Here is a 72,089-nt window from a genome sequence, read left to right as displayed (position 1 = left end):
TTCCAAGGTTGGACAAAGTCAGTGTCATAACAGGGGTGATGCTACCGGTAATAGCCCACCAGGTTAAATTTTTCCAACATTTCAGTGTTCATAGTGACTTGTGCTTGGCAGAAGTAAGCCAAAGTTCAAAGGTGTACACTACAGACCTTCCACAATGCTCCCCTTGGGATTCATGGCCTGTAAATCACCTTGTGTAAACACACCTGTCTGAACTCTTGGAGGTTTTTATGTGATTGTCAACAGAGGGCGTTTTTTCCCTAAGCAATTGATCTTCAGGGCTGCAAGCCAGGCCTATGACTCATTCCATTGGATGATTCTAGAAATTTCACCCTGCGTGTCTGTGCTGGCTGTGTTGTAGGGCTGTATGGTACATTCATGTTATATTGCATCAGTGTCATGATTCAGTCACATGATCAGACCACATGTTGGAGGGCGTGAACTCAATGCAAACCAGCACAATGTGTTCCGGGGTGAAGGGTCGATAACCTTAATTGATGATGTGCGGGTGTTGACAACCAGTAGTTCTGGGAACTCATTACTACTAGTCTCCTCTTAACTAAATTACTGCCGGGATGTTTGCCTCGTTTTGTTCCGGTTAGCCGGGAATTATTTCATCATTGTTCATTCTTTGTCTTGAGTATCCTTCACAAGAGAAATTTTTTATCAGGAAAAAAACAGGTGTAGAGTTAATAAAAAGTTGTGGCAGCATTCTGCTCTTACAGTACTTTTACGGCAAATTCCTGTAATGAATATACCGGAACATGTACATCCCTCTCCTTTCCTCTCCACATACAGAGTATGCTCAGGATAATTTTGTTGTGAAATTTTCTTTTGACTTTTATTTGATTTTTGAGAAGTACATATACATTACTAACAGTACATTTTTTTACAGTCAAGAAACTACTCACCAGGCTTACATTTAGAAAGGGGAATACTCAATACTTTATATAGCCTATAGCACTTACACACAGATTGAAACTTGGAAATAAATTGAAATTTTTGGGGGGTTTTAAAGGTTTATAAAGGTTTAAATTGTCGGGGAAATATCAGCAAAGTGCATTACTGTTGTTTTCAGTTCTCGGTTCTGCTTGTTGTATTCATTGATCGCTGTTTTCTTCATTTCCAATTGTGAGAATATGTTTCAGTACGTGATGAAAAATTTGATATTGTCCATGAACACAATAGCACAGAAGGAAGTTCCTTATTCTTGACTGTAGTACACAACTATTAAGCACCACCTTGAACTTTGCTTCAACAAAATATGTGGACAGCGATAAGTGTGATAAACCTCCAGCTGTGTTGTAAACAAATACACTACAGCTTTGTTGCTAACATCTTTCAGTCTGATAAGACCTTGACACCCTTTTCTATTCTGGCGAATGAACCAGAGCTCGGTTTCTGGAAAATGCCTTTCTGGTGTGGAACCTTCCCTGAGCTGTTTACGCGTATTGTGAATCAGAAAGCGTGTAAGTCACAAAGGTACATGGACAATGTGCGTTGACTGCAGAGCTCTTTGTCTGTTTATTCAAAACACGTACATGTATATTGTAAATTGCATGATAGGCAGTTGGTGCCAACTTTTGCAAGCTGTTTCCCATTGGATGGGCACAAAAAGTTTGCAAATGTTGAAAAACTTACAGCTTACTGAATAATAAAAACAAATTTAAATGCAGCTTGTCCGGACTGTCCTAATTAAGGAAATGTACCTACATAGTTTTCAAAATTGCTTAATATCACTGACTTCCTACAGTATCCTTGCTTCATGTACCATTGCTAACCCAGCCTTCCAACTCTAGCACAAATTTCAAAGTTGAGTGGTTAGGATGTCTGCACTAGTAAGCAGGCAATCACAGGTTCATATCCCAGCTGTTAAATCCATCCATGCTGGGCAAGCTTGTGATTCTTTGTAACTCGCAGATCACACTGAGAATGTAGTGTGAACATATTCATCCATGTGAGGGCAAAGCCCAGTATAAAAATTAACCCCTCCCAGACTCAAAGCTAAATTAATAGCTTTAGAAATAAATTGATTTTAAATCCACTCCCCATTGAAAAATCAAGGAAGGATGGGGGGAACTAGACTTCAATCAGAAATGAGTCGTGAGCTCTGTTTGTCAAAATAACTTGTAATGTAGATTGAGATCCTGTAGTATCAGGATTTCAAATGCAGTGTGCTTGTGTTTGCATACCACCAACTTTCCTACTGTCGCTTGGCCGTTTCTCTTCAAACGGCAGAACATACCATAGAAGTGCTCATTCTTACGTCCCTGGCACCGATCCATACTGCCTACATGCACTTAACCCGTGTGGTGGTCTCCCCAGTTTCCTCTTAAATTCATGAGAAAATCACATAGCAATATCACTGGTAGCCGGGTGATTTGTTATTAATCTGCATGGGTATCACAGTTAACTACTGTTGCACATAGCTTTGTCATCTGCATAAAAGAAGTCCATCAATTTTCATCATTTTTGGAAAACGGCAGACAGTTGAGAAAACAAAGTGATGTGTTACTTGCACATTTGGTAGAGATTTTGTTTTCCATTTCTTGGAACTTCTTCTTGAGTTGCCGAGTGGTTATTGCTGTCCTCAATCTCCACTGAAACATGAGTCCATCAAGGGCAATTATGTTTGATCAACATGTAAAGTTTGATTGGGTGAATCAACAGAGTGAATTTACTGTTGGGAGTTTTCTACATCCCACAAGAAATGAGACCGGGGTACCCCCAACATGTCCAATCACTATACACACATCCCCCCTAGATGTCTAAAAAGAATTCCTCAGATTCCAGTGACACAATGACCAACACCAAGCAGGGGGGGGGAGGTTTCTCTCTGTCTTGAATCTGACTTCGTCTGAAGTAAAATCGTTCCGGCCTGATGTATTGCATGCACTGGGCTGGTGCACCTGTTTGTCTCAGCCTTCTAGGCATCATTGTCATGGAATGCAAATTACATCACATGTTACTCCTTAACTTAATTGGTGCCTGTTGATAACCCTGTACTGCATGGGGGGCGGGAGTTGCCGAGTGACTTACCAAGAATGCTGTAGTGGCTTAATTCAATCCCCTTTCCATTTCATCACAAGTCATGACCCTTCCCTGCGTTCCCCCACAGACTTCTGAACTCTGAAGAGGCATACTTTCTCCGTTGACAGATTGCATCTGTGTACATGTTTGGACATGTACAGTGGATTTCATAATGTGGAACTTGCGAGAAAATTTGAAAACACAAGGAAGCCAAGATTTACATGTGACCAATGGCCAAGATGTCCACCATGCCAAAGGGGGTTCAAATTGTTCATTTATAGTGCTGTTGTATGCCCTGAGTAAGTGGAATACTAGACATCCAGTAGAAACCTGGATCCTGCCGCTCTGGCTTTTTATTTGAGCGCCAAAGTTGAGTTCTAAATCAATAGATTTCAAAAGGATATATTTTGCCTGCACTCCGCGGATGTGGTTTTTTTTGGGGGGGGGGTTTGTTTCGTTTGTTTTGTTTCGCAGGTAGTTCCAGTGGTAACTTTCAAGCACTGGTTTTTCAAGTATCAGGTTGTTAATCTTATTCTTCAAAATACATGTAGACAGATTTGTCATTCAAAGGACTTTTATCAGGACCAGATGGCTGATGTACCAGCACATTTGCTGTTACATAAATGCTATCTGGCCATGCTGTACTTGAATAATGCTTCTTGCTCACCTCTGAAGTGGACGTAGATAGCAGCCTAGTGTTTGACATACGAGCAGCATTAGTCAAAATTATATTTGTTGTTTTCTCTTAATTACACCAGATCATAATTATGCTTTTAAAGCTTGTTAGAAATTATAGGATTGGGCTTGGGATTAAATGTCAGCATTTGGAATAGCCTTGACACTGATGTTTCAGAAAGCATCTTCATATCCAGATTGGCAATTTTCACATGTGGTATATTGTAAACGTGGTTATTTGGCTTACCTTTTTTTCTGCTAAAGACTGTATGATACTGGTATGATTTCCCACCAATTTCATTGGTTCTCATTTTCAGCTAAATCTCCTCTTTCTCTTGCCCAGCACTGGATGATGCCACAGTGAAAGCCATGCTAGCCCGTGAGAAAGACCTCCACCGCTGCAGCGCCACACAGCGGGCTTACAGCCTGCGCTGCACAGACCGAGCAGCCGTGGCCCGGCAGATCCGGACTCGCGTGGTACGGGAGTATGGCCTGCCGGACGAGGCCACCGACATCTTTGCCAGCTTGCCACGGGAGTATGTCGGCGAGCAGCCTGAGGCTGAGACAGACACTGAGGTCTTTGGCAGGAAGTGGAATGAGCCACCAGATCTCCAACTCCAGAATGAGCCATCCGAGGCACCACAGGTGGGTCTACAAACTGCTTGCCACTTTGCCTTGCTCCCTGACCCCATCCTATAAAGTCCACTGCTCGTCCCTCTCACTTACCCACCTCTTTTAGGATTCTGTATCCAAGTTTATAAGCACACATCACAAACCCCAAAAGATTCTGGAATCTTAAGCAGCTGTGACATCAAATACATGTAATATCTGCAGGCTTTTCATGTCTTTGCCTTTCCAAGCCCCAACCAGGTAGTCTCTCAAGAAATGTAAATGTTTCGCGGGAGGGGTTGGATTGTCTGGGTTTTTTGGAAAGGGGTTGGTTTGATTTTTTTTCCTTTGTTTTGTATTTTTTTGCTTAGGTTTTGTAACTGCAGTTTTTGTTTTACTCATATTTAAATGTGAATTGAAGAAAAATTAATAGAAAGTAAGTCTTGCATATTGCAAATGTTTTACCATGGCAACCAAAAAGTGATGGGATGTAGATATTGAATGAGTAAAGAACAAGCACCACTGAACTTTCTGATGAAAATCACATGAATCATAGAGATTTTCCAGACCAACATACAGGGAAATAAAAAACATGACAGAAGATACACACAGCCTAATAGTCACAGGTCGGCCAGTCTGTCAGTTCACTAAACAGATATTCAGAACAAAATGAAATAACTCCTTGCAGTCAGTGTTTTTTGGGGGGAGGTCAAGAAAGTGATGGAAAGCATAGGGCACTTGAAATTAACAAACGAAATATCTGCTTAGTAAAATCAGGTCACCAACAAAATGTATTTACATTTAGTGTTTCTTTTGGCTACTTCGCAGTCGATTTTGGCTCCCCAGATAAATTTGCTACCAGTAAGCTGTAAATTTTGCTTACTGGGGCCAAATTTCATGGTGCTGCTTACAAGCACAAAAGTTGTGCTCATATTCATGTAGCAGCAAGTTTTGCTAGCCTTGAGCACAACATCATGGCGTATTTGTACTAAAGATTTCATTGTTACATCACTAAGTTAAGTGAATTTTTACTCCAAGGTAAGCATGCCTGTTGCTGTGCTCACTGCCTATAGTCACCATGAAATATGCATAGCCTCTGTTAGCGTAAAAATCATGTGCTTAGCAGCACCATTAAATTGGTACGTGTACCATGCATGTATCTGTGCAATTGGGCACTGATCAGGGAGGTTAGAGCTCCTTTGTGTTATGCTAACAAGCACATTTATTGTTCTATAGTTTTGTCATAAAGACAAACAACTTGGCAACTCTTGGAATAGTAGGACCAAGGATAATTTAATGACATGCAGATTGTATTTCTGTTGCTAATTACTGAAAGTAACATGTCCTTTTACTCCCAGCTGTGATACATTCATATACTGTACAATTTTTACCTGTTAAATGTTTAGTATTACACCTTTGCTGTTTGTTCCAGTGTAATTTCTGCAGGCTAGGCCGTTACCCTTGACAACAGCGAAACCAAATATTACCCCCTACTGGCAAGCAGACTATTATGACCACATTAACAATACCTATGCTCCAGTCTCAAATGACCTGTCTTGGCTGTGAATGGGACCAGTCACCCACTGACTGCATTTTTTTTTTTTTTTACATTACATGTACTGTACCCGGGTTTTTTTGGTGACCAGGCTCGGCCCACATTACTGATTGGCTTTGTATGAGTCTTTGTTTTTATTGACAACAATTCTCTGCAACTTTGCTTCAAGGCAGTGCAACACAGGGGTGTGAGAATTCAGCTTTTTTTGTTTAGATGTTGACCCTGAATTTCAGCTTTTTTGTACTCATGGTATGTACAAAAGTATGGAAACTTTTTACGTTTCAGCTTTTGGCAAGCTGTTTTCAGCTTTAAGTTTAAGTGGCCATTCACACCTTAGACAACATGTTAACTTCACACTTTGCACAAATATCAACCCTGATCTCAGGGTGTACATGTACCTACATGTACGTACATCAAGATGATGTCATCACATGATAGTTACGGCTTTTATTTTTTTCAGTTTTCTTATAAGTTACCATTGTTTTCATTCTGTATCTCGAACAGAACAAGATACATTTCCAAATTTCATTTTACAACAAACACCTTTGATTCATCAAGTGGATGTGCATGAGGAATTCAGCAATGCCATGACGACGTCCGAAACAAGTTGATATTCTGATTCACATACGGGTAGCAGACAGCATTCGATCATCACCAAAATGGCTACCTGTAGGTTGATACTACAAGACCAGAAAATGCTAAAAATGAATGTCACAGTGGCATCGTCATGCAATTTATTATTAATTTCTAAATATTTATTATTTCCTACGTGGCCTGATATAGCTCCACTATTGCATGCCAAATGTTGGTCAGAGAGTGCATGCTTTCCGACAAGGATATTTATAGATGGCATTTAGGTTGCGTGACAATGACGTCATCGTTACATCAGTGATCATCACTGTTACATGACGCAAGCCTACAGGTGCAGTCTCCAAAGACTAAGAAAGTACACATCCGTTAAAATTGAAAACAAGTACAGTTGTGACCAGTTAAAGTACATACATGTACATGTAGGTAGAAAATTTAGAATAGGACTAATATTCATGTTGAGGCATTTGTAATCTTGTCTGTCACATAACTTGACCACAAAGGTGCACTCTGCAGAGGTCTTTATCTGCAGTACTACATACCTGATCAGATCGAAAAAAAATGTGTTTTCGTAAAGACACATTTAGATTCCTGCCCAGTCAGTCATCAGCTTATATTTGGCAGTTACTTGTACTTCACTCGTGAAAAATACAAAAACTACAACAAGGCTGTCTATGGCAGTCGGTTTTCATGACCACTCTTGCACTGTACCTGTACATGTAGGGTGACTTTCACTTTTGCGCTGTAAAGACAGGTTGACTTTCGTGGAGTGTTCAAAGATTGTATGTTACACATGCATGGCCGGTGAATGCAGACACTTAAAATCCCCTGCCTGCACCCACTTCCAGACATGAGCAGGTTGACCATTGTATAATTTAAGTGGAAGGAATTCTTGAACTAACTTCAGTACCACCCACTGCTGTGAATTACAGTACAACACCTGCCATCCTTCAGCCCTGTTCTTGTAGGCACTTGCTACTGGATCACAGTACGATACACAGCATACATGAATAGAAGAATACGTGTCTGCAGGGCATCGTACCAATACATACATTCTGTACATGCTTGTTCACCATGTGCATCACCTGTTCACAATACCATGTTGGCACCATCTATCCCTCAAATATTGTTCACACAGGTGTGCTTTATGAAGGATACGTGTTCAACATCAAATCAAAATTGTGCCTTTTTCCTTGTACTTGGTCACATTTGAATAAGCTTCAAAACAACTTCAGATCAGGAACTCCCTGAAAAATGCGTCACAAAAATATCTCAAAACTAGGAATGTCAGGAAGTGAACATTTATCTGGAATTCACAACAGATATCCCCAGGATTGTCCTTACTCATTTTTTATTCCCACCATCACAGAACAGTTTGTCCCACCAACATTTATCTGAAGAAGACTTGAGACATGTAAAGCAGAGAGCACCGATATAGGGACCAATATGAGGGAGGTTCCTGTCTTTCTCACATTGGTAGTATTTTTTTTTTTAAGTGGTCAGACTTATTTCCATTCACAGAGTTCTGATGCTGGTAGAAGGGTGTAACAATATTACTAATTAAGGTACATGTCTCGGTCATCATAATATAAGAATAGCCTTAATATTGTACAATGATTTGACAATCTTTTCCACAGAGCTTTGCTTTGGAGCATGTTTAGATATTATCAAAAGCCAGCTTTGAATAACAGCTATACAACATTGAGAACAAGGAAGCAGCTATGACAGTTTTGAGTGTTGTAAAGAGCTGTTGTGACCCTCCAAGTTCACAATAGATATAGAGACTGCAGCATGACAATTTGATACATTATACTGTGAAAAAGGGAATAGTTAAGCCTTATTATAATACAGAAAATAACAGGCCCATGTATGATATTGATGATGCCACACTTTGTTTACATGTTCACTTTAACATGGAGCCAGTGGTCTACAGAACACCATTAGGAAAGCATGTATGTATACATGTATGTATGTATGTATGTATGTACTGGTGTGTGGATCCCTCCCACAACTCCACATCAACTTAGCCACACCCCTATCCCAAAACTTTCCACTCCAGTGCATCCCCTTTTAGCTATCTGCACAAAGATAAGACGCAAGCCATTCACCACGCTCTGTCTGAAATCCTGTCTCCTGACTGAGATGTGCTAAATCCTTCTCCTGGCATCGTGACTGTAGCATCCTTTGAATGTGTTTTTCTCAGTTTAATATTATTTTTTTACTAAGTGTTGAGAGCCACAGCATTTGTTTGAGACATGCAAAGTCAAGCCTCAATACATAGAGACAGATTGTTGAGATCACAAAGGCAAATTGACTCTAATGCATGTAGAAAAACCTTGCATCTAGGGCAACTTCTGCTTGAAATAAAGGTTTGAAGAGACTAAAAATCCTCAGATTCAACGTTGAACTGAGTGATGAGCAACAGACCTCTTCAATGAGGGTACCATACACGTACATTTACTTAAAGCATTTTCAAAATGAGTGGATTTGGCTTAGACTTCAGTTTCACTGGTTCCAGTCAGAGCTTGAACATGTGGTTTTGAATGCTGCTTCAAAATGGCTGGAATGTAAGTTTGTGAGGGAGGGTCTTTGCTGATTAGTTATAGATGTAATACTACATGCACATACCATCATCAGTCACATTTGCAGGTCAGATTTCATGGCATACCCATCTTATTACGGTTGAATGATTGTTTTAGAACCACTTGAAAATGTACTTGTACTATACTGGCGGGGAGAGGAAATTGAAGGAACGTGATCAGTTGCTTTTAGGGGGAGGGGTTTGGAAGGATGTGCGTACGTGAGCTTCACCTAAAGTGTTGTCCTTGAATGAATGCGAGAGCAATAACTCTTCTGTCAATGAGAGTAGGGGCAGTGTACTAACATTGCACTTACATGTACATGTATGTAAGTCATGGCTATGCCCTACTGTGCCCTCCTGTCCTGTCTGTATGGTACATTTACATCTGTCTGGGGAGTTGAGATGCTGGTTTTTGAAGACCAGCTATCTTCATTCTGTGGACACCTAACCAGGCCTGCATTATGTATTTGCAGTTGTTCTTGGTGTATGGTGTGACGTATGCTACATGTAGTTCCCTTCCCTGTCTTAGAATAGACCAAGTGATGAAGTTTCCCTTCTTTAAAAACTGCTGACACCTCTTTTGGGTCAAGTTGAAAAGTGCAATTGTAAAAGCAATTAAAATTATCCATGCTTTTTTGGACAACGGAGGGCGTTGTCGCTATGATGTCAATCAGGGAAGACATTTTTCACTTTGTAGATTTTTCTATTAAAATTATGAACCTAAAATTTCGTCAATGAAAAATTTATGAGATAGGGTTACTCATTAGTTTATTGCCATGTACTCACACAAAAATGAATCACCAAAACTAGGACATTAGGCCAGGCTTTTTGGACCCAAATCAATGCAACGTTGAAGTTTTCTTGTTGTGATGACATCACAGTTTTGCTCATGAATATGGAAATATTGATTAGAGAGTTTGCTGAAATATGGGCCAATTTGTGATGCACTATCAGTTGGTGATACATTATTGGTCAAGTACATGTATGATCAGTTGGTGATGGATTGATCCATTGGCTACTACACTATCAGTTCTAACAGCAGAAAATATGAAAGGCACCAAATTCCCTTTAAAATAGCAAAACAAAATTTGAAACTCAAATTAAATGAGGCACAGGTGAATTTTCATGCATTCTGTCAAAAAAATGGCCTTGCACAGACCCTTTAATGCGTGCAGGTGTGCCCAAGGGTTGTACCCATGTTCTGCTGTAGTGTTCTGGGATCAGAGTTCTTGTCTCCCAAAGCAAAATACTTATGCTACTGGTACAGCTGCCTTCCATTGTTTTGTGCACAAGTTTTGCATTCTCGATGGCCCAGTGTGTTCACGTCCTGTCAGTAGCAACCAAGATCTCTGCTCTACCTCTTGTGCACCTGTGCCCTAAAACATGAAGGGCTGTCACTTTGCCAGAATGGAGCAGTACCTATGCATGTCATTTGAAAAGCTGTGTTGATTAGCAATGGTGTGCACATGACATCCGATGGCAGGATGATAATCTGAGGCCTACTGCGACCAGTCCCTGTGTATTTTATTGCAGGTGAAAGTGAAATCTCCCATGCCACATTCCTCTGTGTATGCACATGAATTTGAGACACAGTAAACAGGACAACCTAACCGCATACGGCGGAACTTGCCGTGAAAGTTGTCAGACCTCAGATGGTTGTTGACCCGCCAGTCAGTTATCATATGCTCGAAGTACAGGCATTTCATGTTTGCAGTGTTCAGAACATCCTTTATTTTAGTAATGCACATATACCCTGGTTTTATTACAAGGATGTCAGATTTCATTTCTGATATTCAGACACAGCAGGCAGTTTGTTTAATCACTCTCCAGTGGTTCAGTACTTGCATTGATGCATCCAAATGAAATCGAATTGCCGATCAGTTAATTTTGAGTGTAACATGTAGGTTCCTCGTACGATCTACTCCTTAAATTGAATCCTTGGATGTCAGAGAAAGGAGTGTTTGACAAGTGCTCACTCATCCTTGATTGCATACATGTCTGGTTTGCTGTTTCGTTAATTGGGATGTATACTTCGAGACAGCAGTTAGGCTCCAAATACGGGCAGAAATGACATTTTTATTTTTTGGTTATATAAGTTCTTCTTACCTACCCCTATTTTGGTTTTGAATATAAACGAAGGTCCTGATCATGACAGTGGAAACGGGCAGTTACAGAGGAATGATCAAGCCTTTCTCAAATTTTAATCTTACTTGGTAATGTGCAGGGCTCAACTATCTGTCCCATTTGTTTGCTGGCGGAGAGGCTGTCATATGTGACTTCATCGTTTTTAGGCATGTGTACTGTTCTACGTGTGCCATCCACTCAAGACTACATGTGTGCCTCAACTTCAAAATACATACATGTACATGTACTACTCCCGTAGTAGTTGAAGGCTATACCTACATGTACATGTTTCTTTAACACTGCATGTTACTGCTGAGTAACATTGCATGTTTTTACATTGTACATTTCATTGCACTGTATAGATGGCAAGTTGGAATAGGGCGGGAGGATTTTTTTAATAAATTTAATCCAAATGACCAATGACCACTATGGCAAATGGGTCTTGGAGGCTAGTGGCAATCAGTTGACATCCACAAACAAGTGGCCTAGATGGGGCCCTCTGGTTTTTATCTGAACTGCAGGCTGCAGATAGGTGGACAGCCACAAACCTAACAAGAAGCTAGGGGCTTGGGATGGCTGAGTTGCCACAGTGGACAGGTGTACATGATGAGTAGATGGGAGGGTGGAGATTTACTGCCGAGATTTAACCTGCCAAAGTGTGACATGACCTTCCTAAGTCAGGCACATGTCCTGGACAAAGAATCATGCTTAGAAGCTTCCCTAAAAGGCAGAAATGGTCCCCCTACAAAAGTCAACCGTACTCACCGAGAGCATTGTGACATCCTAAATTTTCACAAACAATCGAAAACAGTTGAAAGAACAGTTAAACGGTGTGTGCACACTGATGGTAGTACACTTCACACAGCATGAAGTGGTAACCGTGGGAGCATCTGGTTGACTGCAGAGTGACATCATAAATTCTGCGGGAATACATGAAAAGGACCTGCATGATCAGCTGGCCCCAGCATTCAAAAGGCAGGTACCGACATCTCATCCCATCAGGCAGAAAGCCACATTGGTCACTGCCAGTGTTTAGCTGACAGTATGTTTGTTACACATTTTGTTAAATGTTTGGGGTTGGCCAAGATTACATTAATTGGGTTAATGTTGGCAACTAGTAATGGTACAACAGAAATGTCTCGGACTAGATTTTAACATTCATGTCTGACAGCAGCAAACAGAAACAAAGAGGAAGGGCGTTCAGTGGACAAAGTCATTAGGTGCTGGCCATCTATCTTCATCACCATACTTTAAGTCCAGACTCTCAGTCTGCAAGGTTGCAAAATGTCAGTGACGAGAAAGACACACTGGGACCAGGGCTTTTTCTTCACTGTGATAACGGGAGTTTGCAATCGCACACCGTTTTGGCAGCATTAAATATCAATTCATTACAGTTCCATCTTCTCCCGGCAGATTGTTTTGAAATGGTTGCAACAATACGAGGGCTGGTGTTGAAATAAATACACAGTCAGCTAGGGGAAGAGTTATTTGGGCAGCGAGTCCGGGCTGCCGGGAGAGGCAGGCGCTACATTCATCAAGGAATGGCTCCCTCTCAGCACCTTGTCTCTGCCGAAAGGTCTCGCTGTAAATAACGCCGGCTTCAAAGGAAATGAAAGTGGCTGGGATTAAAGCCGGCAGTGGAAACCCGGTGAGCCTCCCAGCTGACAAACCGAGTCTGAGTTTGACTCTGATTGAAATAGCTGTATTGATTTCGTTTGGAAGGATTTCCATTTTCTCCCTCTGGACTTGGTGTTTGTGGTAGTTAAAAACTCCAGTAATTCATAGGGGATCCTGATGTGCAAAGTCACAATTTATGAAATCCCAGACCCAAGTAAATGCATTTTTATAAGTTCCTCAATATTCCTCCAGCAGTAGATGAAAAAAACTTTTCCTCTTTCCTAATTCAATTCCGTCCATCGTCCCAAGTTTTTTCACTCACAGCCCATTTTCCACTCCGGCCTTTGTGGTTACCGCCACCACTATCTCCTCAAAATTGCTTTCACAGTTTTGTAGCAATTTTCTCTTTTCTCCTCATGTTTTTTTGGGGGGAAACTTGTTTCAGTGTTTACGTTTATGATAAACAAGCCCGGCATCATCACTGTTGACAGCCTAATGGATATTGAAGATTATGTGGGAATAAGCATGCTTATGAACATTTGTGTATAAATGAGGAGACGGGAGACACCAAAAACCAGATGCAAGCAGTGTTTTTTTGTCAATGTGTCAGTCTGCTATGGTACCACACTAGCCCAGGGCAGGTGTTGCTGTCGTCCATTGCAGTCACCAATGAAGGAAAGGACTTATGGGGTTGGCGAAAGGTTAGATCAGGGGCCAAATGCTAAATGCAGGAAAATTTGGTTGACCAAAATGAGTCTCTGATCTAAGTGCCATGCAGAACATATGGCTTGAGACTGGTTTTCAACTCATGTTTGAGCAAGTACAAAAAGTTGCTTGGCCTTGTTTAACACTGTGCAGCCCCATGAAAGGAAGCCCAGATGTGAAAGTTTCTACCGTAGCACAGCCTAACTTTCAAAACAGTGACCCGTGCACATATCAACAGCTGTGGTTCTACAGCCTAAAGGAAACTTTATACTGGTGAAATGTATGTAATCGTGGAATATTTCCTGTGGCTGACAGTGTTTACTCACAGATAGTCTTGTTCTTTGAAAACCTTGCTGAATGATCGGTTCCCAAGGTGGGGCCCAGACTGAGCTCTTCTGATCACCTAATCACTAGATCAGAACAATGGAATAACCAGCAACTCTTGTGTTAGGAGTAAACAAGCTTCCCTGAGCTCAGTGCTGGTAGTGGAGCTCACTCTGGGACATTTATGTTTCACCCCCATTCAACGTGTGGAAATTAACGACTTCGACCATGCGCGGCGGTTACTTGACCGGACCCTCGTGAACCATAGGGAAATGTCCTTAGCAACTTGCCAATCCTCTATTGAGCCTTCTCGATGTGAAGACTTCGTTTGCACAAAGTTAGCAAATCATCGCATTGAAACTCTTTGTATGTGCTCTAGAAGGCTTGAACCGAATAAAACACTACAGAATCATGAAAAGAAATGCTACATAAATATGAAATTTAGCCTCAAAGTGGTTGCTAAGATGATAAATTAACTGTAACGTAAACAAACTACCGCTTACGAAGAGAATTTTTCACAAAATTCACGAGTTTTGACCAGCCTGGTACTATTTCTCAATTTTATTTCCCAAAACACCATGAAAATATTTTGGACAGGAATTTTTATTTCCAAAAAGTGAAAATAAGTGAAATGAAGCAGCTGTTTGCCAGGCAAGAATTCCCATGGCCCTCATTATGCATGCAAATGACCCTAAAAAGGGGACATGCGCAGTTAATAATTTCTTTCTGAAACATACGTGGGGGGCTATATTGATGGCCTGGTAGGGGAGCATTGCATGTGCGCACAGATGTCAACAACAATAGTGGTGGGAGGACCTTGAGGAAAGGGGGTGGAGGGTCCCCCTTCCCGTTTTTTTTTTGGGGGGGGGATCTGAGACTCCAAGATGCAATATACACATGTAGGTTTAGCATCATGAGCTATTTTGGGGGTGGGGCATTAAATTCTGGTGAAAGACCTCCCACTACATCCTGGGTGCACCACTGAACAGCAAATTGCCATGCAAGGTCACTGAACCCAAAAGACACCTTCACCCCCCTCCCCCCAAAAAGGATGCTGAAACGTCCTCAGTTTTACAAATTTGAAAGCAGTGTCAGTGTGAGTCAGAGGCATAAGCTGAAGGTGGGTTAGTGGTCAGAGCAGTTATGTTTAGGGACCTCATTATTATCTGAAGGGGATTGGTCATAGTATATTGCATTACTAATCTCTCTTCTCCAAAGTCTGTGCAGAGGAGCTCAAGGCAGCACAGATCCCAAGTAAAGGAAGTAGTCCTCTGTGCAGTGTCCTCCCCCCGCTACACCATAGTAACAATTTTGTTTAAAGAAAGGTGCCACTGATAAATGTTAAGAATAACTGAGTTGTTTGATAACAGTTCAAAAACCCAATCAATTGGTCAAATCCAACTTACGCCAAGGATCCAATTTAAACCTGGTGTTTGATATGTGATGTCGCAAGCGTATTTAAAAGGCAGCTGGCATCAGCATTTGATTTCATTCCTGTCACAAAATGGGCATTCTCCAGGATTGTTACACAGGCTGTGGTATACCAAACCTGATTCTGAATGAATTCATAATTCTCAATTGTGAATCGCTTAATTCCCTCCTAATGAAAAGCGTCACTTCAACTCTCTTATGCCCAGAAGCAATTTTCGCTCTATATCATTTTTTAGGAATCTTTGGGAGTAATGTCACTGCCTGTAATGTATTTCATGTTGTAACGCCCCACCCGATGCATTTTTCAAGAAAGAGTTGTTGATCTGTATAACAGGATCCATACATGTATATGTGAATTCAGTTATCATTTGTAATGAGCATTTTGATTTGATATGAGTCCACAGTCAGATTTTCTCACATACAGACTTAGATTTTACTTTTTACCATGATTCCTCAACATCTTCACGGGGGGGGACGAAAATTTGCTCAAGTTTCTGACTTGTGTGTTTTTTTAAAACTATTTTGGTATTTTTTCCTTTTGTTTCATTTTCGTTTTAAGGCTTCATACGCAAATGTTATCACTAACCCTGAATCGTCAACAGGTTGCCAGCACCAATTGTCCAATAATGTTTCTGTTCCTACTCCTTTACTCTGAGGGCTCTCCCTTACTGCTTTCTTCTCCTAGCCTCAGCTGCATTCCACGTACCAGTACTTTACTTTTGCAAGAAGAGGTCATTCCTCTCTGTGCTACATAGGTACATGTATCTGCCATTAGCCAGCCAAGAGAGGAGAGAAAAGAAAAAAAAACACTTCATCTATCATTGGAAATCACAAATGGAGTCTGATGAATGGTGTTGATCCTCCAGCAAGGGGATGTTTGTTTCCTTGTTCTAATTTTCTCTTCTGAAAGTAAACCATCTCTGTAAGCCAGCACTTTATAATTCAATGCACCTGTATTTTTCGTACACACAAACATATTTATCAAATGTTATTGATAGTTGAAACCAACTGAGTCAGTGCATGGTTTTAACCCTAACAGTCCTCAATCCTTCACCTGTTGGAGGACCGAGGACTGTTCGGGTTATAGCTCCATGGTCGACGATAGGATTCACCTTTTTCCATACACAGGAATGCTCTGCCAGTCTGCTACATCTTTCATAGTGAGGGGAGTCATTTGAATACTTTTGCACAGTCATGTATGAATAATGACGACAGTGTGATTGAATCCAACATTAATGCTGATGTACATGTACTTCTGTCATACAAAGTGCCAATTAACAGATTTCCTTTCTCAAGTAGATTTTGCCTTTTTATAACCACCTTGTTAATGTATATATATAAAGTTGTTCGGAAGTAAAAGTGTGTTGTTGTTGTTGTTGTTTTAACTCTGTTGCAAAAAATTTGAAAGCAAAACAAACAAGAAATAGAAAAATATGTGGGCCTCAGACACCTTTAATGCTGGTTCATACTTTGCGCAAAAGCAAACACGAATACGAATTTGTAATGTTAGACCAAATAATCACATTTGCGAATTTGCAAAAGTTGAACACATTCTCAGCTCAAGCAAAATTTTGCTGCAAATTGTTCATTACGTCAAATTTTCTTTGCTTTTGCATTCACCTCCAGTGTGAACCTGCCTTTATTCACATTCATGGAAAAAAATGAGGCTAAAGGGCAATTCACAGGTATTACAAACAAGGAAATCACATTCAGGAAGGCAACAGAAAAAAAGCATGGAGGAAACACCTGATGTGGATTGGGTTTGCATACTGATTTAGGACTCCATTTCTCAAGGGCAGTTTTTTTTGGGGGGGTGAATGATATTAGTTACTGGTATAAAATGTGAGAACATAGAGATGTCTTCCCTAAAGTCTTTGTCATTCACAAATTTTACACATCACCAGACAAATTATAGCACCACAAAGCCACAGACTGAGTTAGCAGCCAGGCTAGCTAGCCTATACAGTCTGGCTGGTTATGACTGGTTTTGTGGCTCAAGTGCATGTTTGTCAGCAGGGAGTTGTTGGTTTAGATTTCCTATAATAATCCTTCTAACCTTATTTATCAAAGTCTCTCCAAGCGTGATTTCATTGTTTTTTAAGAGATATTTTAGTCATACCTACATTGTATACAATAGACCGATTGTGCCCACTAAGTCACATGACCTGTAGTGGGTATAAAACATCAAACATGGCATCCCCCATGGCACAGTGTGTCAAAAGTGTGATTTACCCAAAATGAAGCTGATGGTGGGTTCAGTACTCAGGCAACAGATGTGCTCAGTACTATACCAAAAACAGACTTTATTTTTTGGTAAACAACACTTAAAATTCACTTTGCTATGACAGGATGTCATGTTTGTTGATGTTTGATACCCACTCTAGGTCACGTGACCTAGTGGGTGCAATTGGTCTATTTAAGTGTTTTCAGGTGCGCAAGGGAGGCCATGCTCCTGCCTCGGGAAATAGTTTGAATAATACAAAAGGAAAAAAAGAAAGTCAAATAGATAAGATGAATGACTTCTATTTTTCTGGAAAATGCTTCAGAATTGACCCCATCACTGTTGATGGTTTGTTGATATGCACCTGTTGAATGCTTTGTATCCGCCCTCCAAGCTTTTCCCCCTCCTCCCTGGGAAAAAATCTGTCACCTGTGCCCACATGTTATGCTGTCCTTGTAATCCATTGTACAGTTATCATTTTGGAACATGATATAATTTTGTGTACTACAGAGTACACCTGTCACCAAACACTTGGAGAGGTACCAATGGTATTTTAAGAAGGTACATAAAGGGAAAAGGTGTCTGTTTGACTGGTCAGTGTGCTCATATAACGTTCAGGGAAACTTAATTTCAGAACTGAAAGTTCAAACATTTACCATGCCTGCCTCTTATTTAAACCGCATTGCTCACTAAAATAGTGTTACATGTACATATTTAAGAGATAAACTAATGTAGTGGTATATCTACCAATTATTTTCCAGTTGTCTACACTTGTTTTCAATTCGCCATGTTACATAATTCATTGGGCAACAGTAATATATGATTTGTCAGCAAATCCTAATAACTTGCTGTTTGTCCTTATTTTTTTTTTGCTTTTTCCAGGTGGCAGCCACTGCCCAGGTGGTTCCTATGCTCAGCGAGATCATGCCAGACATTGCTATCCCATCAGGCCCTGACCTCACCATAGCAACGGCCCCGCCCATCAACCAGATGCTGCTGCGGGAACCGGAGCTAGGGGACAGCCACAGTCGATCCAAAGGGGGTAGTGGGAGCAACAAGAGCGGGAAACCAGTCAAGGGGAACAAACACGGTCCTGATCAGTGCACCGACGTATGACAACTAGAGCAAACGCATCGGATTTTGAATGTACCTTAGACTTACTTTTGTATTTAAAATACCGTGTGTTATAGTTGGCACTGCTGTATCTACCCTGAAATGAAATTAATCTTAAAGATGTAAACTTTTTTCCTGCCTGAGACAAGAAGACTTTGCTAAATGTACAGGAAATCTGTTTTGTGCTGTCTTTGTTGCCTGTACTTACTGGTTCATATTCAGAGAGGCTGATACCCAGTGATTTGGTAATGTAGGAGCCAGCATCCATTTACTAAATGGAAATTTGACTGAAAACCAGAACTGCCTTGGATTTGGAGATAGATTTGGCCTCCCAGCAAAGATTTTGGTCTTGGCTGTGTGTGAGACAATTCAAACTGGCAACTTTCACAAGTTAACTTTGATACACACGCCAAGTGCATATATGTAAATGTTAAAATTCCTTGAAATCATGAAGACCAAGAGGTGCACCAGCCCTTCTCTCAACTCCAGTCCAGAAAAACAATGTAAAGATCTTGTTCACTTGGAATGGGCCCCTCCAGGATGAAATTGGACATAGCAAGTGCCCAAATATACATGTAATCTGCTCTTACTCTTTTGCCGTATATTGTGGTCACACAAGCTGCCCTGTTCGGAGTTTTAATTTCGTCTGAACGGGCATGCACTGTTGTTATTTATGTGACTGTTTGGTAATTTTACTCTGTTTCTCAGCAGGATTCTTGATTTGACATCTACTTGTTCTAATTTGAACATGTCAGTGTTGATCCAACAATAAGCAAAATGGTCTAAATGTGTAAATTTCACACTTGGATTCGTTGGCATTTTGGGGGAGGGGGTTGTTCTGTTTCACTTTGTTTGGTACATGTACATTCATATACAGAGTCCCTGGCTAACTTTACCAGCTGCTACAGTTCCAACAGCTGTGGAGGCAGTGTAGAAGTCAAGGTGAATGATTGGGACTGACACCACTATGAAGCTGAGAATAGGGGGAACCCAGATACCTTTAGCTACAGTAGAATACTTGCTGTGTGGGCTCTGTGCCAGAACTGTTGATGGTTTACAAGAGCCAGGAGAAGGCTTACTCATGTACATAATGTTTGCTGCAAGTCAAGTCCTGTGTTCAAATGACTATTTGATAGCTTTTCAAGCTGTCTGAACTCAAGATTTCAGGCTTCGTGCTCATTTTTGGCAGAAATGTTTCAACAGACCAGTCTTCATTCTGGCGAATACAGTCCTACAAACACCTTGCTGTATATTCAGTTGAATTATTGAGAATTGGCCTAATTATGCTTGACCTATCAGTGGTTCAAAATATTTTCTTTCTTTCCTTTTTTTTTTAGGTTTTTAACAGAAGGGGAAACAGAAAGTCTTCATCACTGACTTTGACATGCATATGTGATTGCTCAAATGGCACTTTTTTTTCAATATGGAAACGCTGTGTATGGGAGTACTTCCTGTCTGCACAGTCCTTTGGTGGATCTCTTAGTGATTTGCCGTTTCACAGAGAGAATTGTATCCTCAAGGTGCTCGTATATCAAGTGAAAAAGCTTGGTGCTTATTTTTCCCCTTTTTATGTTTTTACTGCTTGTGTTCTAGATGAATTGACATCAAACCGGAAAGACCTGTCACATCCCTGCTAGGCATTAAGTAGAAAACTGTTCCACCGAAAATAAGTAAGGGGGTTTTTGCCTGCTAAGTGCACATGGATCAGAAGAAACACTTGAGGTGAAGTCACTTAGGAAGTGAAACAGTCGCTTCCTCGCTCATCCATTAGTGATACATTAACCTATTACAGTCATAGGAATGAGATGCTTTGTGTAGTAACGTTCTTTAAAGGTGATTACTCATTTGTGGGTCAGTTTCTTTTTGTTATCCTTAAATACTAGATTTGACAGGGATTTTGTTAAGATCAGAAATTTCCAGAGGGGAGGGTGGAGGGGAAAGGATTTGAGCCAATCAACTTTGCATCACAATTTCAGGAATCTCTTGTGGAATAATCTTTAAGTAAAGGACACTGGCTGACCACTTCTCATGAAAAAAGCCAATTTTGGCATCACCGATTCAGGTTTGCTCAATCAGTTATGCAGGACCTAAAGTCCTGGTGCTGGTATCAAAATTCAGCTACTCACCTCAAAATCCTGGTTTCAAAGGACAACTTGAAGTGTTTTGCAGATTTTGAAATCACTCACTGCTATTCTACATTTGAAGTCCTGTTTTCTGATTTAGAATGACTGTAAAATTGTGATTTTAATGCAAATAATTGTTTGTACATTTGTCTTATTCCAGAAATTCTAGAACTGTAATGAGTTTGAATTACTACAAACAATTGCTGACAGTTAGTACTAGTTATTTGCATGAAAAGTTCCACTGCACAAAAAATATGAGAAGGTGCTTTGTACCCGGTATGTAACATTTAAGCCCATTATGTAATTAGCAGTATGTAATATCTGTAACAAGCAGCTGTTTATAAAGGTATTTTCATCCAAATAAAGAGTCATAGTGTGCTTTGTGAAAGGTAAATGTAAGGTTTATTCAAAATCTGTGGAGTCAGGTTGGCGTCGTGGTTCTCTCCTCGCCTTCCACCTCTGCAATCTGGGACTGGGTTCGATTCCCGGCTCACTTGTGGATTGGGTTTTCAGTCCCAACCTGACTCTGTGGGTTTTTACCCAGAATATTCCTCTGGGGTTTTCTTCTCACCTCTAAAACTGTATAGTAAGTACTTCTCATCGTCTCCTCTCTACAAGTTTCTTCAGGCTTGCGAGCTGCAGTGCCTAGGGTGCTTTTGAGGAGTCTTTGGTGTCATCATCAGAAATAATCAGAATAATCTGGACGTAAAAAACAAGAACGAAATATCACTTTCGGTTTTTCACTTGTGTGTATGTAGTATGCTGGAGAAATCCGCTCGTTAGAAATTCACAAAGGCATCTAACTTTGTGACTGCAAAAGCCCATGTGACACCTGATCTTTTTAAATCTTTACCAGGCACTGCTGCTTTAACAGGGCCCAATTTCACAGAGCTGCTTTAATTTTGCCGACCATTAACAATGTTTAACCCTAACATTCCTGAATCCTCCAATGTTAATATGATTTTGCACACACCCTAGGGAGTTAGGGTTAATGGAGTTGCTTGGCATGGGTTTGCTTATACGCATGCACACGTTTATAAAGATGCCCATTGTTACATTGTTAAGTGAAGTAGATTTGACCTCCAAGGTAAGCATGCCGTCTGCTGTGCTTACTGCTTAAGGTCTCCATGAAATACGTAGAGCTTCTGTTAGCATACAGTCATGTGCTTAGCAGCTCCGTGAAATTGGGCCTGGGTCATAACAACTAGTGGTTTCAGTGCTGCTTGTCTGCACAGGCCAGGGGACCTGGTTTCCAGAGTTGTTTGTTGTTGTTTTTTGAGCTTTATTATTATTTTTTTTCTCTCTTTCTTTCTTCAGTTGGTTTCTTTTCTTTGCTTTTGTTTTTCGTTCTTGCTTTTTTATTTGGTTTTGTCTTTTGGTCCGTTGTGGATTGATATGGTTAGGAAAGCAGGTGGTGCCCCCAGTTTGGGGGAGTTTTCAGTGTTGAGGTAAAAGAAGCTTACTTGTGTAAATATTTGAGCAACACTGTAACACACCTTAGCATTGCATTACATATCGAATGATAAGTCTCGGCATCAGTGCAAAAGTAATGGCAGACACAAGCATTGCAGCTGGCATTACACAATCGTAGCAATCGCAGCATTGTGTCCCCCCCCCCGAAAAATTGACCAAAATCACTTCTCCAAGTGTTATCAACTGTGTGTATATATTGTACAGTTATGTAAATATGATTGTGAAGATTCCTGCAGAGGACTCATTCAGATGAATATTTGTGAAGATATTTAATGTTTGAAAGCAAATCTCTCTGGGTTGAATTTGACTCTGCCTTTAATTTTTTGCATTGCAATGGACATTGTTGTAATTGTACTCTGGTTGGATTTGTGAATTTGTGGCAGGAATAATTTTCAAAATAAATAATGCTCATTTATTACATATAATTGAAAAATTATTCAGGTTTCAGGACTTGAATTGTTCTGAAATCAGTCTCATTAAATTCAAGGTATTTGTATGTTTTGGCATGAGACTTCTTCAATTTAGTCACCGACCTACACAGTGTTTAAAGTCATTCTTGTATTTATATACTTCAAGGTTTTTGCAAGATAAAACAAATGAATATTATATGTAGCATAATATGTATGTTGTGGCAATGTCTTGTTCTTGCTTATATGTACTTACTATTTGAATTTCAATATTGGTGCAGCTCTTTTATCATGATGATTTTAAATTTGTAATATTAATTGAAGTAGATCCACCTGAATCATGCTTATTTATCGGCTAGGAGATTTGAGCTATTACATCTTCTGCTTAGACCGGGTGACAATTAGGGGTAGTGGCACGTACCCCATTCTGTCCATCCCCCCTTCATTTCAAGTCTTGAAATGAACACAAGCCATGGACAACCTGCTGTCCATTTGCTTTTGGTGCCACTTAGAAAAGTTTGTGCATCCTTGGGTGCCCCTCCCCCAAAATGTAACCCTACTAATTCCACTGCCAGACAGATGTAAACTGTGGAATGCACACAACCTCTGCATTTTCCTATTAAGGGCACTAGACAGGTCTAGAAAGAAGTACAACCTGCGTTGGAGGTTTGGGGTCACATTTTAAACCTTTTTCGGGGTATTGTTCCAATTTTACCGTTTCTCCCGAGGCCCATTTGCAAAAGGGGAGGGACACTTTTTTTTTCCTGTGACCTTTCTATCAGAGCATAATACTTAAGTGAAACAATTATTTGTGTTTCTATGGCTGAAATGTATCTCCATTGTCCCCGACTTCCTCTTGTATGTGAGCTGTGAATTTGTAGCTCCCAGTACGGAAATTACTATGCACGATTCACCAGCTTGCTTTTGACAGTAGAGGAAAATCCTTGATATATTGCCTTTTTTTTTTCATTTTTTTTCAAATTCCATTGCCGTTTTGCTTCAGATCAGAGTATTGTATTGATGGCCTGTGGTCAGGCGTTGCCGCTGTAATAAAATATTAGTTAAAACAAAGAAGAGTTGCAGTTGAAATATGTTGAGAGGTTTGTTGTATTACTTTGTTGAATGACTGATGAGAGTGATTACTCTGATCGATTCATAAGGTGGATGACAGATTCTGGTAATTGGCAATTGATTAGATAAGAATCACTTTATCAAGTGGACAATTCAGTTATTTATTTATTTAAAACAAATAAGTATGCAAATTGATGTTGTTTTCCGTCATGGACATGAGTGCAGTGGCGATGATGTCATCTGCTGTTTCAATTTTCGTCACCATTCACTTGCCACACTTTCAATCTCTTCATACCAGATCGCTCGCACAGCGATCCATATCCGCGGGAAGATGGGCAATCAAAAGAAAAACCTCACCGGTGTCAAACCCAGCGGCAAGCACATTGCCCCTCTTCCGTATTATTCTGTACCACCGTCCAGGCTGCCCGCTGAGCACTACGTCATCATCATTAAGGGCAAGGACGATTTGACGTGATCAGAGGTTTAGATTGGTTTGGACCGAGCGCTGGGGAAGAGGTCTCACATACAATGCTTTGATCACTGAAAAAGTGTGTTTTCTGTCCTATAAAACTCCCGCTGGTACAGTTCATTAGCGGCAAATGAGTTTTTTGTTGTATATTCAGACCAAACTGTCAACTGCCATGCCCACACGAGGACTGTGAGGGAGCCCTGCATCCATATGTTTTAAGATACAGGACAGAAGAAAATGCAATATTGCAAGGAAGACTGTCTTGAGGTCTTGGCTTCATTTTCTTAACGGGCCTGTTAAAGAGCTTTCCTCAGCATGAAACGACACTATATTTTTCCTCCAAATTCATGGCGGGAAAGAAGGCGGCAAGCCTTTCTGTCCATCTTTCCTCTCACGTTCCATCACTGGTTCAGCATCTATACATTGCAGAGAAGACGACTGACCCCATTAGGCCTACAATACAACTGAAATATAAACTGCATAGAAACCTAATCCAATTCAAAACTATTTCGATTGAATTCAGGAAAATCTGCGTCCATCTATCAGTTTATCTCCGGGAACCATAGGATTTTGACCCGGATATACAAAGACATACTGGGAGGGGAGATTCAACGCAAGTAACGGTGGCGTGCCGACATCGAACAAGATCGATGAGGACTTCTCCAGTTGACACATGTAACCCAGCTTAGCGAGTTGGGGAGGGAGATGATACGCTATTTCTGGAATATGTAGTTTTATATTCTGACTACAGAGACACAAAGCCTTACAAAATGAACTAAGACACTGAACATTGTTACGTGTGTTAATTCAGAGGGGGCTTGTATTTTTTCTACATGTATAACATTTAACGTAAACTCTATAGACCCCATGCTTTTGTTGCTGTTCATCACCTTGAACAAAATGGACAGAAAAAATAAAAGTTTAATTGGAAATAATCCCCGTTATCGATTGGCTGGAAATAACATATTGACGGATAAACTGATCGATTTACTGAACGAGGTTCCGAAGGCTGTGAAGGGCATCGCTGTGACATTTTTTTCGTATATGGTAGAATTTGGTTTCGAATATGGGACAGTTGTTGGTTATTGATATTCGGTAACAAGGAAAGTACATGTAAGGATCTCCTCATACGAACCACGACCAAGCCATCAAGCCTACACCCAAAGGACAATGATGGCTACAAGTTATTCCTTGGTTCACAGTACTACACCGTTATGATTGATTGATCGTACATGTACATTGTAATTCCTCCGATCTCCAGTGCCTTGGTTGATTGTCATTCATAACTAAATAAATTGGACGGATTTTACAGTGCCCCCACATTACAGAAAGTTACAGAGTGATCAGGAATGATATCTATTGGCGAGACCTGGATGACCCAAATATCATTTGTCTTTTGTATTTCAGCAGAAGTGGAACCGGTGTATCGATCCGGATCTCTGAGACTACTGAAGGTATAGTCATATCATAGATTCTATCAAGATCCGTCAGTGTCATGTTCGGATTTCCCGTCAGATCAAAGGGCTGATGGTGGCCTACTTACCCACATATTCATCACTGAGGAATGTGCGCATTAAAATAATTCTGTTCTGTGCAATTCAGTGGCGCGGCTTGGGTGCTGAGGGAACTCGAGACCCGGCCCCTGTCGTCAATTTTTAAATATTTTTTTCAACTTTCTGTAAACGAAGAAAGAATATAAACCTACATTTTAAATTGGACCTAGCTCTGATGAAGCCATTCATCCCAGCCCCAGTAGGGGGTTTGAGTATCATTAGTTATTTGCGTGTGCGCTTGTTTGGGGGGGGTTCGACTCAGAGCCCCCCCCCCCTTCAATCCAGGGTGCGCCACTGGGATGATCAACCTGCACCTTAAACCTACGTGTACATGTACATGTGTGTCCAGTACAAAAGTATTGCTGTCCCGCGATGAATGTATCCTTCAGTCCGCTGCGGACATACATGTACATGTACATGTACATGTATACATGTACATACATGTACATGTACATCTACATGTTGGTGGCACATTCCCGTCCACGGCTTGTGGAGCCGGCCGGAGCTCCGTTAGTGTGCAAAACATAGACTTTTGTACAGGTCGTTCTGAATGTTTTATACGTAGCAATGCCATTTTGATGGGGGAATGTTCAGTGTACATGTACTAGAAAAGGGAGCACTGCAATCAGCATCCGTGTGATATGGTTTGATGTTATTTCGCCTATCACCCACTGCAAAATCAAAAAGTGCGGGAGAAGGGGGCTCAGCATATCTTTTATGCCGACGCTGTTCATCGTGAGTGGGGCATATCGGACAAAATAGGCTTTACTCTGAATGACGCCAAAAATTCCGAAGTTGGCACTGTGCACTGCACTGTAAAGGACAAGGCGGTGGTGAAAAAAGGGCCACCCAGATGGAAAGGGTACTTTACAGAAATAATGAGTAAATATCCCTCCTTGGTTAATGCTGCCAGTGCGTCAAAAATTACGGGAGGAGTCAGGTTTTTCTGCGGGGAATTCAGGATTTTTTTCGCGAAGGGGGATACTCAGTTGTCGCCGTTGGTAGAATAATTTTTGTCCCTCTGTTTTGTCCATAACCGTACACCGAAAATGAGACCCCAACATGCTAAATGCTTTTGGGGGGATCTTCCAAGCTTTAGACGTAGGTAAATGGCAGTAAACAGGAGGCTTGACCCCCACTCCAGCAGCACAAAACGTACTAAAGTTTCAGTATAATTAGCACTTCATTACATCCAATTGTGCGGATCTGAGAGTTAAAAAATCCAAACTAAGAACTGTGGAGAGGTTTTAGCGACCAAATGCTTTAAAATTTCAGAATGTATTTTTGGTGAAATAACATTAATATTTTGTACTTGGACTGATAAATCAAGCCGGCTTGTTGGTTTTTACAAGCGTCTTCGAGCGGTTTTCTAAGTGACGCGGTCACCTCCGGGGTCGAGCACTGATCAGTGGACTAGCTAGGGTCCCGAGTTGCAGAGTTCGAGGCAGGCAGGCTGAAGGGACTTGTCTTCAGGACTCCCCCCGCCGCTTCGCGTTGCGCAACTCCAAACAGCTTTGAGTGGCAATGGAGGAACTCCCTCTGATTGAATATGAATCTGGCAATTGGGAATATTCCCCTTTCTAGTTTTTGCAGATATGGACATTCAGTTCTTGTCATGAAAAGTATGCATTAATTTTTCCCCTCCGTAGCTCCCACTGCAGGGCACGAGAGTTTCAGAGTGATGGGCCCAATCCCGACCCTGACCAGCGGCACAGTTAATTTTATTTGCACTGAAAAGAGCTTATCCCCAACCTTTGGGTCTAGTTTAACAAGTAAAAGAATCCCCCCCCCCAAAAAAAGGACACCATGGGAGAGGGGTCAAGGGAACGGTAATTACTGATACGTGGAAACACACAATACATGTACATGTATTACAAACACTTCCACTAGGTACCACTTCAAGCCCAGTCGCCAGTCTAACCTTCCCTGGGGGTACTAAACCGGCGTGACGCAAATCGACACCACAACACACGCACGGCAGCAGGCTGGATGTTGTTGTGATCAGACCAGACAAGTTCTAGACCACACTAGAACACCACGTGACTCGTAGATACAATTCAGTCCAGCCCTGACCCGTTCCTGCGGAACAAACCGAAGGTTATTATATGATTATACGAAGCATGCAGTTTTCAGTGCCGTGAATTGTAGTTCGCTTTACATGAAACTGAAAAATTAAACACGCATTGTCAAAAATCTTAATTTCAAGAAGCCAAATAATAATTATCAAACCAGGCTTGCAAAAATCCCACAGGTCCGTGCAGGACTTGTTTGAAGTTTACGATGTCGTCACTGAGCCTATTTTTATTTTTCTAGATTGCACTGGCACCTCGCGATCGCTCTGGAGTCCATAGTACAGCCAGGCAGTACTGCAGTACGCGTGAAGTAAAACATGCAATGCGGACAATCCTTAGCAGTGTTCTGAGACTGTACCATTACATGTTGGACTAGCATTGTAGTACAGTTAAACTCAAGACCAAAACCCGTTCTCAGTTATCTACAGTGGTTACCTGTTGATTGGACACGTTCCTGGGACTTGTTAATCTGCCTATTGAAGACACTAATTGGAGGAAAAACCCGGAAATATTATGCCGACTTCGAATTCAACAATAATGACATTGTCGACATCTGCACAACCAAAAGAGAAGAAGAGAAGGTAAACATCCAAGCATTTGCCTATTTTAACCGTTAGTATGACCAGGATGGCAGTATTAGTATGGTGTCCAGTTATTCCATGGAGGAATATTTGTGATTTCAGTGAGGCTCATTGAGGCATAGGGTTAATTGTTGGAGCAAGTCTTCTCTGTTTAATACTTGTTTGATGATTCATGTTACTTTACTGCAGTGTAAGGTTGCATTGTCACTATTTCATGACATGGCCTCTTCAAGACTTCATGTGGCAATACTGCTAAGAATTAGTTTTTACGTAGCCAAGCCCTTTTAGTTTTATGCATTTTGAGATGTACAGTTTTAGTAGATGAGTTGCAAACTGTTTGAATATAAACCACAAATAGCACAATACAGTTTGGTGAAATTTCTGGTAGACAGTAACTTTGCACGTAGGCCTAGCCTAACCAGGATCAGATTATAGGGCCAAATTTTCGTTCCTCTGGTGATTGTGTATGTAGGCTAGTTAACATTTACAATGTTGTTTTCACCACGTATCACCTTTCTCAGTAGCATATTTCTTCTTAGATTCTACCCAGTACTTGTAATATATTTTGCCATTGGAGCAAACTGAAGACTTATACCTACATTCACTGAAGCCTTGGGATTTTTGTCTATGTGTGAGATGTACATTACATGTATGTGAACTTTTAGATCACCAATGCATGCAATGCTGTATACAGTGCAGTACATCACACACTCTTCAAATGTGATACACATAACGGGTCAAGATGCTGCGAAGTTTCAATTTTACAAGCTCCTCTGGCCTTTGCTGTAAACTTCGACTCCTTATTTTTGAACAACTGATGAATGCTTGGGACAGCTGTTCATGATATTGTACATGAAAGTTGTTTGCAACTGTAGAGAGTGATTTGCATCTGTAGAATTCAGTCCTGTAGGCTCTTCAAGAAGAGGGATTTATTTTCCTTTAAATCAACTTTTTTTTAAGAAACCAATTGTTCAGACAAAAGTGGAGATGTTTGTGACAAAATGATGCCACAAATTCCACACATGGGTGGATGTTTGTAGTGCTCAGTTGTTATGAAAACTGAATCCAGAACTGTCAGACGCACTGCATTAAGACTTTCGTAGAGTGACACAGGCATGAATCTGTAATTGAAGTACAGCTGGATATGCATGTATTTCAAGGCATGGACTACCACAGTACAGAAAAATCAAAGACAAGGCTGAAATGAGTTGATGCAATGAAATTTAAAGAGTAAATACAGCCCTTGATACAAGTAGAGTATGAAAATGGAGGAAGATGTAACAATTTCCAATTGGTATTTTGGTATCGAGTTCATGAAACAGTCACAAACATAAAATATACACGTATATGTATGTATATTCAAGCCGTTTAGTATCTTTAATTCAAGGTGAAGTCTGTCATTTGTGCATTATGTTCCTTTGATTCAACAAAATTGCTCAAAATCTAAAGAAGGTCGCCTAAGAACACCGAATTCAGCATCCTGAACATGGTCTCCTTCAGCCAAATGCAGCACTGAACCGAGGAGTTATTGTAATAATGTGTATATGTGTGTCAAGTTAATGCTTGCACATTGGAAATGGCCTTCTTTCATTGTTTTCTTTCTAATCACAGCTGGCCAGAAAGAATCGTTTCATACATGTACCGGGTAGGAGTCTAGTCCCAGAACCATCTCTAAACCAAGGGTGCCTTTTAATAATAATTAACTGAGCGGCGAATAGACCATTCTGGTGATTTTCAGATTTTATCTCAGGAACTGACGAATTGGTTGGACAGCAGTATTCAAACAAAGTATTGCTCATAGAGCCAAAAAAACAAATTAGGAAATGATTTCAAAGACCAAGTTTGTATTTTTTTTTTTTACACAGAGATCAAAAGAGGGTTGAATTAAATAAAACCTGTTTTTCTCAAAACAGTGATATTTCATATTCATTGGTTCGTCAGATATGCAACAAATTTTACATTTGTGGTTAACAGCAAGTGATGGACTGTATGCGCTAACCTTACATACGTAGGGTAGACTTATGAACAAAAGATGTCCACATGAAGCAGGAAGGGAAGACATTCTAAGGACTTACCCATGTCCACAGGATGTTTCCCCTTTCTGAAAAACAAGTTTAGAGGGAATATTGGTCAGGGTTAACGTACCGGTACGTAAAACATTAACGTTGGTAATATTATTGAACCCTTCTTATAAACACAACTTTGATGAATAATTCATGTACGTGTACATGAATAAACCCTTGAACATGTGTAGGGTACATGACTGTTACTGTATATCTTTGTCCAATGCTACATGTACCTTGTCCTTTGTATCATGTTTTGTTGTGTGTACCATACTTTTGTTTTATATTGAAATTTTTCATTTTTTCACATAATTAGTGTAGTTTTTCTTCTTGTGGTCCAACCCTAATATCAGACTCAAATCCCTGAATTTCAGTGTCCAGTAACATGTAGATGTGTACGTGTATGCCTATTTTCTACACATACGGGTACATATTTTGTGATTTTGTATGTGACTTTCAAGTAAAACCCAGTTTCTTAATGGTATGAAAATATAAACAAATAACAAAAGTAAACAGACACTACTCTGTGAAATTAGGCAAAAAATCACATGCTTTACAGGTCAAATTCATTTAATTGTGTCATTGAAGAATGTGAAAGAACCTTCACTTAAACCTAGTAATGTGCAGTTTGAACAAAACTGTAATGACTCAGAGAAATTTGTACTGATTTATGTAAAGAAAATGACTGATATTACTGTATATTGGCTTCGACTTGTTTGAGTTTAGAGCATGATTGGTACATGTGCATGTACAGTGAGGGTTGAAACTAAATCAAAACCTTCTGTCACTAAAATGTGCAAACAGCCGTGATATCAGCCAGGGACCCAGCTTTTACTTAGTTTGCACAACATTCTCTCCAGTCATTAGGCAAATTCAGACAGGTCGCCTGCTCTATATTCTGTTATCAGGGAATTGTTACTCCTTCAAGTGTGTACATTGTGCATGCATGGATGCTTTAGGTCAAGGTCTAGACCCAACTACTATTTCATGTGTGTACATTTCATGTGTAATTTTGCTGCACTACTTTACGTGTACATGTAACGGCTCTCTGCAAAAGAGCCACTTCGGCAAAGCGCAACTGATTCCAGTCTATAGTGATATACATGTACATGTATGTATTTAACTATTTATGCATGTTTTTGGCCATTAGTTGTTAAATCATTCAAAGAATTTCAACGCCGTGTACCAGTGCCTGTACATGTAAATGTACATGTACATGAATATTTCCCAGCATAAAGCACCCTATGTACAGTGTATAGCATGACAGGTTCCCGTGGCCGTGAAAAGTCATGGGAAGTTGTTTTCATTTTCCAGGTCTGGAAGAGTCATGGAATTTTGTAAAAATGAGTAAAGTCATGTAAAAATCATGGAAGTTTTTAAACACTACATGTATGTGTGATTTCTGTTATCAGAAATAAGTGCATAAAATGCATGATTTTATTTGCAACTTTAAAGTCTAAATAGCTCAAGAAATTGCGTTATTGGGTCATGGGTTTTCATTCATATAATTTGGTCATGGAAAAGTCATGGAATTTAATTGCCCTTTACATGTAGGTGTAGTAACCCTGATAATCGTTTTGTACCACAGTAAAAGTTACACGCACAGTGTTCATGTTCAGCGCTTACCCATGGTTCCATACATCATGCCTACAGATCCACAGACATACATGTACATGTACCTTGACTGTGGTACGGTATACATGCGTCACAGCTTTGTCTATGGCTTGCCATACTCAGTTGAAATTCAAAATGTCACTGTTAAGAGCTGAAGTGAGGAGCAAGGTTGGGAAGAGAAAAACGATGTGTGGCATCACGGCATTGTAAAGTGCAAGAATTTCTCCTCCCTGGGCAAACACATTTGCTCTACGTTGTTGTGCACCGCCAGCTGTTGGTACACAGTTTTATGCTGAATTCTGAATTTTTGTTTTCAAAAGCTACTGCTGCTCTTGCATTATGTTGTCCGTTGATTCAATTGTATGTTAATGGAATAGATTTATACTGTACATATGCAAGACTGCATGATGCAGAATAATTTCATGGACATGTCTCACAGGGATGGCAACGTCATTTGATATTACCCCATAGGAATTCTGAAAAGAGGAAGTTGAAATCGCGCAATGCTGCCCGAACTAGACGGGAGAAGGAGACGGCCATCTTCTACGAGCTTGCCCACCAGCTGCCCATGCCACACAGTATGTGTGCCCAGCTTGACAAGGCCGGCATCATGAGGCTAATACTCAGTTACCTCAAAGTGCAGAACTTCACACCAACAGGTGAGGTCCGATTGAATGAGGATTTTTGTCCACCCCCCACCCCCTCAAAAAAAAAGTTGCCTTTCCCATTAAATGTACATTGGGGGGAAAAGGCAATTGCATGTTCCAGAAGTGAGAAAACTATTTTTTACTTTGCTCATATTTTTGTTGCTGCAAATATTAAGGTTTGATGGGGTTTAGATAATGCTGTACATGTACATATATATGTACATGCTTATCAGCACTGTATGTGTACCGTACAAATGTATGCACAATCTTTGAGTAGTTAAAGAATGTCTAAATTTAGAAAGTAAATGATTGAGGACAAAACCCTTTTTTTTCTGGTCAACTAAGTTGAACTTTAAAATGATAAACATCAAAAATACAAAATGATAAGTATGGTAGCGGTACCTGTACATTAAGAATAGACTGTGAGTTGGCCTCATAAGTTTTTACTCTGTATTACTGGCTTAGAGTTAAGTCGCTGGCTTGTGTGATTTTTCTAATGTAGGTTGGGTTACGTAACCAGAATGCCAATTTTTGCCTCTGTATACATCCTCTCTCTCTAGTTGTATCATTAAGAACTAAAATGGTTTTTAAAAAAATCACAAGACACGCCACAACTTCAGTCTCAAATTAAGTAACAAATTATCCAGATGGAATTATAAAGTCATCACTTTTTTTTATTGTTCATCCCTGTAACTTATGATTTGGCTTGTGATTGATGTAATTAGAGATTTTGTAGAGTCGTAATGATCGTATATTATTGGTGCACTAAGATTTATTTGCCAGTGTTCAACCTTCATACAGTAATAGAAAACCAAGTACCTGTTTACATGTACAAAAAATTCCAGAACATGTACTGAATGTGCATGTTTCATGTATTCCTTAATCTTCAGGGAACTGTGATTTATTCACATGATACATGTCCATGTTGTGTTTTTTTTTCCACCTGGTGACCTTGCATAACTCATAACCCGACTCTGATATGATATGCCCTCCTCTGAGCTGCACTTGTGCCCTCATTTTAATTGCTTTCAGAAATGCACATGTACAGTACATGTATGTGGTACAGGTGCATAATCATACGTTCTCCAATGTGGTGTCAATGCTCACTTTGTTGGAGTTGAAATTTTGAAGTTTGAAATAATGCATGACTGGGCCATTGGCATTATTTTTTTCTGTTAACTAACTTTTCTGTTCGTGATGATTGAAGCCAGTGAAAAGCATAACTTATTCTCCAGTGGTACCAGTACACATAGAAACATGTGCTATATAGATGACCAAACTACATGTACACGTATGTACATAGGCATGCACTGGGGTATATGCACCATTGGAAAGTGAACTTCTGCGCAGAAACCGAATGTGAATTTAATATAAAATACTGTTTTGTACAGCTTACATGTACATGTGCGTCCCCTAGTATCTGAAGTACTAAAGCTAGATTCCTGCTGTCATTTGCCACTGTTGACAAATACTAATATACCGGTACATGTACAAAGTTTGCTATGATCCTGAGCAGGTTAGCAAGAAAACAATGATATCAGTATTGCATAAGAATTGCCCAACTGCAAAACTTTATATTAATGGCAGCTAAAAATGTCGATGTACATGTACATGTATGATGTCAAAGAACCATTTAGCGTAAATATACAATTACATGTACAATACATATTGTGTATATAACGGTTTTAGTTCAGTTTATTTCCATATCTTAAATAGAATATTCACATACAGTAAGTATACCGGTTCTGTAGTACAGAAGGGGGCTACATTTAAGTGACAGAAGCATTTTATTATTGAGAACCAGTTAAGCTTTAAAGAAGCAAATATTTAGAAGAATTGCATAATTTCAGATGAAAGGAAAACGTAACAGCTTAACATTTTGGAAATGCAGCTTGTGCTGGATGTGAATTACTTTATAGTTGCATTAACACGTACATGTAGGAGTGTGGTTGTTCCGGTACCTTCAAGAGACATTTCAACTTTATTTCAGTACTCTCTACATGTACACCCCATCTGAAAAGATTAAATGAATCAGTTTGACATCCAGGTCACCTGGCAACTAGATGTACATGTATGAGAGCTTGTTTTCTTTCTCCTTGACATTTATGCACTGTATATTTGGCTCTCGTCATCAGCCATCAAGTCGGAACCCATGGACCTTGATGAGGATGCTCCAGTCACAGCAGAACAGCTCATTGATAACTACTACCTCAAGGCTCTGGATGGCTTTGCCATGATGCTGTCGCAAGAGGGTGACGTCATCTTTATCTCCGAAAATGTCTCGCAGTACATCGGCCTCAAACAGGTGAGAAATGGAACTGTAGCGAAAGGAATCAGAAGGAATTGAATGACAAATTACCGCCTGGCTCCAACAGCTACTGATTAGCTAGCTGTCTGTCTAGCTGTGAAAATGAGTGGAGGGAACCCTTTTAAAAAGACTTTTCAAGTGGAAAGGATGGCATGTCTTACTCATTTGGCTGCAGTGTACATGGAATCAATTTGATGCCTTATCTTGTGCACTTGCTTGTAAACTGGCCTCTTTTTTTTTTTTTTTTTTGGTTGTTCTTCTGCTTAATCTGAAAGAGTTCACTACTTAATTTATATCTCCAGCATAATTATTGTGTCTTTGCAAATTAACGAGAGTATTTTCTATGGTTTCTTCAATTTACTGCCTGGTACCAGTATATTAATCTGAAAGTTAAACTTAAGCGCACTGGTACAGTACCAGTGCATGAAGCTTGAACGTACTTTCCCAACTCATTACTGATTCCCATTTCTAGGAATTTCCTCTCTGATGCAGAAGCAAAGTGATCCCAGTCATATCACATTTAATGCCATCCTTTCTGATGACACACATGGGTGGTCATTTACCCTTTGTGGTTTTTCAGAATTGACACTGCACATGTGCCAGCTAAGGAGGAAACTTACAGTGACATAAATGTAAACAGATTGTATTTGCACATGTATGTGATTGATAAGTCACACTTGTACAGTTCAGTGCAGGCAAGAAATACACTGTACTCATGTACATGTACATGTATGAATTATTCTACAAGTCGCCTCTGAACTTCAAATCAATGGCACACATAATGGTCAATAACCTACCTTAATATGGCATTTTGCCAGGTTCTTCGTGCCAACCAGTGAGCAGAGCTCACAATAACAATGCTCGTGATCTCGGAACTGACAAGAATGACTAAAAATGTGAGCCACTGTAGCACAGTGGGGTCCAAAACCTCCCCAAAGCTACAGTACGTGTAAATACTTGGAGTTCTTAGAAATGGCCCGTAAATTTGAGTTCACAGCGTGCATTGTGCATATTGATTTTAACCACGTGTTCATTCTGAGTTGCAAACTAGAACATTTGGAAATTTGTCAGCATGTACTGGTGTGTTTCATTTGTTATGACGTAATGTACCTGCACCTGCACCGGTAGGTGTTGTGTTCACCTGCCTTTCCTAACTTGTACATGTACATGCAGTTTTGAATGTGTACAACAGCATTACAGAGACACAAACATTGCTTTTATTTTGTACAGTTGTGCATATGTGTCCTTCAGCCTTATGACTCATTTCGCAGGTCCTTGTACTGTTAGATACCGGTACTGCGGAGATTCACCTCGTGCATAATTCATCTGGCTGTAAACGTTATATTGATTGAATATCATTAGAAAGTGGACTTTGGTCAACCTGTGTTTCTGTTGGATTTATCTGGGGGGCCACATTTCAAAGTCAGATTCATGTCATTGTGGGTGTTTGTGTATGATGTGGTATTCACAGTGTTCAGTGCAAGCGGAATTCACAGAAGCTTGGGGTGACAAAAATTTCCTTTTGCCGTATTGTCCATTTGACGTCAAATCATTTTATCCATAACCTGATTCCTGCATAAAAACATGGAAATTTCCCAACCGAAGACAATATCTGGTATTGAAAAAGTGTTTGGTAATTCTGCTGTTGTGAATAACAAGTTTGTTATTGACTGAATATTTCTGTGATTTATAGTTTCATATAAAATACCATTGCTTTTTTCAGTAAAAGGCAAATTGATATGGCAGTAGTCCAAACAGTCTAAAATGTTTGAGTTCAAGAATGGGTCAGGAATGTACCGATATTTTGTTACTTGTTTCTTTTTCTCCTAAGGTGATACATGTTATAAATGTACTTCCACATTCCTGTACATTTCATGTAAGTGACTATACAATGTTGTGCCTGTAGGTAGTCTCCTGACGACAGTCAGAGCATACTGTCTGAAACATTGAGTACCCTCCGGTTCTTTTCAGAAGCACACATAGTCACAAAAGAGACATCTTTGCCTGGTGCTACCGCAAACCTATTCACTTAATATGTGCATAGTGGTAATGATTAATCTCGATTTTTGGGGATATCCTTACCGGACCAGATTGACTTGATTGGACAGAGCATCTATGACTTCTCCCATCCCTGTGACCATGAGGAGATCAGGGAACACCTCTCTGACCATCCCTGGATGGGGCAGTCCCACAGCACCAAGGCGGCCAAGCGCCAGCATCAAGAGAAACATAGCTTCCTGATGCGCATGAAGTGTACCTTGACTGCCAAAGGGAAGATAGTCACATTGAAAGCGGCCACATACAAGGTGACCTTTTAATCTGAAATCATATCTTTCAATTGCAGCAACTTGTTTGTATTTTTGCAAAGAAAAACAGTTTCTGTATTTAAAGTAACAAACATGTTGACGGTGCCCCCCTCCCGTATTGGTTATTTAAGATTATATGAGTTTTCTAGCCCATACCCATGGAAAAATATGGGATCATGACTTTTCATATGCCTTTTGATTTTTCTGTTTCTTTTATTAGGCAATGGATTGCAATGGAATCCTGAAAGTTTCTCCTTCTGTGGTGACCTCCAATGGTTACCGGCTGCCCCAACTGAGCTGTCTGTCACTCATCGCCATGCCCATCCATCATCCAGCCAACATAGAGATACCCATGGATGAACAGACTTTTCTGACCAGACATAGCATGGACATGAAGTTCACATACTGCGATGACAGGTAAAAGGCTCAATTTGCACAAGATTCAAGATTTTTAAATTAATCTGTTTAAAAATCAGAAAATAATTCAGACTCTGGACCACAGAGCACTAGCAAAAATACATGTATTTCACTAATACCATAAAACTAGATCAAAGTATTGTCAAACTGTAAATTTTTTACCAGGAAAAAAAGTTGAAAAGATTGGAATCAGTGGAACTTACTATGGCTATCTCAGTTTGGTCAGTCATTTGGGGAAATTTTGTGATGAGTTACACATGTGACTTGTTTGACAGGTACCCAGTACACATGAAGTTGGAAGTTGATAGCTAACCCATGTTTGGATGGCATTCATAGAAATTCTCTTCAGTAAATGGGTGCTGTAGTGTATGGGTTTATTTCATCTGTGTGTAAAGTTTTGTTCCAGTTGTTTTGAACAGCCTAATTAAAAGTACCTTTAATGTTATATGTGAAGTTCCCAAAAGAACATACATATTACATAACTAGTGTATAAATTAAACATGAATTTCCAAGACAAAATGTTTCAGGCAAGCCCTCCTCAAAAGACACAAACAGTGCTATTGAAAGGAAATGGGAGCCACTTAATTGTGAAGTCTTTATCTTCCGTACATGTTCATGTTTACATGTGAGTTGCTCCCTCCAACCCAGGGGTCAGGCCACAGACAAGAATTCTCCCCAGGTTCTCCCAGGATCCCTCCTTCCTTGTCTCAAGTTTCTTGTGAAATACGATACCAGGGCACCTGGGTCAGTTCAAGGATTTAAGGATTGTGGTTTTGGTGGCTCATGCTAAAAAACCAAACAGCAAATGAAAATGAGAGATTTTTATGTGAGTTGTGGAAGGATGCATGCATTTCGAAAACAGGATATCCTGCTTGGTGTGTGTGTTAATCATGGGTTGGTTGGCTTGCAGTGTTCCGGTAGTGCACCAAACCGTTGATTGGCCCATGAGTATTTTATGTCTTGGCCCTTCACACGCACCTGCTCTGTTAGGCTATTCAGTGCCAAACCTCTAAAATGTGAAGCATTCAGACAAGGTTTAAGACAACCTGACCCCTGGCTTACAAGGGTAACCTGGATATTGGATTATGGAAAAGGCCTGTGCAGTGTAGGTCTTTGTGGTGCCACACTGTGTGCTATACTTACATGTAATTTAACTCAGTGTCATGGTATAGAGTACATACATGTACATGAGAATTGCTCATGCCTACATGCACACTCATGTCCCTACTACAAGCAAGTTCAGTGTTTCATTCTTGAGCTTTTGTTGTTGAACCTGAATTTGTTTTATGATTTTTTCATCAACCCTCCCTATGGCAACAGCTTTGGAAACAATTCACAAGTAAAAAGTTTAATTTTACTGCTTCTTATTAAAAAACACTTTACTTAAAAAAAATTTCCAAACTGGTTTTTTGTATGTTTCATTTCTAAGATATTTAATGGTTAATTATTTTAATAATTGATCACCTTTTTTTCAGAGGCTTTCAACCCCCTCCCCAAAACAGTTAGATTAAAAAAAATGAATGTACATGTACTGTTCACATGTCACTAATAAGGCAATTTTTGTTAGCACCAAAAACTTAAGATATTTGTGGTACTTGAAAGCTTATATGGTGTCAAATTCCACCTGCTGTTAATTTGATCAATTTCTGCCCCCCTCCCTTACCCCTGAGAAAGGGTGAATCAATTTCCATTCCATGTCCCAGGGTTAATGGCCAAGTGCATTTCACCATGCACATACATGTAGTTTAGACCACATGTAAGCATCTCCCAGTGTGTCATCCTGGATGAAAAATACAGATTAGGAGACTCAGTGCAACAAATATGCTGCATGAATTATATGTTGTGAGTGAAGAAGTTATGCATTTGAAAAAGATAATATGATGTTGATTTTTATTGTCGTTTACAGAATTCAGGACCTCCTTGGCTATGATCCAGAAGACTTGGTGGACCAATCCTTCTATGATTTCTACCATGCCTTGGACAATCACACCATTGACAAATTTCACAAAGATTGTGAGTGTTCCAGAGATGACTAATTTATGATTAGTTTCATCCTTATCAGGCACTCGTATGGACAAAACACCATAGGCCACAGCAGGAAAAAGGGACACTGAAAATTCAGAGTCTCACAGAAATCAAAAGGCATAGTTGTCAGTGCATTCAAGGAAGCCTGTTGGGAAGCCTTGTGTTTTATACCTTCCTGCTTTCATTGCCTTAACCTTCTGGTTCCAAAATGCACAGCTAAAATGACCAGCTGTCTTTGAAAAAATAGCGGTAATTCAGCCAAGTTGAAAATATTAATAAGATTACTCAACTGTGCTGCCTACATGTACATCAATATAGAAAGAACAACACTTTAAATGACAAATAAACTCTGTGTATATTCTGAGCAGTCCACTTTCAACCAGCATGCATGATGCATACATATCATTTCCTTTTGCACAAATCAGTTGGTTTCATGAGTGGTTCTCTCCATAACTGACGTGCAGCAGTGTACTTGGAAATATAGTCAGGCTTTTCCTTGATTGAATAATACCTTCCTGGTTTTAGTTCGAAAGTATCTCATTAATATTTATTTGGAAAGCATGGATCACAGGCAAAATCTGAACAATGAAAAGGTAGCTGTTAACGTCATCCCTTCCGGTGTGTTAGAGAAAGAATGATTTTCCCAGAAACAAAAATGCAACTGAGCATTCTGCCAGCATAGAGTAGATCTTTCAATATTTGTATATTACTATGTATGTTAACATGTGCTCTCTTTGGATGGAAAGTCACTGAAAAAAAGGAATACATTTTTACTTTCTGAAACCTGCAAAATGAACGTTTTAATAAGCAAAACTGTTCTTGGTTACACTGAAAACAATTTACCCTGTTCCTTGGCTCTGCGATCTTCTTTGCAGTGTTTGCCAAGGGACAAGCTACGAGTGGACGCTTTCGCTTCCTTGCCAAGAAGAGTGGCTATGCCTGGATGGAGACGCAGGCTACTATCATCTACAACAACAAAACCAACAAACCACAGTGCGTGGTCTGCATCAACTACATGATCAGGTTAGGAACTGATCTACATTGAACCAAGTGCAATTTCCTCTTCAAGGGATGTTGCAGTTTGAATGGAGGTCATTGACCAAGCTGTATGTATTTTGAGGGTTTTGTATTGTTTTAATTCAAACTGCAAAATGTTGTGCTTGTAACATTTTTGGAGAGGGAGAGAGGAAATGAACGATTGTTCATTTCGTTTCAGAGACGATGCTGGAGCACTAAGTTTGGAGTGAGAATTTGCTGTTAAGTTCACATACCTCAATTAGTTCACATGTCCAAACTTCTTTATAGTGTCAATTCAGCACATGCAGAAATTGTGTACCTGTGTGAACATAAGACAGTACATTCAGATTCAAACCTAAGTACAGAGGTTGTGTTGAAGGAATGTTTTGAGTTTGCATGAACAACAACATGAGTGTTTGAACACACGGTTGTCACAGACAAGCAGAAATATTAGTTTTGAAATGACTCAGACTCAACTTGAGCCAGTACCCTGACATGTTCAATCTCTCGTTTTCAAAGTGGTTACATTGTGACTCAAAATCATAAGCCGGGGTAGCCAGACTGTACTGTGTTGTTTTTTTTCCGTGCTTGCTTCCAATCATACATGATAGCTCAGTATCCTGGGTGAACTTGGGAAAAAAGACTTGCCCTGGTACAATGCCCATCTTTCACCAAAGTTCCGCAGAGATGATCATTCTCACACGGAGATGCTCGGAAGAAGATCATTACAGACTATTGGGAGATTGACACATTCTCTTTTGCTCCTTAGTGGCATTGAGGATGAGGATGTAGTGATTGCCACTCACCAGCTGGATGAAGCCATGCAGATGAGCACAGAGAAGACCTTCATGCCTCGGCCTGATGGCATGGATGATGATGAATTCCCTCTCTACTTGACGGGATCAAAGAGTAAGTACAGCTTCATCTGTCTGAGTAATCCTTCTCACAGCAGGGTTGTAGTCAAGACCCTTCTAAGACCATGGCAAGACCAGTACGAGACCTCCAGTCTGAATTCCATATACAGGCTCTTCACATGTACTGCAACAAAAGGATTCCATTTTGATCGTTTGCTGTATCTCTTGGGACTGTCTTGACTACAACTCTATCTCATGGAGTACTAATTAATCTCTGAGTTGCCACTTGACATTCCTCCCCCCTTCCCTGACCTCTCCAATCCAGCAGGCTGAAGTTTTCTTCTTTTTGGTTTGATATCGTTTGAGTACCTTGCGTTCACTGTGCCGCCGCCTCCTGCCACAGTGCATTTTAACTTACAGAAGATTGCCAGTTGATGCACTGTTGCTGTTCTTGCTGTGTTACTGCTCAACTGAAAATCATTCTTGTGTCAGCCATGCTGAAGGGGTTTTTTGGTTTTTATCAAAAGTCCAGTGTTTCTGATGCTGACAGAGCAAGGACAACATGAAACCTGCTTAGGCTGAAGTGCACTTCTTAAGTACACATTAACTCTGCCTCTGTGGCGAATCTATAGCAGAATAGTTTGTAATGGCCTAAGCATACCCGACAGTCTGTGGAAGTAAAAAGATAAGCTCACCTGACGGTCTCACAGATGGTTTTTTATACTCCAATTGGAGATACATCACTTGAAGATGTTTTTTTGGACCGGTAATATTGACTTAACATGTGTATTCATCAAGTGTATGGTCTGCTTCACCAAAATGGGTTGCACAGCCTTATTTTCCCAATCCTTCCTCCTGTGGTTTTTTTTTTTACTTGTGGTTAAACCTGTCTCAAATATGCTTGGATTTGGCAGCATCTTAATACCTAAATGGGAAGTTGATGCGTGGTGCTTTGCCATGTCTGAAAATGAAGTACCTTTATAAGCAGGAGACCTTGAAGGAACTGAATGTTAGTCAGCAATTTTTAACTTCAACCGTCACATCTGAAGAGGATCCCTTTGTGTATTTGGATAGGAAAAAAGATCTGGCCCAGGGTTGTAATCTGTCTGACCTTTCCAATGAGTTACACATGCATGAAAGGAATAATCAGTGTGGATTACCTTACTTGCAATTGGGCATGCGACGATGAAGGCAAATCTGGGTTGAATGTGTCAGGCGTTCATTGCCCTAAGGCGGGATACATGTATTTTGGGCTGTGGAATTCCAAATGACCTGATAGCCAAAGACCCAGCATCTGAGAGATTACATGGTTGAGAGAATGTGGAGCAGCGTTGTGCTGTCTGCTTGGTTTGTGGGATACGTCACAGGGTACTAAAGTAGTTTCCCTCCCAAATTGATTCGCCAACTCAATTTCATGTGGATATCTGTACAGTCGAAAATCGATTAATTGCATCTTTCTCATCTGTAAGGTAGTACTTTACCATTTGGCAGATTTGGGTGATGAGGGGATGTTACTTACTGATTTGCATGCAATGGGCAGACCAATTAGGTCTGAGCTCTGTTAAAATGAATCCAACTTGGTTCAGTTGACAGTTGAGAGTGTGCTTTTGAGCAAACTGTGCACGTTAAATTTCTGGAAATGAAATCTGACCTTAAAAGGTTTAAGGTTAATTTGGTTCCAAGCATTTTATCATAGGGCTTCCAGAGTATACGTTGATTCTGTTGATAACAAGTTTTTATGGAACTTTGGATGTTTTTTAATATTTAGGATGTAGAGTTGTCATTCAAATAAAATGTGGTGCTTGGTAACATTGGACTTGTCTATGTTCAAGAGTTTTAATGACTGTGTTTTAATTTCTTTTTGTCAGGTAATGTGGTGAACGCAGAGGATTTGACCTACTTGGCCCCGACTGCTGGTAATGCTATGGTCCCCCTAGACTTCCCAAGCCCCCCTGTCCCCATCACCGAGAGTGACCATATTCCCAAACCCGAGATGGATGGCCAGCAGGAGTTTGTGCCGTTTTTCCCATTTGTTCCATTGACCCCCAGTGCCGATGAGAAGCAAACCAGTGACGGGGGAGGCATGACAAACCAGGTGAGGAAAGGAGTGAAATACTAAGCAGACTGAAGTGTTGTTGTGGCAGCTGGTCATCGTTAGGGAAAGAGAATCCCCACCCTCCCAGAACCTTCAAAATTCAGCAGGAGGTTTAGAGAGAGTTTACAGTTACATTGACTGTCATGAGCTTGATGAATCTAGAAAGTTTGAGTACAGAGAGCCTGCCGTTGGTTTCCCTGCTTCATACTTTGAAGAATTCTGGAGGGTTCTGAGCAAGAATACCTAGGGAGTTAGAATCAGTACGAATTGTTACATTTTCATGGTCATACGGCCAAGTTGAGTGGAAATGGGATGATGTGAGGATATTTTTGAGTTTTTGAGTACAGAGCAATGTCAGGAAGTATCTTGTAAAGTCCAAGTCTGTGGATGTGCGTTCTCATGGTTGGTGAATTCCTAGTGGAGCCATACAGGCAAGCTCGGCACAGTGTCATAGCTCTGCTTGCTGTACACAATATATGTTTGCCGAGTCATGGCAGGAACTCCTGCATGTGTGGTTTGCATAGTTCGCAGGGTAACAAGGGATGCTTGATTGCGTGCATGCGTGAATCTCATGAATAATTTCAGTACCAAGTCTTGTAAGCACAGAATTCCACAAGTTAGCTAGGCTGTTACAGCTTTGACACTGTGGCATGTGCTGTTTCCCATGCAGTTAATGCCAGGTGACCATGAAATGACACGTGCACCATGGTCTTTGGGCTGGAGAGTGCTGCAAGCAGATGGTGAAAGGATGTCATTATCCCAATAGTCAGTTGGTGATAAACTGACCTGCCTTCCATATTTCTAAATTTTGGGGATCTTGTTTTGTCATCTCCAGGAATCACCTGCCAGGAAGGTGGTGACACCTGACTTGATTCTCCCTGACAAGAACTCTCCCATGAGCTCGAGTAAAGACCCTCTCATGCTGGACTGCACCACAGAGGTGAGTTCTGACACTGTCATTGTGAAACACACAATACACCGATTGGAATCTCACTCTCCCCCCCCATTCCAGAAACAAAATGTGACCTACCATTCCGTAATCAGGTTTTAGTGCATAATGTAGATGTTTGACCATGCCTGCTTTCCTAACCGTTAACTTTCAAACTTCAGAGTGATCCATGGTGCAGATGTTGTCTGCAGAAAGCTTTGGTAGTAACAGGCTGTGAAAGTTGTGAAATTTGCATTGTTCATGTGTGTAATGTCATTTCCCATACAATAGCTAAGGAGCCTTGAGCCTGGTTTTGAAATGCTGAATGGTACATTGCGGCTATGGCTGTTAATGATACTTGTGCTAACATAAGCCATTTGGCCAGTGGCTTAATTCATGTCTCATAGACACCTGTATTACTACCAGCCACAAACACAGCCTCGGGAAACAACTCCAGCTATGCCAATCATTCTTGATAAGCATAAGGTGGGAATGCAGCTATTCTGCCTGCTCCAAAAAAAAAAAACAAATTAAACAAGCAAACAGAAATCCCAATCTCTTGTTTATCTATTTGCTATTTGCCAGGCTGGTGGCCAACTTCACGCTGATGACTTGTCAATGCGGGCGCCATACATCTCCATGAGTGATGACTTGGACTTTGGCGGAGACAAACTCATGGTTGACACACAGCTGGCTGAGACTTGGGAACCTGTGGACCTTTTTGGAAACATGTAAGTGGCTTCATGAGGAGTGTAACTTTAATTAGAGGAATCTGCGAAATGGTGGATTTGGAATTGCTGATAGAGTACCACTTGCACTGTTAAAGTCAACATGTTGTAATTATAAGCCATTAAGTTATATTGCTTATTTTATTTTCAACATGTGCTGTTTCAGCATTATTTAGACCAGTTCACACTGTATAGAATTATGAAGCAAACTGAAGTTGCAAATGGGGATTTTAAACCTTGTCAACAAAATTACAGTTGCTGAGGTACACAAATTCAATTCACCTTTACTTTAACATGAATTCATGGAGCAACCTTTGGATGGTTTGAGAAAAAGCACAGTTCAGTTACTTTTGTACAGACCATGTTTTCAAGACAACCACTCAGTGTTTTTTGTGTGTTTCCTTGTGTACTTGATAATTTAGATTGTGCATTTTGAAGTCATAGTCCTAGATAAATATTAGAAACTCAGAAATATACCTTTAGGCATGTTAGGGATTTTAACCATTGACTCTACTTGATTGTGCCAAACGTTTCTCATTTTCCTTTGTGTCCGAAGTTTTCCCCTTTGTTCATATTTCCTACATACTTGGCACACAACAAATTTTTAATTCAATTTATAGGAACAGCAATGGCTACATGGACTCAGTGATATCACCGTCGTACAAAGACCAGAAGCAAGAATTACTGAGTCCATCGTCTGGTGCCCTTACTGCTCCTAGCACGCCTTATAGTCCACAGTCACGGTCACCGTTCAGTCCCCAGTCAGTGATGTCACCCGTCAATAAGCTTTGCCAGAGCCTGCCTAACTTGTGGTTGGCTCGCGACGATGACCACCCTGGGCCGACCTCAGCCACAGGGCAGCCTACCAGCTATTGGGACACCAACAAGTCTCCTCCCCCTCTCCTGCCTATGTCTCCGCAGACCCGTTCACCCCTCGTCAGCCCTGCTGGACGCCCAGCCTCCACAGAGAACTACAGCAGTTTCTCCAGCGGGAAGCATCCCCCAAGGCCGGAGGTACAGCAAGCCCTGAAGAGGAAACTAGAGACTCGGAGCGACAAGAGAGCCAGACAGTACAAAGTGGCTCGACTAAACGATGGAGGGACAGATTTGGGGGGAGGGAACAGTCCAGGAGGGAGAGGAGGTGGCAGAGGATGGAGCGTCTCTAAGGGGGGCCTGGAACTGGATGCATTACAACCTCCAGGTAGGATGCAGTGGTACTTTCTTTCCTTGCTTCTCAGCACTTGTGACTTTCAATAGAATCTGGCCTGGCTTGCTATGCGGAACCCGGATTTGTGTACCTTAAAAGTCAGCCTGGGGGAATTTCATCCCAAACCCAAAGCTTGGCATTTCCATCTTGTTGCTTGAGAATTCTGCAGAGCTGCAGTTTATGTGCCTTATTTATGGTTAAGTCATCTGGAACTCAACAATAAAATTATTCATGCAAATGGTTTTTATTGAAAACTTAAGACAAATAATAATTCAATTGGAAATGATATAGTGCTGGAAAAAAATGGATTAATTACTCCCCATGAGGGATTTTCTAATGATAATAGAAAGTCATGTTGGAAATCTTGCAATGACTAGAAATAGACTGGTACAACCCATTCAAGACTTGGCATAAACGAAGCAGGTTTGAGATTCACCTTCTAAACATCATGTGAATAACTTATTGATTCACTCTTTGGGCTCCCTGGAATGTTCCTAGTGATCACTGTAACAGAGAAGAAAGAAGCAGGGATTAGAAATGAGCTGAAGTTTTGGCTGAAGGATTGGCAGGAGCTAAATAGTCCATTTGGTAATAAAGCCAATCAGTTGAAACCTAACATCCTGAATCTGCCAGCGAAATTAACATGTCCAGACTTGCTGACTTTCATCTGGTAAAACACCTTAAAAGTTTCCCCCGCTGATTAAGTAATAGTGTTGAACATTGTTAAATTTCTGTGAATTCTATCCAGGACGTGGCAAAGACATAAGCAGTCTGCAGTCACTGTTGCTGCAACCAGCTGGTAGAAGCATCAACAATCACTTTGGCCACTCGTTGCTCCTACAGAAAGTCGCTCAACAGGTGAGACATCGGGTTTTCTCCTTCAACAAGACACCCTGAGCTTCGTGTCCATTTAGCAGGAACTGTACGTTGCCACGTACTTCCTCTGATTTGAGCCCTAGTGGTACAGGATTTAATCACATCATTAAAACGTTCCTCTTGTGTTGTCTGCCTATGCCTTCCAGGATTTGATCCTGGATTTCTTTTCTTGTGTGCATAGTTGACAGATGTTTATGCTATAAAGTTCTTAACGGACTGATTTACTCATATAAAAGAGTACAGTTGTCAATAGGGCAGTGGAGATTGATAAGGTAAATGGTTTTGAAGAAAATGCTGATTTAGAAGTGACCCTCTAAATCATGGAGTAAATATCAATTTGCAGGGACATATATTTCAAGAACCTTTGTCAAGAAATTTTCATGTACATAAAGTGCACTTGGTAGGGGCATGAACCGTAAAGATTCTTTTGTTTTAAGAGTGTTGGCGTTTTTAGCAGATGGAACGGTGATGAAGTGATCCCTGAATTTTCTTCATATAAACCCTCCTTCAAAATATTTCCAAAAAGAACAGGATAGTTTATTTTCTCTGTAGGTTATAAAAATCACTCGTTTTGATAAGTGATCAAGTAATTTCTTTTCATCTAATCATGTTTGTGTTGTTTTACTCGGCAGGTGGTCAACAAACAAGTAGGTAGTGGTGGAACCAACAAGGCTGACGCCAGTAAGTCCTTGCTTTCTATTAGCGGCGGTCAGGAACACTTCCCTCTCTTCCAGGCCCAGCCCTCGCCAGGTGATGCCGAGGACGGATTGGTGGACAGCAACAACCTCCTGAGCTGCCTGCCGCTGATCACGAGACAGGACCTAGACGTCAACACGCCCCTGCAGGCCTCGGCGGGACTGCTACAGGGAGAAGAGTTATTGCGGGCGCTGGACGTACCCTGAGGGGGTAATGTTGCCACAACAAATGCTAACACAGCCTCTGTCGCCGACAACAGCACAATGTCAGCAGACGAACATTTGTGTAAAGATAGTAAATGTACATAGAGTGTGTTGGTGACCAACTATGAATCATATATTTTAGTACTGTAAATGAGTGGATGGCGTGTGCTGTCGCACGCACGTTGACTGTGTTCTTATACATTGTTTGAATGCCTAAATGCGTACCACAGCAAACTTCAAATGTGCCCTTATAGACACTTTGCCAGCACAGGATGGTCTGCCAATCTGAATGCCTGTGGTGAATGTGACCTCATACACATTTTGTAGTTGTGTACCATGGTGCTTTAAAAATGCAGAGCAGTGTCCATCCTGGACGTCTGTAAGTTGCAAATGCACACTTTGAATGAGTGCCCTTAAGGCTCATGTCCACATGAACATGCAGTTTGAACTGCTAATCATTTGCAGTTGGGACTCTGGTTTTTAATACATACCATGTATGTTTACTCTGCGCCTCATACTCTTTGCTCCAAGTTCATGGTGCTGTGCCATGATCGTGGTATTCGAATATAGTGTTCCAGACCTTTCGAGCCAGGAAAGGGCATATATTTCCACAGATGAGATTTTCCCTCAAATCACTAAATGTTCTGAAAGATATTAAACCTATATTATGAAGTAGTATTAAGCTTTCTTGAATTATCTGAACGGTGAAGTTCCGTTATGGGATATATTGTCTATCTTGTCATTGTATTAACTAATCCTAACTCTCTAGGGTGTGTGTAAAATCATATTGAAATCTGAGGATTTAGCCCTGTTAGGGTTCAAAGAATCTTATGTGATGCTTTATAAGCAGGAGTTAGGACAATCTTGAACATTTCTGGCAGTCCAGTGTTTTGATGGCATTTGGGATTGGGTCTGGGGAACACAGGTCTGGAATCCATTTCATGCAGTTGGCATGGACAGAAAATATTGGTCAGCAAATTTATGTGCAAAGTCCAGACCAGTGGAGAACCAGACGCAAGAGATCTTTCAGACTTTTGTCTGAATTCAGACATTTTGAATCTGATAGAAAACATTATTGGTATGGGAAGAAATGCACCTTGCAGACTTTTTATACCCAGTTTCAGACATTTTTTAAAATGATAATCTCATCCCTGGAACCAGTGGCACAGACTGTACATCATGTGACATGTTGACTGCTAACCACTTTTTTTGGCTAAGCAAATATTTTCTGTGCTTAATCAAATGTTTAGCTCAGACTGTAGCACTATGTAATAGGCCCTGGGTGTGAAGAGCTTTTCCCTCAGACTAACAGAGGTCCTCTTCTTTCCCTCATGCATGTCGTTGCAACATGGAAAAAACCTGCACAAGCATCCTGTGCAGATTGGAATTTCTTATTCTTTTCCTTCCTTTATTACTGCCTTTGGTCCTCTCTTACTACATTTCAAAAAGGATGCACTGTTGATGTTGTGACTGAAGTAAAGAGTGCGCTTTCACCATTGCAATGACAGATGATAAAGTGGGGCCTGTTCTTCCTTTCCCCCACATTAGCCATCTCTGGCGTTGCTTGCATTACGGTTAGTTTATTTACATGGTAAAGTATGCAATGAATTCACTCGTGATTGTTAACATTAAAATAAAAACGTAGCAATGTCTGACTCTCCCGCACAAAGACATATTTTGTAGAACTATTTTTAATACGATAAGTGTAAGGCTGATACTCGTGTTCAAAAGGGTTTCTGGGTCATTTCGGTTTAAGATTCAATTTGTGGCCCTTTCTATTCTCCGCTTCATTCAACACAATTTCCAGTAAGAGCTTGTGCACCTGTATACATGTACCGCCTGGATTTTAAGTTAAAAACATTCGTAATTTAAATTTTCAATTTGTTTTTGCCAAAGCAGCACAAACTTTTTTATCAACCATTGTTGCACCACATATTTCTCATGTAAAAAATGCTGTAAATCGCCAACCTTTAGATTCTAAGTTCCTTAAATACATTGGAGTTTCTGTCCACCACACAAAGTTGCATGCATGGCATTCAACGAGCGCAACGCTGTCAGAAATGTCCCACCTGAAAACATAACTTTAGTTGTGTTATTTATTCCTGGATTGTGAAGAGAGAGGGAAGAAAAAAAGATACACAACCGTGCAGAGGGTTAAAGCTTCTTTAACGGGCATTTTTTGTTGGCGACTTCTGTAGTAACAATTAATGTACACCTAACTGACCAGGAAATGTAATCCTAAATGTGAGATTATTGGAAATTGATGACGTTTGTCAGTAGTGTTTCCTTGTGTTCTCTTTCATTAGCTTGTTCACTAAGATTGATCAGACTGTGGTATTTGGGATGGAAAAGAATTGTTGAATGATCTGAAATGCTCCTGTGTTGTATTGTTCTGAAGTTATTGTACAGGAAGAAAAGGGGGGAAAAATTATGAGGTTTATGAGGTTTTTTGGCTTTCCAAGACTACTGTGGTGTTCAGTATTGATTAGACTGCACAGGCAGAAGTATATATTACGTTTGAAGAAAATAAGATCTGAAATAGTGGTCATTTTGGTTGTTTTGTGAAAATGAATAAAGTAAAATTGTACTGCCTTTGATATGTTGCTAAAATGAGCAGACTTGTAGCTGTAATTGCTGTATTAGTTTGTTGCCTTCAGAATTGGCTGAATTATGTATTAACTTCTAAGAAATTGACAGTCTTATAAAAATTGCTCCCTTGTGTGGTGCTATAAGTGTGTTTTTATTATTACCGTTACAGCACAGGTGAAGAGGAATTGTTGAACAAATATACGTTATTATTAATACAATTGTGGTGAGGCCAGGGAGGTAATTTTACTTGAATAAGTCCTGACAGTTTTTTTCCTAAACTAATAAACCACTCTTCTGTATTAAATGAAAAATGACAGAATATTGTTGCCCTGTTTCAGCGGTCCTGTGTAGTTCCCCGTTGTGGTGCAAATTGTGCTAAGTCTTTAGTGATCGTAGGCACGGTAAACAAATACACCGGGTATTCCTTTTGTGTTTGTGTTCGGAACCCTCTACCTCAGCATGCATTGTACTCTCCTGAACATTAATTTGAATTGAAGACAGGGATATCTGTGAAGTCTTTCTCTATAGCAGCAGGTGCATTGGTTGTTGAGGCCAAGCGTCTCTTGTCTGCCGCTGCTTTTAGTCCAGTACAGATGCTGGAGAGCCTCATCACTCTTTGGGTTGTCCACCATCATGAAGTGGCTATTAACACATCTAAGTGATGTGCCATTGTCCAGATAGCAGGAAGTAGCTAACATCTCAAATGGAATCTTTCAACATCAGAGAAAGCAGTATCGCCCTATCTGTTACTGGGCTATTTGAACAAGCCAACCTCTAGTTGGAAAGGAGTAAAGAGTTGAAAGGTTACCACTTGCGACCACCATCCCTGGAAATGAACCTTTCAAAAAGGAACATGTGAGACTGCTTCAGGTGGATTCATCAGAAAGTGCATCCGACATGCCACACAAACACAAACGTTGAGCAGCATGAAAGCCTTTTTTCTTAAAAGGGCACACTTCATCATGAAATCCTTGAAAACATATACAGAGATATGTAAAACAGTTGTTCAGGATTGCAACAGAAAACCTGATGTACTTCAAAATTCTGCTGTGAAAAACTAACCCATGGCCATGTAATGTATGTCCTTGTCTGCAGCCGAAGGGAGATCAAGTCTTATGTTGTAAGAGTCTGTGTAAATTCTGGAATTTATACCCTGAATGTTGCACAAGACTCTACATAGTATTGATCTTCATTTGGCCGTTCTTTAGCTGTTTTGGATGACCTTCTACAGTACTAGTAGACAGAATTCTTCCCAGTGGAATGAATATTGGATATAAAAAGAAAATCTTAAAGAACCGGTAATGACAACAAGGTAGTGGTAATGACAGGAAACTCACTTGCCGAATCACTGGGCAATTTAGCATTTAGGGTAGCCCCCATTATGACACAATCTTCATAAGCTACCTTTAGGGTCAGAAAATTGACCTGAAGTAAGAAACTGTTTTGTGAAGTAACTCAAACTTCAGGGTGGTGCTAGGAGTTGAGATTTCAGGTTTCAGAATTTCACTAAACTGTAATATTGACATTTTGTGAAACTTGTCCTTCCAGAATTGAAACAATTTGAAACTGAGTTATTGAGAAGACATGGAAAATGTTAAATGTACATGGACAAGTGTATACATACGTTTAAAAGTCCTCTGTGAAATTGACTAACTGATTAATGAATAGTTACAAATTGTTTGGGACGGTAAAATGAACCAATAACACATGGCGGTAAAGATGTGAAATATTCAATATATGGCTAGCCAAATTGCTGGAAAAAAAGAACTCTAAATCTGTAAAATTTCCCTTATTATATTTTCTGACAGATTACTCAACTAAATAAATGCCTTTTGAATAAAACAAAATTTGTCTTGAAGTCATGCACATAAAAGTAGCTATAAAATTGGGGTGACAGCAAAAGGCTGCACTGACACCGAACTGTTTTCCCTGAACATCAAATCCCAGGCTTTCTCGACAAGGCAGGATTTCGTCAGAATTTTGTCGCAATGCTGTTGAACTTGGTCATATCTCGGGACATCAGAGGAACTATCCAACTCCAGTAACCCTTCACTTGACCCACATTTACTGATTAGTGTTAAGTCTGCGGATGAAATGTACACAGGCTGTTGTGGCTTTCCGCACGTTCGCACGGGTTATTGTACAGTGCGCTTGTTGTTATGCATCCTGTTATTTACAAGTACTTCCCAGATCTATCAGCAGAGACTTTTGCAATGAGACTGAAAATCACCACTAACAGAAAGCATCTCAACTCAAGGACTTGAATCTTTCAACCCTAGCCAGTCCACAAAACCGCAAGAGGTTTGTGTCAGTGAACAACACAAATACATTTTCCTAGAAAGGCTCAGGGGTGGCCGACATCCATCTGTTACATGATCTGGTTGTCAGAAATGATTTGGATTATGAGAACATGGTGGAATCAGCTGTCATGATCCTACCTGGGAAATTATTTAAAAGGGGACTTTGTAGGCTATAGTCCAAGGGATGTACCCGCTCCTTGCAGGAACAAGAGATGGCATGTTATTACTTAAGAACAATACGCCTTTGGTAGGAAAACACTACATGGGTGTACAGACTGAAGCATTTTGTGCGGGCCCAGCATTAACTACCAGTTTCTGTTGAAATGCATGGTCTCAGTCTACATGCTCTACATATTCTTGAAATAGAGCAGTCAAATATTGACCCTAACTTAGACCGAAACCACCGGACTGACCAATCTTTGCATTTAACAACTCCTGAAACACTTTAATCAAAACTTTGACTGGCAAAGTACAAAAATTTTTATTAAAAGTGTATTAACAGGTTGGGCAATGATCAATGGCATAACTAGGGGGGGGCACTCATTTGAAATCTGTGAACACTTTCCATTGAAATGCAGCTGAAGCTTATTTTTCTTGTGGTGTCCCCTTGAAAATATGAGTGCACCCTCAGGTCCCCCGAGACATTTCGCCCATGTTATGCCACTGGCTATGATATGATTGAAATCCCTTCTCATGGGATTGTATGGAGGGGTGAACTAGTGCACAGTATTATTGTAAAGCTACATTATCCGGAGAACTCAAAAAGAAAAGTTCATTTTTTTGGTAGCTCCTTTGCCAGGGTTTTGAAGGAACAGGTCATGACTGATCCCATTATCCCACAAGCAGGTACCCATGTTCTCTGCTGTGTTTACACAATTGCCACAGGAGTGGTTGGGAAAAGACAGCCTCAAAGTCAAAGGTCACATGGTGAGCTTCAGGAACCCTCGCTCAGCCCGCCTATGGGGTTTTTACATGGCACCACCCTATCATGCTCTGAAGATTTATCAACCTGTAGCCAATGGATTCTAGATTCAGTGGGCCTGGTCTGATACCTTTCTTGTTAGCAAAGGTTAGATGAGAGTTTAACATTTTCATATAAATGTAGATTATTCCTTAAATTTTGGGGGGGCAAAACTGCAAATTGCTAAGCTTACTTTGATCTCCTAATTCAGTTTTTAAATATCGGTTTTTATCTAATTGGCACAGTGCTTGTCCCAAATCAGTAAACTTGTCAGAAAACTTTTATGATCACTGCTACGTTAAAAATCATATCTTTTAACAAGAGATGAAGTCAACCCAAGTACAATGCAAGAGTTGATTCAATCTACCCAAAAGGCGCCCTCTGGTGACCATTGGGGAAAGAGATCATTCAACAGTGGCCGTATGCTTTACTTGGATTCACAAAAAAATCTCCATGCGGGCTTTTATTCCCATTATTGAATACATACAGATGTTGAAATTTGTCAAAAAAAATGGAAAAAGCAAAACATAATGGAACTTTGCATTTTTAACACATGACAACATGTTGATTACGTCTTACTCTACATGTTAACCTGTTGCTCAATGAACACATTTGTAATCAGGTGCAACTCAAATCACATTTCAAGAAAGAAGAAGTCCAAACTGAGGGATATACCGGTTTGTGTGAAGAGGCAGTGCTCATATCACCATGATGCTGTCTGCAGCTGGAAGACCCTTGGTCCCTTCTTTAGGAGATAGTTCTGGTTGTTGAGAGAGGCTACAAACCCTTCAAAGTCTGGGACACTGATGTTCGCATCCTGTAACCAAATAATAAGCAGTTCCACATTCAACAACGTAGCAAGTTGTTAACACTTGTTTCAAAGGAACTCAATTTGCATGCTATTTGGTATCTGTTCAAGTTTTTTCCATTTAACATGCATTTGTTTACTCAGATTCCCATTTAGAGCAATGATACCACCTGGTTCCATTTGGAATATATCCCTTCCCAAGAAGAATTAAACAGTGGACGAAAAACAGGAAAAACAGGTGTTTGTACATAGTACATAAAACATTTACCATTTACCAAAACTTCCAATAGGAATACCTTGTCGATGGAGTGGGGCATTTCAAAAGAACAGATCTTTTCCTAAGTTCTAAAACATTATCCAATTCCAACATTTGTAGGCCAGTCAGATGAAATAAGACAGCCTAAACTACTAATCACTAATTTCTGACAAACAAGTGGGTATGCGCACTGGGAAATCACTTTCAAACCAGCCACCCAACCATCCAGCACAGAGTTTGCACCTGAACTTACAGCCTCGCAACAGATCACTCACAAGTAAGTGTAGACATAGAACTCAAAGTAACTACACGCAAGTGCACACACAAACACTTGACCCAGCATGAAGTAATCCAGACAGTTTACAGGCTGGCTGATGACTGACACCACATCCAAAACAAATGAAGTGATCTGACTACAACTGATACCCCCCAACTTTTCATCCAGCCAATTACACTCCTGCCGGCCAGCTGGTGAGTCAGCCAGCTCCTGCAGCATGCCAGATCTGGAGCTTTAGGAATGATTAAACATTAACCCCAACAAAATAAGAGTATAAAGACGGCTTTCAACTTATCTTGTAATAAGTACAGCAATGCTAGTTAACAGGGCAATCACTCACCCGTGCTATTTCCCTCATCTGTTGCACTGTGAATAGTGAGTTGTAGGTTTGTTCAGCTACCCTATTCAACACAGCAATGAAGCGCTTAGCCTCGAAAGATAAAAACAAGGGAAACATTTGATCTAGGCACAACTGCAACTATGCTCATAAAAGTTCAGGAAAGCGCTTATGAAAACTTCAGGAAAACAAAAAAAGTATATATATGCAGCAAAAAGCTTCAGCTTCTCAATGGGTAAAAAGGCAGAAACCTGACAATAAGCCTTTTGCGAGTTAAATTTGAATAAAATCTGGTACACTGAGTTCTTTAAATTCACATGAACATAACAATTGGAATTCTCCATACTAAAGCCACTGTTGCTATACCTCGTGATTAGGGGCAAGATTTTCCTTAGTTACTTAAGAGACGCCTTGCAACAATACACTGTTCTCAGTGGATAAGAAGGGCACAAAGGAACCAGTCCATTCCAGAGATGGTGGTCACTAAGCAAAAACTTGCCCCAAATCACGAGGTATAGCAACAGTGTCTTTAGTCTGGGGAATTCAAATTGTTATGTTTATGTGCAATCAGATAACTCAGTGTACCAGATTTTATTCAAATTTAACTCACAAATGGCTTATCGAACAGATCTTGTTTTCAATAATTATTACACTCTTGAAAGGCATCAGGTTTCAAAGTTCCGGTACTCAAACAAAGTTGCTGGATGTAACATTGCAATTTGTCAAAGCAATCTTACCTTGGAGCGGCTGCTCATACCCGACCCATGTTGAGATCGTTGAAAGTCCAGAAACCCAAACTCATCAGAGTAAGTGTCAATCATACTGGCAAAGAACCAAAGAATAACCAGTTAGTTCCCTGGTGAACTGCACATTGTAATGACGATACTCTGGAACATTGTAATCCCTGAATGTCAAAGGTGAAACATGTGTACATCCTACCAAAGATTGTTGATGCACACTATCAGGCTGCACCTGCAAATGCGACAAAGTCTTGTACCTGAACTTCATGAGTTCTACTACATCCTCAGCATCTTGTTGTTCAGCTTTCTCTCTCAATTCTAGTCTGGCCCTTGCCTCAGTGAGTCTGATGAGTGATTCCAACTGTCTGGTGGTGATGGGGGTGCTGTCTCGACCTTTGTGCTGTCTTCTCAGCTCAAGGTAAAAGTTCTGTCAAGAAGTTAGTGAACAGAGATTCACTGTTCATTATGCGTATCATTTTGGAGGTCACGTTCAATAAATACGCCTGCAGTACAAACAGGAAATACAGGTTTTGTTTCCAAATAAATTGGAGTTGTCATTTAATATAAGTGTTTACACGCACTCATTACAGGTCCCATGAAAATTAGTTTAAAAACATGATATGTGTAGGGACAACGATAACGCAACAGAAGCAGATGCCATCCTTATGCCTTACGAAGCCAACGCACTAAAGACAAATTGTTCTGTGGTGGTACTGGTCACATTAAACACTTTCTGCAGAATCCACTGACCTGTAGCACGGTCGCCGCCTCACTGCTCAATTTGGGATGGACGTACTTCCTAGCGTAGGCGATGTACTTCCTAATCAACTGAGGTGGGACTGGATCAAAGGCCTCGCCCCTGCTGATCTTGAGACGCTCCGACAATGGCCGATCGGATTCCAAGAGCTGCAGGGCTTGGGCTTGCTCAGGATCGGTAGGTCGATCATCTGCTGAATGAGCGCCCTCTGTTGGCCTGGAGACCGTTGAAGACAGATAACTGACAGGATTCTAAGCACGGTCACATCACACACAGGCAACGGCTATTCTCAGGCAAGCAGTTCCAATACAAGAACGACAGTGTATCCTCCAAACTATATTGTGCTTGTTTGCAATCCTTTCACAGAACACCAATATCACTACTGCTTGAACTATACAGTTTCAAGTTATTGACCTTTTCATTGACCTTTTCAAATTATGTAGCCTGTGGGATGGGGAACAGATACACAGTAAACTCTTGATAACTCAAACCTAAGGGGTTATCCGGATTTGCAGCTAACGAAAGTTCCCGAGTCTTGCCCATACATACACGCACAGTACTCGAGTGACCCTACTTGCCCCCGCGGTGGCTATTGGTGACGTCATACATGGTTATTTCCTAATATCCAAGAATAAATTTCCTTTGAACATCATTAGTTTGCTGAGATTTCATGTTTTTCTAACGTAAAATTTTTATTCTACTGATACATAAAACATAACCTACCAAAACTGTGTCCTTCTTTGTGAAAATTCTTCTGTACAGCACACACCGCGATGCAAAGCGCACAGCCCTGTGTTTGCTCAATTGGCCAGGGCCAACTGGGCCCGGGGTTTTCCTGTTTGGCCACATGATCATTCATATTTGATTGCTTGAGGGCACACCATTTTGCATTTCAAAACGTTCAAGCTAACAAAAAAAATTTACAAATATTTGTGTGGTTTTTTTTGTCTTTTCAATCCCTTACCTTCTTTTTTTTTTTACTTTGAGTGAATTTAGTGACGCAAAACAGCATTTCCAGCACCAGGCCAGGAACACGTCTGTCAGCATGAGTGCACATGGCTACCGTAAAGAATTGGACTGCACGTATGCGGGCTACATTGGGCCGTGATGGCAATCAGGCTTGCTTGAAAGCCAGAATTTGTTTAGGTTGAGGTCGTTGAGGCAATTACAATGTCACTGGCAGCAAACACGCTCGAGTCCTCATGCAAAAAGACGAAGCGCAGTTTGCAGAAATGATTCATAATTAAGTGTTCCACGTTCTTTTTCCACTCATTGTCGGTACAAAATTTCAAGTTAAGGGGATGTAGTGGTGTGGGCATTTCAAGTTACGGAGGTATTTCTGTTCATAAAAGCCTCTTCTTTTGGCAGGAATGAAGAATGTCTTTGAGATAAGTGGAGTTTCGAGTTAACCAACTTTGAGTTCTTGAGAGTTCACTGTACTTTTTGCATCTTCCTTTACACTCTCACAGGGCAGTTGTTCATTAGGATACCTTTTCTTGCCAGCATGGAGGGCCATGACATGTTCTGACAGCATGGAGTCCATCTGTTCATCAGGTTTATCTAGAAGGATAAAGACCAGATCAAACCTGGACAACAGCGCACTGCCCATCCTGGATGGGAGACAAAAAAAACAAGAGAGGACTGTGGTGAGGCTTGGCAAGCTTGTATGTCAGATAGGAATCAATGACATGCTTTGACATGTACACAAGGCCAAACAACATGGAAAACTTGGCTTGCTTTTATATGCCAACATTTTGTAGACCGGAAATAACTCTTTAGAGACTCAGCATACTTTGTTATCCCTTTGACATATCATTCCATCCTGGTGGATGTTACGTTTGCAGAAGATAAAGAAGACCTTTACAAAACATCACTGAAAGAGGCAGTTTAACTTTGTCAGCATGCAGCAAACTGAGGACTTACTTGAGATTTTCAGACACCGTCTTGGCTTTGTTGTAATGCCCTCCCACCGGATTGGCAGCAGCCAATATGGAAGTCCTGGCCGGAAGGCTACACACCACACCAGCCTTGGCAATGCTGATGCTTTGTTGCTCCTGTTGTTTAAGCACATCCAAACTGATTGGATGGGGGACTTAGTTCATTTGAGTAGCCTGTAAATGAGTCAATTTGGTATTCCAACAGCACATGCCCAGTCTGAGGATATTCAGGAAAAGCTACTTGCGCAAGCAATAGTCTGTCCCAACAGCTCAGCCATATGCTGTCTCACACGCGCTTTGTCACTGAAAGACCTTGGCTTTTTGAAATACTAAACTGCCTTATTGACGATTGGAGAATTAGAGAGATGAAACAGTCTTGCATTGTGCAAAAATGTTAATCGTTGATGGATGTCATGCTGCCTTGGCTTCACTCTTGAAACTTTAATAGCAAATGAATATATCTGAGGTATGGTAAAACAAATATAACCTGGATCTTTTGACTTTTGTTTGGATAGTTGATAGTGATAGTTGGATAGCTCCTCTTTGTATGGAAAGGTGACAAACTTTTCCCTCAGCTTCACCTCACAAAGAACTCGCCTTGGGAACTAGTTCGTCAACTTCCAATACCTCAGGAGCTAAAATTGACGATCCACCATCAATTAAATCATGTTATAATTGTTTAGTAACATCTTGGAACTGTTTGCTCACCATAGCTTCTAGGAGAGCCTGGTGCTGGTTGCCCATCTTGTCAAACTCATCAATACAACAACAACCTGGACAGGAAGGGTACACAAACATAGGACACTATACTACGATTGGTACATTAAAAGTGTGTAATCTTCGAGTGGCATTAGTTGTTATGCCTTCTTTAAATTTAGGCCATGTCCGAGACGGGCTTCCAGAGCTACGGCTAGGTCTATTGTCTGCACGTCTCCGCACATTTTCAATGGAGCGAAGACCAAGACCTAGCTCTAGACAACAGACTCGGATGCAGCCTTAGTTACATAGCCAGAGAGTAGCGGAGCCTTGGGATACCACCACTGTGCAAGTGTGCATGTACCAAAGAGCAATTAAATTACCCTGTTATTGGCCCTACCTTGATCTCCAAGTACCAAGGCACCAGCCTCCAGTGCATAGTCCCCTGACCCCCCTTCTTTGGATAAGGTGACTGTTAGGCCAGAGGTAGTGGTGGTGTTACCACAGACGTATACGCCCCTTGGAGCCACATTAGATGTTGCCTGTAGCATCTGTGTAAACAAAACTTTTTTTGTATTACATAACTACAGAGCTGGACTCAGAATATACAGATGTGAAAAGGGAATTTGTGCTTGTGCACGGAAAACATTAGAAAAATACTGCAACAAGTGCATGGCAGTCTAAAATCCCCAGTGGTTTTCATTTCTGTGGTGAAAGTTTAAAACCCTAGGTTATTTGCTAGGGCCCCCTCTAGCATCTAGCACAGTCAACAATCCATCACTATGGGCTCTGAACTGGACCACGAGAAGGCACGATTTTCTTAGCAACGGAGGCTCCTTTGGTAGTACCGTAACTCATAACTGGTTCACGAATGACCAAGACATGCGAGCGTTGCAATCGCATCACTACCAACAAAAAGAACACTCCCAACCAACATGGTTCTTTTCAACTGATGAGGAGGTGCTTCTGCTCAGGACGGGTACCCTGAGATGATGTTCCCATTGAAGCTGATCAGTTTACCTATCAATATCGCAAGGTACAAGACCTCAAGGGCACATTCTCTGTACATAAACTTTCAGGAGGCATCCAGTCCTAACTAAAGTTACAGTAGCTGGCCTCTGTCTACAAAAAGCTCCTGGGAACACTAGAGTTAATAGAATTCAAAATTGTTTACGTCAACAATGGACAAGTATGATACACAATATCCATGTGATGAAGTGGCCTGTGTCAAGTGACTCTTCAAAAGTGAGACATGTGCACAATTAAATTGTTCTTTCGTTGCACTTGCCTCTGTGTCTCCTCTAAATGAATGCCAATGTTGAGATTGGATCATTGAGGAACTATGAAATATTCTAACAGAACAGTACCACTAGCTCAGATACTTTGCGACTCACTTACCTGACTTTTACCGAGTCCAGGGTCACCAACTACAAGGATATGTGGATCTCCCCGTACTGGGATACGGTTCTGTAACAATCAAAATGGGAGCAGTTGTTAACAAGCTGTGAAGTAATCTTCACAGTCTAATGCTACCAAAGGTGGATGTCAGGTTGATACCACGGAACCTTCCTCACCTTCTACCAATATCTCTACGGCTAAGGTTAGAATCCCACCTTGGCCATCACGTGAATTGGGTTTGGGGTTCCTGATTCCTTTCGATTCCCTAGACTATTTCTCCAGGGGTTTCTTAGCACTTCTAAAACTGAATATTTATTAAGTCTTTTTCCCCAGTGTTTCTTCAAGTAAGCAAGCTGCAGTACCCTGACTACTTTTGAGGAATCCTTAGTTTAATCACTAATAACAAATAATACAAGGCTCCACATTCATGAGTACAGAAGTAACATCTACATTTACGACAACTGCTTTGTCATTAAAGCTATTTGAGTACAAGAAAGCTGTAATTAAGTTTTTCTGATATCAATTTTCCTTTTTTACAACGTAACTTGAGGTGTGCCATTATCACAGAGATTCACTCAATGGATCGCCTGAAAAGTACAAAAGAAACTGTAGATTCTATCTCACCTTGTCATTGACGAACCTATGGGTGCCCCCAAACAAGCCTAATATCAGGCCTGCCTTGACCATTTCATGGCCATAGATGGCTGGGCACAAGGACCTGACGGAAGAAGTCAACAGCACGGTTACATTGACGACTGATCATTTACATAGTTGGTTGATACCAGAATGCATCCAAGACACTGAATGCCACTTTTCATGGGTGACCAAAGTCTGTAGACTTTAACTTCAACTTTGGTCTGCAACGGCTTTGGCCTAAAATGCACATTAAGTCCATAAGTGTTATGAAGAAGGCATTTCCATTTAGCAGATAGTAGTACAAGTTATTGTTTTTAGGGCATGTGAGATAGTTCATAACACCCTGTCAATTTGTTTTTCTTTTGTATGAATGGCACGCCATAGTTTGCTAACTGATGGTGGGCAAAAGCTGGACAGCCAACAATACACGTCTACGTTTCATGTAACAAATTGAAAGTGTGAGCATGAACACTTACCCAACAAGAAGACGGAACAAGTTCTTCTGATCTTGTATCTCCTGAATGGCATACAGCTCCTTCAAGGTAAAGTCCATGGCTATTCCCATTCCAGTGGGGGAGCTTTCATCACCGGATATGGCCTTCTTTCCTCGTTTCTGGTTTTGGACAGAGTTGGCATGTAGGTAGAGGAGAAACATGCACTTGTCTTTGTTGCGTCCATGACCTACAAGAGAGAACAGTCTTGGCAGGGATACAGATTTCACCTGTTTGCTGAATACGAACCTGAATAAAAGCCTAAAAATTTCACTCATATAGGGATAAAAAATTCACTTTCATATGTGTAAATGGCAGATCAAAAAAAACCTTTGCATGAGGAAACTACAAGGCTGAGAATTGTCCAAATGCTGGTTATTTGTATTAAAGTTTCAGAGAAACCACTCATGACTTCAGCAGATACTGTAATCAAAGAAATATCAACCATACAATTACACATGATTATTTCTCTATGCAGGCCCAAGAGGTTTTACAATACAGAAACTAAGTTAGATGCAAGTGTTGGTTTATTGTCTGAGTTGTGCAAGTTCCTACCTTCATCAATATTGGACACTTTGACAACTCCACCAATGGTGACTACATCTCCAGGAACACAGCTGTCAACTATAGGGCAATTAATGCAAGACAAAAAAGAGCCTTGTCAAAGATAAAGCCTAAACCCATGTTGAACTAAGAGATACGTGTAAGCTGGGAGCCAAACCAAGCTGTGTCATGCCTGCTAACATGCAGAGATTTGAGACAAGCCGACGTCCAAGGAGATGACTGGACTGCGATGCAATTTGTCTGTTTCACAGCATTTCCACAAGGTCTTCCCGTTTTGAGTCTAGCTCATACATGTATTCAATTCTACAGAAACGTTGACTGCTGAGTTTCCCTGCCTTAAAATTCTTAGCCAGAGCACAGACTAATCCTTCCTTCATGCAGTCAGGTTGACCAAAACTGTCTGGGCTCTGCCTCTGTCTTGACTTGGAATCGCCTCAACCAGTCCTAACTTCACTCAGTGAAGCAGCATGACTCAACATCATGAAATTCACATGAAACAGCAAGATGATAAGGGGGCTGATGACGAGGAAAATACAAGGGTAATCAAAAATTGGACGAGAAGGTTCGATGATGAAGGCCATTACCCAGGTCACAGGTGAGCTCACACTCCACCGTGCGGGGGATACGTCCTGATTCCCTCTGGCCATCCATCATGATCTCCTGTACTTTAATCATCTGCCAGTCAACTGTCTCAGTCAGAGGTGAGCTCTGCTTGGGAGCAAAGGATCGGCCACGGCAATCAGGTGCAAGACACTGGGAAAAGAAATTCAACAGAAATCAGTACTTTAACTAATTTCAAATAGTTTTAATTTGCAGACAAAAAAATCATTCTTTCTATTTTTTAATGCAAAAAAAGTTTTGTATTTGAAATAAAAGTACAACCACCTTCTGAAGGTTGATTGATATAACACACCTCCCATCACACATCTAGATCCATAAACAATCAACTCTCGGAACGAAGCTTGCACGACCTTACCAAAATATTCATTCTATTCAAATGTCATAAAAAGCAGAATGCCTGCTTTCCTATTCTCTATGCAAACATTGTGCACACACAAGTATATCAAAACAAAGTTGGAAGGGAATTAATTTTTGGCAAATTTACCAAGAATTGCTTGTGTCGTACATCTAAGTGATGTAGACAGAAGTCACACAGTGTTTGATTACAATCAGGTTTCACCATAAAATACTACATCAGATTTGATCAACTTCCTGTCAAGGCAGGCTAGGAAGAATGCACCATTAAGCATACATTTCAAACCTGCCTGATCATTATCAAATCAGAAAAAGAACCCTGCAGGGCTGAACTCAACAACTGACCCATTTTCATACAGACTCAGATTCATTTTGTTAGCCATGTACATGTAAGTCAAACGCACATGAAATTCTTGTCCTGATGCAAAGGCAACACAATAATCAAAGCATCAATGTTATGGTAGTTCATCTCTTGTCATTACCTTAGTTGGTAAAGTATATCTCCCCTCTGGTAAATTAACGATCTGCAATGCAAGAAAATAAAAATCACTAAAATAATCGGAAAAGCATACAGTGGTTTTTTTGCAGGAGCAAGCTAAAATATTAAACAAGCCAAAATGGATGGGCCGCTAACTTTTACTATGACTGAAAACTGCAAAGCCTCACTTAACGCTAGCAGCTATTCCACGATAAATCCCCATTCCAATTGATCTGGGCCAAGTCTGGATACATGTATTTTGAAATCTGCATTGCACTGAAGATACCTGTATGTCACCGCATGTGTTACACTGGAATGCCATCTTGGTGCAGAATGGCTTAATGTTGCTCACTCTGACAACTGTGCCCCTGACTGTCACAAACTTGCCTGAACGAGAAAAATGACAACATCCGGGTGACTGTTGGTCATTCACTACTTCAAAATCATTCCATTTATTTAACTCTTATACAATTGACCTGAATTTTAATTCATCTGTTACAAATTACCGTTTGCAAAGTTACGAACAAATCCTTTCTATTACCATAATAATTTGCTTTGAGGTTCTTCAACGGTGTGACTGGCTCATAATTGACCAACCTGCAAAAGATGGAACATTATATAACAAAGTTTGAAGGACAAAGTCTGAATTGGGTCTTCTCTTTCACCTACGTTCATCCTTTCTCATTCACTCTGACACTGTCAGGTGAAGTGTTTTTTAATTGCCATACATGCTAAAGAAACCATCCAACCAAATGTATGAATTTTGTGGATAAGACACCTGCACAACTGGATAGCTAGTTACTTTGTAAGCTTAGAATTCCAAATTGGCAAGTATTATGTACAAATGTTCCTAATAAAAACTGGCTATTTTCCAAAAAAGAGTTGGTAAATGTCCGGAAGAAGGAATGTCCTCATCTATATCAAACTTCTTCAGATCCAGCATGGGCATTCTTAACAGCAATATTTAACTCAGAAACAACACATCAGAGAATTTGTCTTTAATCGGGGTTTTCATTTTGAAAGGATGTTCAAAATGAACAGAAACCAGAAAGAGTTCACTCTAAAACATTTTGATTTTTGAGCAGTTCCTCTATGCAAAGTAAGTTTCAGATCGGGACTACAGAGGAAACAGCTTGCCTACCGCGCCCTAATTACTGGTACACTAACGAGGACGGAAGGCACCTCAACGTCCGGCTGCCCTGCATCTCCCAAGGTTTGCTGTCGAAGCATTGCTGCCTGACGCTCAAGATCACGTGTCAGGGTCTAACAATGGGAAATGAACATAAACACATGTTGACCTAGGCCACTACCTTTACATAAAGAGTCTGCAGACTGGCAAAGTACAGGACAGCTCAGCATTCATGCTTTAACTAAGAGGTAAACCGAGATGAAATCCTCGGTAAATGGTAAATCCCTGCTGAAAAATACAAACAACACTATTCAGACTGAAATCTTAAGTACAATACGACGTTACATGACTACAGCTCTTTGTGTTTATCAGATATCTGATTTAACTGCAGTAAACGTACAGAGACACAGTATGCAAGAAGTCCATATATCATACTACAATTAAATATCAAAGGCTATTTTGTGCCAGTTAGTCACTTTTAAGGTTTCCTTGATCAGCGGTTGTTGACAGCAAGAGACTGATCTGAGGAGAGGCCATCCAACAAGTGCAGCCTGAAAACTGAGTGCACACTTTGGTAAGTCATGACAGCCTACTGGCCAGAGGGGAACATAAAGGGCTTGTACCACCTGAATGCCAAGGCGGTGCCACTGCAGTAATGACTCTAAATCTGATTGATGGATGAGTTAACTTCACCACCTGACCTGATGAATGGCTAACCCAAGGCAGTTGAGGGTCTTCTCAGGTAGGTCTCGGATATCTGTCCTGAGATCAAGTAACGTCTCCATCACATTGTCCTCTTCAATCAGTTCCTTGTAATCTACTGTGATACTTCCTTTCCTCTCAATCTCATCCTGTGGAAAGGCAAATTTAGAAAGATAGCTTCAAGGAACAGAAATGTCAAAACCCTCTGTACACTAAATCTGAACGACGAATTTAACTCGAAATCTCTCTCTTCAAAAATCTCTACACATCACAGTAATGAACTGGTGGGCTAGTAAGCAGTCAGAGCAATAATTACCATCTCTGCTGTACACTTCCTACTATGTTTGTCCTCCTTCAGTTGACTTTTACTTGGAACCACCCACAGAAAACGGAAACGGCAACTACACCCAAGGTTGGGATTTATTCAACCTGAAAGTGTTACTTAAATCTCTATGAGGCTAGGGCACCGTAGGCAGAGAAGGTGGTTTCTTTCTCTTGCACAGAACAAGAGGGATTGGCAAAATTAATCGGATGGCCAGATGATCAAAACTCTTTAGGTGAAAGTTGTTTCACCTAGTCTTAACTTTGTTGATACATGTACATCATCTACGATGTAATGGGAACAACCCTACTGCACAGCAGAGAAAAACTTGGCAACCATTCGGAACTCTGTCAGATGTCAATACTATTGCATTATTTGTCCTACCTTGTCATAGGCTTTCATTCTTGAGGCAAAGAACTTCTCAAAGGTCTTGACCTTACTGACAGTGGGTGAATGATCGCTATAACCTGACGGAGGCAAAGAGGACATACTCACTCCAGTGACAAACCAGGTGTGCTCTTGATGCCCTTTGCAAAGAAACCAAGGGTTTGTGCCCATACACGCGAATAGAAGTCACGTATATGTCATATCATATACATTGTACATGTGCAGTCCACTGCAGGCAAGTTATTAAAGTGTCCCACGAGGAGTCCATTGCTCTGATTTGTTTCCCGTACTTTGATGTGCTGAGTGCTCATAATATTAATAATAACAAGCACTTGTAAAGCGCCATCTATCTAGTAAACTATTACGAGGCACTGTGTTATCGTTATCAATGCACCTTGGACTCACACATTATATGAACATTCCTGAAACCATCTCAGCTCCCTGGGGAGTATGCTAGCACGGTACTGCCATTTCCGCCCAAACAGTTAAACATGACCGTGTCTGCCCTCACAGGTACCCATTTACTCCTGGGTGGGAGTGACTTGTCCAGGATTACAACATCCTGCCACCAGCTGGATTCGAACCCCTGACCCTATGATCAGAAGCTACAAACCCTAACCACTAGGCCACATGCCTCCTCATCCACGTAAGAAACATTTCACTACCTTCATCTTTGAAGTAGTACCTCCAGCCCTTGTAAGGAGTAAGACTAGCAATGGAGCCATCAGCATGCCGGGTGGCACTGACAGGCCCACGATTGGTAGAAGAATTGGTACTTCTTCCCCCTACACCAGAAGAACATAATGACAGCAGCAATTTCATGCTTGTTAAGGTGGGATGATGGTAAATTACAGATTTAGTTTTAGATAAATTATGCAGGGGAATTCTTCCACCAAATATACTGTCAAGGCAAATATTTGTTCTCGTAATCCCTTTCCACTTGAAATTCATAACACACAATGAACGCCTGTGAATGCACTGTACATGTACTTTATTGCAGACAACATGGTATATGAAATTCTACAGGCTGCAGGAAGGCAAAAACAGTTGTCTGTGATATGATTGTCTACTGTTTTGTCTACACCATTTATTTTGCGCACATTCAAGTGAAAAATTGTCATATGCACTCCAGATTAGTGACTAAAGTTATGCGCACAAGCACAGAAATTTAATTGACAAATTTTTCATTGGCTTTAATGCACATAAATGCAATCTACAGCTTCTCCATAATGTCTATACACACACCTCTGTTTCCATAGTAACCTCTCCATCCACCACCTCGTCCTCTTCCTCGGTTGTTATGATAATAGTTCCCACCTCTGCCTTGTCCCCTCCCCTGTCCTTTCTGCCAGCCACGCCCCCTATTCTGGCTCCCACTACTGTTGCCACTGCTCATAATGGCAATGATTCTCAGAATTCATCTGTTTTTCTCTCCATATTTATCTGCAAGTAAGTTATTTCCCAGAACTCACTTACAACCACTATCCAGTCAAATGACACTGATGGCTTATCTCTGTCACAAAGTTTTGAGAAGGAAATGCTAAGCACTGTAGGTAGTCACCAGTTCAAAATAAATTTATGCAATGACAGTGCAAAGAAATTCGTTGTCTAAAACACTCAATTATGTATAACAGTACAAGTAGTGTAGTCTAAAAATTTGGGACTCTCAATCAATATATGTACACAGTTTGTGAGAGTCCCCGACTCAGGACATTTAATAAATGTGAAACTTTCTCTCTCGTTTTACAGTGCACTAAATATCTGGTAAATTAAACCAGGAAAGAGTTCCATATACAGATGCCCCCATGCACAAACGCTATGATAAATAAGATAGGCTAAGACTGGTCTGAAAAAAATCTGGGTGTTTGTGATATTTGACTTTTAGATCATGTTATTGCATTCAGATGTCTTAGAGGTAACTGTAATGAAAAATAAGTGGTGTCTATATACATAACACTTTCCTTAAACTGGGATTTAATATTGGAAAGAGTTAGTTGAACAATCCGGTAACTTGACTGTTGAAACCCTGCCCAGTCATGCCAATGTGATGAGGATGTGGCCTGTGCACAAACCACAATGAACTGAGCCTGGAGATGGGCCTAAAAGTTTAGGCCCTAGACAGGCCTACCTACCGTATTTCTTAAGTAAATGCTTCAACAGTTCCCCACCTAAATAGGATTTTTAAGGACATGTTAGGGCATTCTGAGGACGCTGCCTGACGCTATTTGACACCCCGTGCACAAACTCTATGAGACTGATTCTGGAAAATTCTAGGGGCCCGAAGTCAAATGCACAGTGTTTTCTAAGTAAACGACTTCGTATCGTCCCTCCTAAACTGAACTTTCCCAGACATGTTTTGCTTTCTGGCGGCTAATAAGTCACTGCAGACTCTTCCCAAGGATTGATATACCTATGTATGAAAATATATCCAAATCAACTTTAAATTATGAGTAAATACTTGCTGCTTTTCGAGATTGGCGCCCGTCAAACAACTTGAAAAGTAGACATTTTCATTGTTCCCTTACATCTACAGAGGGCGGGCTTCAATAAATTTGGTGTCGAAAGTAAACGGGGTGTGTATTTCTAATTCTGCTCGCGAGCTCATTAATACTTTGTGATCCCACGGGGTTTTACAATAAGACAGGCCATGATTAGGAGGCATCATAGAAATATTAGTTTTACCAGCGCTGCCTTTGGTCTTTCGGAAAGCAGTTGGCTTCCAATTTTTCACTGGAATTTCAAGACTATGGCCAGAAGATCACTTTTTGTTCCAAGTTTATGGGGATTAGCCACGTGATTTTTTTTAAAAATACCCCCAAAATATATCCAGCAAAAAATTCGACCAAGGGGTACCCCCCAACATGTCCAATCGCTATACACATTCTAGACTATTGTTACCTAACACACCCCCCTAGATGTCTAAAAAGAATTCCTCAGATTCCAGCGAAACAATGACCAACACAAAGCAGCGGGAGGGTTCTCTCTGTCTTATGTCTCGCTTCATATGCCAAAATAGTTGTAAAACTTTGCGCTCAGTTCTGACTGTAGCCGCCCGCCTCTATCCAAAATAGGCCCGCAATTTGGGGCTTTTTGTGAAAGAAATACCCCAAACTGAAAATTACCAGTCCCAATTCGGGATTTATAGAAATATTTCTACGATGCCTCCTGATTATGGCATGTCTTATTGTAAAAATCCCGTGGAACAATTTGGTGGAATACACCGTGAATCTGAAAGATTTCAGCCATAAAATTCAATGAAGCCATTTTTCGATTGCCAAAAAAAACCAACTAAAAATTACAAAATCATCTGTTTACTTATTAATGTGGCCTATGTAGATTTAAAATAATGCGGCTGCAACACTTCAAAAGAAGAGATAACAGTATAGTACTGAAGGGCAAAAAAGTGATTTCGGAGCACGTAAACAAACGCATGCAGTGAAAGTGCGTTGCGCGTAATGCGCACTGAACGCACTGTCATCCCCCATTTTGCCCTTTGATATTGTAGAGCCGGCGGGTCCGGCCGTTGGGGGCGCCAGCTTGGAACCGCATGGAGCTAGCTGGCTGCTGGTATGCGACCGGCCCGCGGTTTTCCCGCCTCGTGCCTGCGCAGTCCCCGCCTAGACGCCTCTTGTCTAGAGCTTTGGATCGACACAGTGTTGTAACGTAAAAGAAATAAAACCAAGGTTTCTTGGCCGGAACGGCGATTTGTGGCTAGCTGTGTGTGGCTGTGTAAGCATCAGAGCCCAATCAGTAGGACACGTTACAATATCCATTGATAATGGAGATCAATGGTTTCGCCATTTGTTTGTCCATACCTTTCAAAATCACGGTTGTACGCGCGAGACTGACGGTCTTTGCGTTTATGGGTGCAGTGTCCCAATTCAAGGAAAATTCTCCGCCAGGCCGAGGCGCAGAAAAAGTACCCCCAGAGATTGTTTCGAAAAGAGGGGTCTGTTTGGGCCAGGAAATGGTGGAATTGTGTCAGTATGGCCCAGAATCATCTCTGTAGATTCAGGGGCACCCATCTGGGGGCAAAGCAGACAAAAATGGGATTGAAAATTAGTCAGAAGAGCCCCAGGAAGGTGAGGGATGTCATTTGAAAAATGGCCGCTGGGAGGGCTTGGCAACATTCACTTTTTGGGGGGTGAGTTTGTTTTGGGCGGATAATTAAAAAATTCATTGGTTAACCTACTAAAAATTGAAAATCAAATGAAATCTGAAGGACCAAACAACACATTGATTTTTGTTTGAGAGGCCTCAGGGACTTCAGTTGCCTGCCATGGGGCTCCAAACTTGGTTGATTTTACACTATTTTCAATGGAGCTTGAATTAGTTCAGTGCACCCTTATATGTACGTCTGTGCTCGGGAATCTATCCACCTTTGACCGCGAGGTTATCACTTCCTGTTAGCTTCCTGTTGTTTCGCCAGTATAGCAATACTTTGGCACGGGAAAAGTGTCGGCTATATATTAATGTGAGAATATTTTCAGCAATGAGGAAGAAAAAGAAAAAAATATATCGAATGGATAACTGCCGCTTGTGTAACGCATTGAGCGAGCTCGCGCGCCTGGCAGAAATCTACCTTCATTGCTCTGCGCGTCGTCAGCTGTGACCCCGTGTGACGTATTTTCTTCAATAAAATTTGTGCAAGGCCATCAGCTCTCCCCAACCTTTTCGGGCGCTGGGTGACGAGCGAAATAGAATGTACGAGATCGGTGGACATATTTTTGGCCCATTTACTTGGGTGCACCCCCAAAAAATTTGAGCGCTCGCTGCGCACAGCCGATTTTTATAGCTCCGTGGGTCGCGTGAGGACTACTTTCTCTCTCCATTGTGCGATATAGACTTTAAGTTTCCACACCTTACTTTCAGTTTTCATGAGAGGAGTAAACATAACAGTTTTCATGGCTGCGACAAGTCTTGCTTTGAGGAAGTGAAAGATCATCGTAACAGTCGCACGACGTAGTTGCCTATAAATTATGTAATGCAAGGTTCGATAAACTAGTAGCGTACACTAATGGGTGATCTGGAAATTTTATTTTTATT

At 40.7% G+C, this 72,089-nt stretch overlaps 3 protein-coding genes across 5 annotated transcripts in view; 2 read left to right on the top strand and 1 right to left on the bottom strand.

The window, feature by feature from the left end:
* The window catches only part of LOC147800658 (BTB/POZ domain-containing protein 7-like), a 51,682-nt gene extending 28,035 nt beyond the window's left edge, over window positions 1–23,647 (top strand). For both annotated transcript variants that reach the window (XM_087140243.1, XM_087140206.1), the window contains exons 7-8: window positions 4,046–4,347; window positions 18,340–23,647. In XM_087140243.1, coding sequence (XP_086996369.1) covers window positions 4,046–4,347; window positions 18,340–18,573 — 536 coding nt within the window. In that variant the 3' untranslated portion in view covers window positions 18,574–23,647. The remainder of the gene's footprint in view (window positions 1–4,045; window positions 4,348–18,339) is intronic.
* A 4,345-nt stretch (window positions 23,648–27,992) lies between these two features.
* LOC110983203 (hypoxia-inducible factor 1-alpha-like) lies at window positions 27,993–51,211 on the top strand. Its single transcript, XM_022242264.2, has 14 exons — window positions 27,993–28,319; window positions 32,468–32,655; window positions 34,779–34,948; window positions 37,042–37,257; window positions 37,478–37,674; window positions 39,581–39,687; window positions 40,575–40,722; window positions 41,486–41,625; window positions 43,439–43,665; window positions 44,501–44,605; window positions 45,179–45,324; window positions 45,942–46,522; window positions 47,277–47,386; window positions 48,037–51,211. The coding sequence occupies exons 1-14, from the start codon at window positions 28,252–28,254 to the stop codon at window positions 48,304–48,306; spliced, it is 2,673 nt and encodes an 890-aa protein (XP_022097956.2). The 5' UTR covers window positions 27,993–28,251; the 3' UTR covers window positions 48,307–51,211.
* Window positions 51,212–53,610: 2,399 nt separating this feature from the next.
* mcm8 (minichromosome maintenance 8 homologous recombination repair factor) lies at window positions 53,611–69,572 on the bottom strand. Of its 2 annotated transcripts, none has more exons than XM_022242265.2 (23): window positions 69,502–69,572; window positions 68,289–68,486; window positions 67,709–67,828; window positions 67,041–67,123; window positions 66,334–66,483; window positions 65,645–65,766; window positions 65,045–65,100; window positions 64,790–64,890; window positions 64,508–64,549; window positions 63,635–63,803; window positions 63,042–63,110; window positions 62,472–62,676; window positions 61,984–62,077; window positions 61,360–61,428; window positions 60,362–60,512; window positions 59,974–60,038; window positions 59,252–59,382; window positions 58,819–58,938; window positions 57,322–57,544; window positions 56,829–56,998; window positions 56,569–56,653; window positions 55,835–55,924; window positions 53,611–54,970 (listed from the first exon to the last, which is right to left on the bottom strand). In XM_022242265.2, exons 2-23 carry the CDS (start codon window positions 68,437–68,439, stop codon window positions 54,857–54,859), a joined length of 2,580 nt encoding a protein of 859 aa, XP_022097957.2. In that variant the 5' UTR covers window positions 68,440–68,486; window positions 69,502–69,572; the 3' UTR covers window positions 53,611–54,856. The 2 variants fall into 2 exon arrangements, with proteins under 2 accessions (XP_022097957.2, XP_022097958.2); XM_022242266.2 differs by having other exon boundaries at window positions 69,506–69,563.
* Between the last annotated feature and the right edge of the window lie 2,517 nt (window positions 69,573–72,089).

This window comes from Acanthaster planci, linkage group LG01, assembly GCF_054643075.1.
Source record: "Acanthaster planci isolate LZ-2023a linkage group LG01, COTS_SCS, whole genome shotgun sequence".
Taxonomy (NCBI): domain Eukaryota; kingdom Metazoa; phylum Echinodermata; class Asteroidea; order Valvatida; family Acanthasteridae; genus Acanthaster; species Acanthaster planci.
The sequence above is the reverse complement of the archived record's forward strand: the minus strand, read 5'-3'. Positions and strand labels throughout refer to the sequence as shown.

Bases quoted from the DNA above. Each gene is read 5' to 3' on its own strand.
- LOC110983203 (XM_022242264.2), top strand. From the start codon at position 28,252: ATGCCGACTTCGAATTCAACAATAATGACATTGTCGACATCTGCACAA. The intron at 45,325-45,941 runs GTAAGTGGCTTC...TTCAATTTATAG, and splicing joins GTGGACCTTTTTGGAAACAT to GAACAGCAATGGCTACATGG. The intron at 46,523-47,276 runs GTAGGATGCAGT...AATTCTATCCAG, and splicing joins GGATGCATTACAACCTCCAG to GACGTGGCAAAGACATAAGC.
- mcm8 (XM_022242265.2), bottom strand. From the start codon at position 68,439: ATGAGCAGTGGCAACAGTAGTGGGAGCCAGAATAGGGGGCGTGGCTGG. The intron at 57,545-58,818 runs GTATCCTAATGA...AACGGTCTCCAG, and splicing joins CTCCATGCTGGCAAGAAAAG to GCCAACAGAGGGCGCTCATT. The intron at 56,654-56,828 runs GTACAAGACTTT...GTTCTTTGCCAG, and splicing joins GTAGAACTCATGAAGTTCAG to TATGATTGACACTTACTCTG.